At 45.7% G+C, this 71,112-nt stretch overlaps 3 protein-coding genes across 4 annotated transcripts; 2 read left to right on the forward strand and 1 right to left on the reverse strand.

Moving 5' to 3' along the window:
• Positions 1–25,404: 25,404 nt before the first annotated feature.
• LOC125550453 (calcium load-activated calcium channel-like) lies at positions 25,405–28,937 on the forward strand. The gene is made up of 2 exons (XM_048713450.1): positions 25,405–26,159; positions 28,625–28,937. Exon 1 carries the CDS (start codon positions 25,562–25,564, stop codon positions 26,156–26,158), a length of 597 nt encoding a protein of 198 aa, XP_048569407.1. The 5' UTR covers positions 25,405–25,561; the 3' UTR covers position 26,159; positions 28,625–28,937.
• Positions 28,938–29,081: 144 nt separating this feature from the next.
• On the forward strand, positions 29,082–31,731 carry LOC125550452. Of its 2 annotated transcripts, XM_048713448.1 has the most exons (3): positions 29,082–29,591; positions 29,660–29,795; positions 29,940–31,731. In XM_048713448.1, the coding sequence occupies exons 1-3, from the start codon at positions 29,259–29,261 to the stop codon at positions 31,595–31,597; spliced, it is 2,127 nt and encodes a 708-aa protein (XP_048569405.1). In that variant the 5' UTR covers positions 29,082–29,258; the 3' UTR covers positions 31,598–31,731. The 2 variants fall into 2 exon arrangements, with proteins under 2 accessions (XP_048569405.1, XP_048569406.1); XM_048713449.1 differs by having other exon boundaries at positions 29,082–29,795.
• A 551-nt stretch (positions 31,732–32,282) lies between these two features.
• LOC125550451 (protein ILITYHIA) lies at positions 32,283–55,268 on the reverse strand. Its single transcript, XM_048713447.1, has 60 exons — positions 54,970–55,268; positions 53,266–53,639; positions 53,046–53,177; positions 52,498–52,879; positions 52,132–52,275; positions 51,868–52,052; positions 51,586–51,712; positions 51,423–51,496; positions 50,715–50,791; positions 50,590–50,626; positions 50,257–50,423; positions 49,957–50,140; positions 49,811–49,888; positions 49,052–49,171; positions 48,907–48,966; positions 47,924–48,046; positions 47,525–47,600; positions 47,272–47,450; positions 46,444–46,749; positions 46,221–46,337; positions 46,030–46,131; positions 45,819–45,959; positions 45,531–45,695; positions 45,236–45,412; positions 45,018–45,140; positions 44,706–44,786; positions 44,507–44,623; positions 44,247–44,419; positions 41,408–41,485; positions 41,188–41,335; positions 40,539–40,661; positions 40,397–40,453; positions 40,204–40,314; positions 39,891–40,082; positions 39,588–39,761; positions 39,066–39,176; positions 38,907–38,976; positions 38,755–38,833; positions 38,569–38,671; positions 38,315–38,485; positions 38,064–38,186; positions 37,870–37,983; positions 37,420–37,526; positions 37,298–37,349; positions 37,109–37,215; positions 36,958–37,017; positions 36,752–36,866; positions 36,457–36,567; positions 36,226–36,363; positions 36,028–36,150; positions 35,800–35,871; positions 35,493–35,605; positions 34,572–34,730; positions 34,402–34,498; positions 34,143–34,325; positions 33,475–33,669; positions 33,223–33,390; positions 33,004–33,136; positions 32,714–32,801; positions 32,283–32,570 (listed from the first exon to the last, which is right to left on the reverse strand). Exons 1-60 carry the CDS (start codon positions 55,097–55,099, stop codon positions 32,531–32,533), a joined length of 7,866 nt encoding a protein of 2,621 aa, XP_048569404.1. The 5' UTR covers positions 55,100–55,268; the 3' UTR covers positions 32,283–32,530.
• Between the last annotated feature and the right edge of the window lie 15,844 nt (positions 55,269–71,112).

Raw genomic sequence — 71,112 nt, forward strand, 5'->3', positions numbered from 1 at the left:
TTAGTCTTTTGCCGGGTTGCTCTTTCCGGTTTGTCTGGTTTTTCTGGTTTCTCCTGCGGCAATTTCTTGCTCCAAAATGGATCATTCCCCTGATTACACAGACGCTGATATTAAACAATGACCAGATATATCAATAACAGATTCAGCAAAAGGAAAAATCAAGGTCTTACAGCTGGCGGTTTGTTGGTGGCACAGAAGGGAAGCAGGCCGTTTTTAGCACAGATATGTTCCGGTTCATTCAGCATCTTATTCACAGCCTCTGTGATTTCTTCATCGGTGAGCTGGATTTTGGAATGTCATAGTGGGTCATCAACACTGCCGGTATACTCGCACATCAAACCGGAGCGCTGACTAAGGGGCAGTATGCTCCATGATATCCAACAGCAAGCGAGATCAACCCCTGTTAAACCGTTGGCCATAAAGGCTCTGAGCTTCGACAGTTGAGGAGCATATTTGCTTCTCTCCTGGGCAGTCAATCTTTGCGGAAAAGGGTGTGTATTGCTGAGCCGCTCCGGACGAAAGCCAGGCAAGGGATTCTCACCAGCAGGGGAGGTGTCTTTGAAAGTGCGTTATATCGACTAGATGGGGGGTGAATAGGTGATTTTTATGAAAGTCTTCAAAACATGGAAGTTATGAAGACAAACAGTAGAGATATGCCTATCACTATGCAGCGAAAGTTAGATTACACTAGGCAAGCCATGGTCAAGTATTCAATAGAGTGAATGCACAATGACAATTAGTTGCAGTGTAATAAGGATCAGGTAGGAAGAAGTTATGAAGCCAAACAGATCATACAGTCACGTTGTGAAGACCGAAGATATAGGAAGCATGCAATGACTTCACAACGAGTAACAGTAAGTAAAAGGAAGTGAAGATGAAACCAGTGACTCGTCGAAGACAATGATTTGTTGGACCAGTTCCAGTTGCTGTGACAACTGTACGTCTGGTTGGAGCGGCTAGGTATTTAAACCAAAGGACACACAGTCCCGGACACCCAGTCCTGAACACGCAGCTCAGGACACCCAGTCCTCACCGTATTATCCTTGAGCTAAAGTCACACAGACCTCGCCCAATCACTCTAGTAAGTCTTCAAGGTAGACTCCCAAACCTTCACAGACTTCATTCACTGGCAATCCACAATGACTCTTGGATGCTCAGAACGCGATGCCTAACCGTCTGGAGGATGCACAGTCCTCAAGTGTAATAAGTCTTCAGATCACTCAGACAAGAAGACTTAAGTGATGCCCAATTTACTCTGGCTCTGGGTGGTTAGGGCTTTTCTCCTCGCTAGGAATTTTCTCTCAAAGGCTTCGAGGTGGGTTGCTCTCAAACGACAAAAGCCGTGCACTGAAATCTGAGCAGCCAACCGTTTATGGTTGTAGGGGGTGGACTATTTATAGCCACTGGGCAACCCGACCTGATTTGTCTGAAATGACCCTGGGTCACTAAGGAACTGACACGTGTTCCAACGGTCAGATTTCGAACTCACACGGCAACTTTACTTGGGCTACAAGTAAAGCTGACTTGTTGTCCGACTCTGGACAAGATTTGCTCTCATAGTCTTCACTCGAAGACATAGTTTTTGAATTAGGCATCACTTCAGTCATTCTGACTGGTTCTCTTGGACCCCACTTAACAGTACGGTGGTTCCTATGACTCAACACAAATGAAAAGAACTACGAAAATCTAAGTCTTCGAGTTCCATAGGCTTCACGTGGTGTCTTCTCTTGTCATAGTCTTCAATGTGAATATCTTCATATACCACCATTGTCTTCAATGTCTTCGTACATTTTTAGGGGTCATCTCTGGTAGTAAAACCGAATCAATGAGGGACTTCTACCTGTGTTATCCTGCAATTCTCACAAACACATTAGTCCCTCAACTAGGTTTGTCGTCAATACTCCAAAACCAACTAGGGGTGGCACTAGATGCACTTACAAAATCTCCCCCTTTTTGGTGATTGATGACAAACTAGTTGAAGTTTTCAACGGGGAATATAATTTGTGAAATTGTAAAGGAATTGTCTTCATAAGCTGCAAGGGCTCCCCCTGAAGATGTGCATATAAGTAATTTGCTTCTTGAATGCAAATGCACATGGCAGGTTGTACTTGTGGAGATCCACTTCAACTTATGATGACAATCCACTATGCATGTAAGAGTATATGAAGATAATGACATGCATAATGAAAAATGGACGTCTGCAGAATGATCTAAGTGCGGAATTTATCGTCGCACATGCGGAATTTATCTTCGCAAAACAAAGTGGCAAACAAGTAGCAGACGACCATCGAGTTTAAGTGTTACAACTCAAAGAGGCAAATGTAGCAAAAACGGGAGTTGTAAGCACGAAGCAAAATGTAGAAAAATATAAGGCACCCGCCCATATTGACCCGCTTGAAGACTAATCACATCATATGCTTCTCCCCCTTTTGTCAGTGATGACCAAAAAGGTTCGAAGACATAGAGTGTTTTATGCGTTCCCAGGCGCAGCAGGGTCGTTGGAGTTGTTTGGCGGGGCTGAAGAGCTTGGTGCCGAGTCGACGCGCGCTGAAGGAGGTGGTGGTGATGTAGCGTCGTCTTCTTCCTCGATGATTCTTGCAGTCACCGTGGCAGCAGATGAATAGAACTCAGAATCTTCAAGTGATGGAGTTCCGCGCAGCACAGCTCTTCTGGGAGGTGTGGAGTCAAACTTGAATCTCTCTCTGAAGCCATCCTCATGAAGATCAGCTTCAGAACACAGCATTGTGAGTCCTTTCCAGGTGCAGCGACAGGTTTCATGCACAACGAATGCATTCTTGGTGGCAAGATTTCTGATGCGATTGACATCCACCAAGAGGCTTTTCATCTGTCTCTTCAACCAGTCGTGATGCCTATCCTGCTTTTGATGAAGAGCCACAAGAAGCTCTCGGTCATTGAGGGCACGAGCGCGCTTCTTGGGTCGTTGAGCAGTTGTGCTATCAGTGGATTCAGTGGATGCAGGTGCACGTGTAGTGCCAGCCAACGGATACACTCTGGAGATGGCTTCAACACCTTCAACATTCCGAGTGAAGCTCTGGTGTTCTGCATTCTGAAGACTTAAAGGTTGCTTGGCAGGCTCAGGATATATAGCTTCAGCAGAGGTATCCACATCTGGCAAGAAGATCCGATGGTTGCGGGCTGAGGGCTGATATGAAATCGCAGAGTGAAGCTTGATCAGCCTCATTACCCAAAGGAGCATAAAACTTCAAACCAAATAAATCTGAGCCTGACGCTGCAAGTTGGCGTATGAAGAAATCCTGTGCGTTGAAGCATTTGCCATGAAGGATATAGAATATCAGAGTCTTCATTGCACCCTCAATCTTGGCATGTGGAGAGTGTCCCTTAATGGGCCAGAGAGTCCGCCGGATGATGTGATATATGGTCCTGGGCAGGTACTCTAGGTCTTCAACGAAGAACTCTGTTGGATAAGGTGCATCGTGGGGCAATGGCTTCATCATTGAGAGCATCTGACTCATATTCGGTTCAGGCCTCTGGAATATGCTCTCAATAGCTTCAGCATGTAGTTGACAGCCTTCCTCGAAGAATTCACCAGGAGTGGGCAGGCCGGTAAGCTCAATGATATCAAATGCATTGGCTTCGTGATGGACATTGCCGGTCATCCACTCCAGGACCCAAGTCTTCGGATCTCTGTTGTATCCTTTAATATGGAGGGTGGCATAGAATTAAAGCAGAAGATCTTCGTTCCAGTGCTCTTCATCAGTCACAAACTGCAGCAGACCCACTTGCTTAAAGCAATCCAAAGCTTCCTCTAAACAGGGCAGACCAGCAATGGCTTCAACATCAAGGCGCTTGTGCGGGAAGATGCGACCTTGGTTGTATAGGATGCATGAATAGTAACTGCACTGAGGATAGCTCCAGAACCTATCTGATACAATCCTTTCCCTTGAATAGGGGTTCTTGGAGCTGTTGAAGAATGTGTTATCTGCCTTGAAGCTAGTGATGTTGAAGGAGCCAGGAGCTGATGCAGGACCTGGGAACCTTGGTAGTCGTGGGATTGGCGTCTGGACTTGAGGCCTATGCTCAGCATGGTAGTCAAATTGAGGGCCTGCAGCAGACTCAGGAACAGACGTGTCTGGATCAGTAGCTTCACTGTCTTCTGAAGCTTTGGGTGGGGAGGGCTCCACATTGGCTTCGGCATTGGTTGTGGCAGCCGCAACATTTTCAGCCTCTACTTGATGAGTTGGAGGGTCAGACTCAGGCACGTTCTCCTAGAGAACTACTTTTTGTTGGAGCGGGGGAGTTGGAGTTTGTGGTACTTCTTCATTGTCTTCGGCTGATGCAGCCGGAATGTCGTCAGCCGAATCTTGAGGCCGTGGTCCTTTGCGAAGCCTGCGGAATGCAGACGACACCTGTGGAGTTGGAGTGGGCTGGACCTCAGATTCGCCTTCCACTTGTGGGTGATCCGCCCATGATGCATCTTGTGCAATTGGCGTCAGAGGACGACCAATGCTGATGAGTTCGCTTGTCTCAAGCTGAGGAAGGGCTGCATCATCTTGTACATTGTCCTGGTGACCATTGTCTTCAGCAGCGATGGGGTCGGCTGCTGGAATGTCTTCAGCTTCAGGAGCCTCTGTGGGAGCAGGCTCATGAACTGTCAGCTAACGTTCTGCGTCAGGATAGATGACAGAGAGGGGTTCAACCATCAAGGGCTCTGTGGGAGCAGCCTGAGCTTTCTTGATCTTGCGCTTCTTCTTGGTGGGATCAGAAGGAGAGGCTTCAGAGTGTTTCCTCTTCCTAGCTTCAGCCTCTGCAGTCCGTGTCTTCTTGAGCTCTGAAGCGGTTGACCGGCTCTTTGGCTTCGAGCCAGTCATAGCAGTGGGGAAGACAATCGGAACAGCTTCTTGTCTTGGTGCCTCTGGTTCAGCCACAGCAGGCTTCTTCTTCTTCTTTGCGGCCATCATGGGGTCGATGCCAGGACGCCCAAGTACCTTGCGCTTCTCGGCCTCATTGTAGGCCTGCACACATCTGTCTGCCAAAGTCTTCATCCGCTCACGCGAACCCTGAGCTTCTGCACGCTTCTTCAGAAAGTTCTCCTTTAGCTCGTGCAACATGATCTTGAAGTTTTTCACTTCTTGCACACTGAGCTTGGCCATGTGCTTCTTGAACTGAGCCTTTTCAAAATCAATTTTCTGCTTCAGTTCAACAATGCGTTGAGCAATTGCAAGTTCTGAAGCAATAGCGCCTTGGAAGGCGACGCTGAGGCCTATGGGCAGCTGCAGATCTTCGAAGCTTATGTTTGGTGAGGCAAACCATTCATCGATGAAGTTGTGGATGATGGCGACATCAAACAGAGGCAGATTGTTGAAGATTTCAGCTTCTTCCTTGCTCTTGATGAGCTGCTCAAGAGCATCATCTCCAAGATCTTCATCGCTTGACAGATCAATGGTTTCACTGCGCAGAATGGCAGCAGCTGTGAGCTCTTTGCCGGTGTGGGGCTGAGGCACCTTGGCCTTCTGGGGCTTGGAGACGCGGGATACGTCTTCAAACTGCACACTGTCTTTAGGAGGTGCAGTTGCCAATGGCTTCGCCCTTGAGATCTTTGGTGAAGGGGCCTGCTTTGAAGCTTTTGGCTTCTTTGACTGCTTTGACTTCGGTACAGCAGGCGCTTCATCAGACTCGGAGTCAGCAGGAGGGTCATTCACGGCAGTCCCTTGGACTAAGATGCGGGTGATGAGGCCCTCAAGATTTGCATACGGACCGATGATATTGGGTTCTGCGTCGCGTGTGCCATCTGCCCTTGGTGCGGAGGGACCAGGGTTGAAGTCTAACCCCAACTTCTTCTTGTTTTGCTTCCCGGAGTTCTGGGCAAATTGGAAGTTGCGCTTGAACAGATTGTCGTCACGACACCAGAGTAGTGACAACGGATGTGCTTCAGCTGGCTGTGGTCCACGAACCATGCATGGGTAGAAGCCTTGAGCAATGGCTTCATCTCTGGACCTGGGTACGATATTTTTGTATAGTACGTCTCCCCAGGGTCTCTTGATGGCGTTTTTCTCAGCATACTCCTAGGTGACGAAGCGGTATTGGAACCATTGCTCTGCCCAGTAGCGTCGAATCCATTGGATTCGGGTCTTGCGCAGACCATAATTCTCTTCAGGATCTGTTTTGTACATCTCTGCCAGTTCATCAGGCAGATCTTTGGACGTTTCTCCATGTCTCTGTCTGCCCCCCTTCCTTGCTGCTGTTTCTGAAGCCATAAACCTTAACTTGGAAGGCTTCAAGATGTTCAAAGGCTTCCTTTTGCTTGACCAACAGGAACTGGCTTCAGGAGAGTTGATGTGATGCTGTAAGAATTCTGCAAATGAATGCAGACTATGAGAACCAAAGGATTCTCCCACGGACATGTACCTGTGACAGCATTAAGGTGCGAGGGAAGGGGAAGAGGTCATATGCATTCTCAGAAGATTTTGAAGATAAATCGGTTTAGAAGACATTGACCTCATCGTGCGAAGACATTCACTCATAGAAAAGAAGTTGGTTCCAGATTTGTACGAACCCACAGATCAGTACAAGTGAGGAATCTAACTACTTCATGAAGCACAAGTGAATATACTAGGCAAGTTATGAGATGCAGATTGAGAGAGATCTAACTTGTGTGAATAGAAACTTCTTATGGCAGAAAGTGACAGAACCATAGAATCAAAAGGGGCTGTAAAAAGGAAGTTTATTTACCACACCTGGAACTGCTAGACGGAGTGGGAGATGAGGCCGAGCAGTTCAATCCTCCGTGCCCTAACTTGGTGACGGAAGACACCTACGGCGACGGCGGAGAGGACGATGTCCGCGATCGGTGTGAAAACGGCGTCGGAGAGGTTGCGGCAGTGAAGCGCTTCGTCGCCGGCGTCGTCGAGAGCTAGCGGTGGCGCTAGGGTTCGTGCGAGGGAGGAAGAAGGAGATAATGACCGCGGTGAGTGTGTATTTATAGTTGCAGGGGCGGCACTGCGCTATTACACAGGTGCCCCTGGCGATTCGCATCTGAACAGCACGTGGCCATCATGCGGAATCTCGGGGGCAGTTCCACATCCCACTCACGCCTGGATTGTCGGGTGGTCATTCCTACTTCTCTGGATTTCTTGTGGATGAATGAGCATTGAAAACGGTTTTAAAGTTTGTCTCTGTGTCTTCTGCTGACAAGGACGCAGAGAAGACATTCGACAGTTTCAATAGAATGCATATGACTTGGAGAGATAGAGTTTGAGGTAGAAAGCATAGAGAGGTTAGGGTCCGATCACATTCACTTAGTTCAAAAAGATTCAAACAAGAAGACATAGCTATAAGTGAATGCTGTAGAGGACAGAACACTAGTATATATATATATCCATATAATCCATGTAGTGAAGATAATCATGAAGAAATGTTGAGATTGAAGCCAAACCAAATGTGAAGACATTGCAAGGTAACGCCATGAGTGAAACACTTCAAAATAGAACGTTTGGTGGTGGCGTTACCCACCGTATAGGAAGTATTAGACTCAGACACGGCGCACAATTATCGTGGCGCTCTGAAGTCAATTTCCACATTAATGTATTCACACTTAGAATGTATGTCTTCATTGATTGAAGATATACGTTACTTCGTGTGTTGCACATCTAAGTCATCAATATGCATAAGTGTTAGGATGTGTGCCTGATCACAGGACATTTGAGGATTCCAAGATATTTAGCTCACACCGTAACTTGCAAAATCTCTTCTCATCCAAGGGCTTGGTGAAGATATCTGCCAATTTCTCTTCAGTGTTGACGTGTATGATATCAATATCTTCCTTCACAACATGATCTCTGAGAAAGTGATGACGAATTTCAATGTGCTTTGTCTTCGAGTGCTGAAATGGGTTGTTGGCAATCTTGATGGCGCTTTCGTTGTCGCAGTAAAGTGGCACTTGCTTCAGATGAACGCCATAGTCCTTGAGAGTTTGCTTCATCCACAGAAGCTGAGCGCAGCAAGATCCAGCAGCAATGTATTCAGATTCAGAAGTGGAGAGGGATACACAGTTCTGCTTCTTTGAAGACCAACATACAAGTGATCGTCCCAGAAAGTGGCATGTGCCTGATGTAGACTTCCGATCAACCTTGTCACCAGCATAACCAGCATCCGAGAATCCAACCAGATCAAACTCTGAGCCCTTTGGATACCACAATCCTAGAGTTGGGGTGTGAGCCAAATATCGAAGAATTCGCTTCACTTCTAAGTGATGCGACTCCTTTGGTGCCGCTTGAAATCGAGCACACATGCAAACACTAAGCATAATATATGGCCTAGATGCACATAAATAAAGCAAAGAACCAATCATGGAGCGGTATACCTTTTGATCGAACTCTTTACCATTGTCGTCGGGACCCAGATGATGTTTGGCTGGCATTGGTGTTGTGAAGCCTTTGCAGTCTTGCATACCAAACTTCTTCAGGCACTCTTTGAGATATTTCTCTTGAGATATGAAGGTGCCATTGCGTTGTTGCCGTATTTGAAGACCGAGGAAGAATTTCAGCTCCCCCATCATAGACATCTGATATTGCTCTTGCATCATATAGCCAAACTCTTCACTGTACTTCTGATTGGTGTAGCCGAAGATAATATCATCCACATATATTTGGCACACAAACAGTTCACCATCATATGTCTTCGTGAAGAGAGTGGGATCTAGGGAACCAGGTATGAAGCCTTTGATCTTCAGGAAGTATTTGAGTGTGTCATACCAGGCCCGAGGGGCTTGTTTGAGGCCATACAGTGCCTTGTTGAGCTTGTATACCATGTCAGGATGTTTTGGATCTTCAAATCCAGGTGGTTGTGCAACATACACTTCTTCTTCAATCTTGCCATTGAGAAAGGCACTCTTCACATCCATTTGATACAGAAGTATGTTGTGATGATTTGCATAGACCAACAGTATATGTATGGCTTCAAGTCTAGCCACAGGAGCAAATGTTTCATCGAAGTCAATGCCTTCCACTTGAGTATATCCTTGAGCAATGACGCGAGCTTTGTTTCTGACGATTTGACCATGCTCATCTTGCTTGTTGCGGTATATCCATTTGGTGCCTATTATGTTATGCTTCCGTGGATCAGGACGCTTAACCAATTCCCATACATTGTTCAGCTCAAACTGTTGAAGCTCTTCTTGCATTGCTTGAATCCATTCAGGTTCCATAAAGGCTTCTTCAACTTTCTTGGGTTCTGAAATTGAGACGAATGCGAAGTGCCCACAGAAATTTGCTAGTTGAGTTGCCCTTGAATGAGTGAGTGGACCAGGTGCATTGATGCTGTCAATTATTCTGTCAATCTGCACTTCATTGGCAACACGAGGATGTACAGGGCGAAGACTTTGCTCTTGCTGATCTGTGTTGTCGTTGGGAGGAATGTCTTCAGGCTGAGCATTGTCTTCATGTGGATCAGGTGCTGAGATGATAAGTTCTTCTTCAGGATGAGCTTCAGAAGGTACAATCTCTCCAGTTCCCATAAGCTTGATTGATTCACTAGCTGAAACTTCATCTAGCACATTTGGCAGTTGCTCTCTTTGTGAACCATTGGTTTCATCGAACCGCACATCCACTGTTTCAACCACTTTGTAGTGAAAGAGATTGAAGACTCTGTAGGAGTGCGAATCCTTTCCATATCCAAGCATAAAACCCTCATGTGCTTTTGGTGCAAACTTTGAGGTGTGGTGTGGGTCCTTGATCCAGCATCTTGCGCCAAATACTCTGAAGTAACTGACATTTGGCTTCTTGCCAGTTAGGAGTTCATACGATGTCTTGTTCAAAAGCTTGTGAAGATAAACACGGTTGATTGTATGGCATGCAGTGTCAATGGCTTCAGGCCAGAATTTTCTTGGAGTCTTGTATTCATCTAGCATTGTTCTGGCCATCTCAATGAGTGTTCTATTCTTGCGTTCGACGACGCCATTCTACTGCGGCGTGTACGGAGCTGAGAATTCATGTGTGATGCCCAAAGTATCAAGATATGTATCAAGGCCAGTGTTCTTGAATTCAGTGCCATTGTCACTTCTGATGTGCTTTATCTTGGCGCCATAATTGTTCATAGCTCGATTGGCGAAGCGTCTGAAGACATCCTGCACTTCAGTCTTGTAAAGGATTATGTGCACCCAAGTATATCTAGAGTAATCATCAACAATGACGAAGCCATAGAGGCAAGCAGTAGTGGAAAAAGTTGAGTAGTGAGTGGGACCAAAAAGATCCATGTGAAGCAGTTCGAAGGGTCGAGTAGTGGTCATGATTGTCTTCGAGGGGTGTTTTGCCCTCGTCATCTTCCCTGCTTCACAGGTACCGCATAAGTGATCTTTCTTGAACTTGACGCCTTCGATGCCTATGACATGCTTCTTATTTTCAAGGGTGTGGAGGTTCCTCATGCCAGCATGTCCAAGCCTCCGATGCCAAAGCCAGCATTCTGAAGCCTTTGCCAGAAGGCATACTGCAAGCTGTGGCCCTGCTGAGAAATCTACCACATACAAATCATCTTTCCGATACCCTTCAAACACTAGAGACTTGTAAGATTCCATTAGTACCAGGCAACGATATTTTCCAAATATTACGACCATGTTTAAATCGCAAAGCATTGAGACAGACATTAAGTTGAAGCCAAGGGATTCAACAAGCATGACTTTATCCATGTGTTGATCCTTTGAGATTGCAACTCTACCTAGACCCAATACCTTACTTTTACCAGTGTCAGCAAATGTGATGTGGCTCTTGTTGGATGGACGTAAGGTTGAGTCCATAAGAAGGCTTCTTTTGCCGGTCATATGATTCGTACACCCACTGTCAATAATCCATTCTGAAGACGCTGGTGTCATACCCTACAGTGCAGTTAGGGGGATAGGCTTCACGAAGAGTATTGTGAAGCAAAAACATTTGACGAACCAGTGGGTTATGAAAACTTAGATCCAGATTAGGACTAATGGGGAGAGTGGCATGCGATTCAGGAACGAAATACATAGTGATGCCATTCGGGCATTTGATCTTACGCCCCACAAGTTTTTTAAGGTCCCCAGCAATAGCGTCAGAAGATTTTGGTTTTCTGCTGGATACCTTTCCCTGCAAAAGAGAGTTAAGCTTTCTTAACCACCCACATCTTCAAGGGTGGCTTAGAAGCAATAAGTCTAAGTGCAGCATCTGAGAATTTTGGCTTTGGAGCCCTAGCAAACAGTCTAGCAGGGGGACAATAGTACTCATAAGAATAGGCAGAATAGTTCTTGTTCATATGAACATGGCGGTTTGATGAACCGTTCTCATATTCATATGCCTGAGTATGGTTTCCCTACAAAACATTTGCGTTAGTGCGACTCTGGTGAGTCCTCTGTCTGTATGAAGCCTTTGGACCGTATGAAGCCTTTGGTATGAGGTTTGTCTTCTTCATGTGAGGTGTCATGAAGACATTCACAGGAAGATTTTCCAGACATGTTTTCGGAACCCAGATCTTCTTCACAGGCGGTCCATTCCTGCAGTTAGTACCAATGTACCTGGCAAACACTTCACCATTCTGATTCTTAAACAGTTTATAGTTTGCATCAAAGGATTCATCAATGATAATGGGGTTAGCACAAGTGAAGCCAGATAGATTGGATGGATCTGCTGAGGATTCCTTTGCAGAAAACCATGTGGTTTTGGGGTACTGCTCAGGTTTCCAGTACGAGCCATCTGCATTTATTTTCCTTATGAACCCAACACCCTCTTTCCTAGGGTTTCGGTTCAGAATCTGCTTCTTGAGGACATCACATAATGTCTGATGTCCTTTGAGACTTTTGTACATCCCTGTTTCAAGCAATGTCTTCAACCTAGCATTCTCATCAGCAATAGCAGTGGTATCCTCAGCAGAGGGGTTAGTTACCACTTCAACAGTTGAAGATATTGCAACAGCAGTAGTAGTGGAACATTCGGCAACATAAGTATTATCACGCTCAATGCATTTAAGGCATGGTGGTTCAAATCCTTCTTGAGCGGAACTGATCTGTTCGGCGCGAAGTGACTCGTTTTCCTTTTGAAGATCTTCATGAGCCGCTCTCAATTTCTCAAGATCTTGCTTCCTTTGAAGATAATCATAAGAAAGCTTTTCATGAGTTGTTGAGAGAGTATCATGACGATCTTCAAGTTCCTGATACTTAACGTGAAGATTTTTTATGTCTTCAATTAAGGATTCAGATCGAGTCATTTCAGCTCCCAACAGATCATCGCTTCTGTCTAACAGTTTTTGAATATGTTCCATGGCCTTTTGTTGTTCAGTTGCAATTTTAGCAAGTGTTTTGTAGCTGGGTTTTGAATCACAATCAGAGTCATCGTCACTAGATGTTTGATAGTGAGTAGTGCGTGAGTTTACCTTGCACCGCGTGCCATGAAGCAGTAGGTAGGAGTGGAGTCGTCCTTGTCATTTGCATCGGTGTCGGTGATGAAGTCATTGTCTTCAGTGTTGAAGATGGACTTGGCGACGTATGCTGTAGCCAGACTCGCAATGCCAGAATCAGACTCCTCCTCAGATTCCACCTCTGCCTCCTCAGAAGCGGACTCCTCCTCTGAATCCATTTCCTTGCCAACAAACGCACGTGCCTTGCCAGATGAGCTCTTCTTGTGTGATGAAGACTTTGAGGAAGACTTGGAAGAAGACTTTGAGTATTTCTTCTTCTTCTTGTCGTCAGAATCATATTCCTTGCTCTTCTTCTTATTTTTATTCTCATTGTCCCACTGTGGACACTCAGAGATGAAGTGTCCAGTTTTCTTGCACTTGTGACAAGTTTTCTTCTTGTAGTCATGAGCAGAAGCTTCATCATTCCTTGAGCTTGATCGTGAAGACTTTCTGAAGCCTTTCTTCTTGGTGAATTTTTGGAACTTCTTCACTAGCATTGCAAGTTCCCTTCCAATGTCTTCAGGATCATCCGAACTGCTGTCAGATTCTTCTTCAGATGAGGACACAGCTTTTTCCTTCAAGGCACGAGTTCGCCCATAGTTTGGACCGTAGATATCTCTTCTCTCAGAAAGCTGAAACTCATGTGTGTTGAGCCTCTCAAGTATGTCAGACGGATCGAGTGTCTTGAAATCAGGACGTTCTTGAATCATTAGGGCTAGGATGTCAAACGAACTGTCAAGTGATCTCAGCAGCGTATTGACGATTTCATGTTTGGTGATCTCAGTAGCGCCGAGGGCTTGAAGATCATTTGTGATGTCAGTGAGCCGGTCAAATGTGTGCTGGACATTCTCATTGTCATTTCGCTTGAATCGGTTGAAGAGGTTGCGAAGAACACTGATTCTCTGATCTCTCTGGGTTGAGATGCCTTCATTGACCTTGGAGAGCCAGTCCCAGACCAGCTTGGATGTCTTCAAGGCACTCACACGGCCATACTGTCCCTTGGTCAGATGACCACAGATGATATTCTTGGCAGTAGAATCCAGTTGAGTGAACTTCTTGACATCGGCAGCAGTGACACCTTCTCCAGCCTTGGGAACGCCGTTCTCAACGACATACCATAGGTCGACGTCAATGGCTTCAAGATGCATGCGCATCTTATTCTTCCAGTAGGGATATTTAGTTCCATCGAAGACGGGGCACGTAGTGGAGACTTTGATTATCCCTGCAGTCGACATAGCTAAAACTCCAGGTGGTTAAACCGAATCACACAGAACAAGGGAGCACCTTGCTCTGATACCAATTGAAAGTGCGTTATATCGACTAGAGGGGGGGTGAATAGGCGATTTTTATGAAAGTCTTCAAAACGTGGAAGTTATGAAGACAAACAGTAGAGATATGCCTATCACTATGCAGCGGAAGTTAGATTACACTAGGCAAGCCATGGTCAAGTATTCAATAGAGTGAATGCACAATGACAATTAGTTGAAGTGTAATAAGGATCAGGTAGGAAGAAGTTATGAAGCCAAACAGATCATACAGTCACGTTGTGAAGACCGAAGATATAGCAAGCATGCAATGACTTCACAACGAGTAACAGTAAGTAAAAAGGAAGTGAAGATGAAACCAGTGACTCGTTGAAGACAATGATTTGTTGGACCAGTTCCAGTTGCTGTGACAAATGTACGTCTGGTTGGAGCGGCTAGGTATTTAAACCAAAGGACACCCAGTCCTGAACACGCAGCTCAGGACACCCAGTCCTCACCGTATTCTCCTTGAGCTAAGGTCACACAGACCTCGCCCAATCACTCTGGTAAGTCTTCAAGGTAGACTCCCAAACCTTCACAGACTTCGTTCACCGGCAATCCACAATGACTCTTGGATGCTCAGAACGCGACGCCTAACCGTCTGGAGGATGCACAGTCCTCAAGTGTAATAAGTCTTCAGATCACTCAGACAAGAAGACTTAAGTGATGCCCAATTTACTCTGGCTCTGGGTGGTTAGGGCTTTTCTCCTCGCTAGGAATTTTCTCTCAAAGGCTTCGAGGTGGGTTGCTCTCAAACGACAAAAGCCGTGCACTGAAATCTGAGCAGCCAACCGTTTATGGTTGTAGGGGGTGGACTATTTATAGCCACTGGGCAACCCGACCTGATTTGTCTGAAATGACCCTGGGTCACTAAGGAACTGACACGTGTTCCAACGGTCAGATTTCGAACTCACACGGCAACTTTACTTGGGCTACAAGTAAAGCTGACTTGTCCGACTCTGGACAAGATTTGCTCTCATAGTCTTCGCTCGAAGACATAGGATTTGAATTAGGCATCACTTCAGTCATTCTGACTGGTTCTCTTGGACCCCACTTAACAGTACGGTGGTTCCTATGACACAACATAAATGAAATAAAACTACGAAGGATCTAAGTCTTCGAGTTCCATAGGCTTCACGTGGTGTCTTCTCTTGTCATAGTCTTCAATGTGAATATCTTCATGTACCACCATTGTCTTCAATGTCTTCATACATTTTTAGGGGTCATCTCTGGTAGTAAAACCGAATCAATGAGGGACTTCTACCTGTGTTATCCTGCAATTCTCACAAACACATTAGTCCCTCAACTAGGTTTGTCGTCAATACTTCCAAAACCAACTAGGGGTGGCACTAATGCACTTACAGGACGAGTACGACTCCATCAACCCCGTTCACTTGAACGCTTCCGCATAGCGATCTACAAGGGTATGTAGATGCACTCTCCTTCCCCTCGTTGTTGGTTTCTCCATAGATAGATCTTGGTGACACGTAGGAATTTTTTTGAATTTCTGCTACGTTCCCCAACAGTGGCATCATGAGCTAGGTCTATGCGTAGTTACTATGCACGAGTAGAACACAAAGTAGTTGTGGGCGTTGATTTTGTTCAATATGCTTACCTTTACTAGTCCAATCTTGATTCGGCGGCATTGTGGGATGAAGCGGCCCGGACCAACCTTACACGTACGCTTACGTGAGACCGGTTCCACCGACTGACATGCACTAGTTGCATAAGGTGGCTGGCGGGTGTCTGTCTCTCCCACTTTAGTCGGATCGGATTCGATGAAAAGGGTCCTTATGAAAGGTAAATAGCAATTGGCATATCACGTTGTGGTTTTTTGCGTAGGTAAGAAACGTTCTTGCTAGAAACCCATAGCAGCCACGTAAAACGTGCAAACAACAATTAGAGGACGTCTAACTTATTTTTGCAGGGTATGCTATGTGATGTGATATGGCCAAGAAGAATGTGATGAATGATATGTGATGTATGAGATTGATCATGTTCTTGTAATAGGAATCACGACTTGCATGTCGATGAATATGACAACCGGCAGGAGCCATAGGAGTTGTCTTTATTTATTTATGACCTGTGTGTCAACATAAACGTCATGTAATTACTTTACTTTATTGCTAACCGTTAGCTGTAGTAGTAGAAGTAATAGTTGGCGAGACAACTTCATGAAGACACGATGATGGAGATCATGATGATGGAGATCATGGTGTCATGCCGATGACGATGATGATCATGGAGCCCCGAAGATGGAGATCAAAAGGAGCAAAGTGATATTGGCCATATCATGTCACTATTTGATTGCATGTGATGTTTATCATGTTTATACATCTTATTTGCTTAGAACGACGGTAGTAAATAAGATGATCCCTCACTAAAATTTCAAGAAAGTGTTCCCCCTAACTGTGCACCGTTGCGAAAGTTCGTCGTTTCGAAGCACCACGTGATGATCGGGTGTGATAGATTCTTACGTTCGAATACAACGGGTGTTGACGAGCCTAGCATGTACAGACATGGCCTCGGAACACATGCAAACGCTTAGGTTGACTTGACGAGCCTAGCATGTACAGACATGGCCTCGGAACACAGAAGACCGAAAGGTCGAGCATGAGTCGTATGGTAGATACGATCAACATGAAGATGTTCACCGATGTTGACTAGTCCGTCTCACGTGATGATCGGACACGGCCTAGTTGACTCGGATCATGTAATCACTTAGATGACTAGAGGGATGTCTATCTGAGTGGGAGTTCATAAGATGAACTTAATTATCCTGAACATAGTCAAAAGGTCTTCGCAAATTATGTCGTAGCACACGCTTCAGTTCTACTGTTTAGATATGTTCCTAGAGAAAATTTAGTTGAAAGTTGATAGTAGCAATTATGCGGACTAGGATTGTCCTCATTGCTTCATAAGAAGGCTTATGTCCTTAATGCACCGCTCGGTGTGCTGAACCTCGAACGTTGTCTGTGGATGTTGCGAACATCTGACATACACATTTTGATAACTACGTGATAGTTCAGTTAAACGGTTTAGAGTTGAGGCACCGAAGACGTTTTGAAACATCGCGAAACATATGAGATGTTTCGAGGGCTGAAATTGGGATTTCAGGCTCGTGCCCACGTCAAGAGGTATAAGACCTCCGACGATTTTCTTAGCCTACAAACTAAGGGAGAAAAGCTCAATTGTTGAGCTTGTGCTCAGATTGTCTGAGTACAACAATCATTTGAATCGAGTGGGAGTTGATCTTCCAGATGAGATAGTGATGTTTCTCCAAAGTCATTACCACCAAGCTGCTAGAGCTTCGTGATGAACTATAACATATCGAGGACATATATGATGATCTTTGAGATATTCGCGATGTTTGACACCACAAAAGTAGAAATCAAGAAGGAGCATCAATTGTTGATGGTTGGTGAAACCACTAGTTTCAAGAAGGGCAAGGGCAAGAAGGGATACTTCATGAAACGGCAAATCAGCTGCTGCTCTAGTGAAGAAACCCAAGGTTGAACCCAAACCCGAGACTAAGTGCTTCTGTAATAAGGGGAACAGCCACTGGAGCAGAATTACCCTAGATACTTGGTAGATGAGAAGGCTGGCAAGGTCGATAGAAGTATATTGGATATACATTGTGTTAATGTGTACTTTACTAGTACTCCTAGTAGCACCATGGTATTAGATACCGGTTCGGTTGCTAAATGTTAGTAAACTCGAAATAAAAGGCTGCGGAGTAAACGGAGACTAGCTAAAGGTGAGCTGGCAATATATGTGTTGGAAGTTTTTCCAAGCTTGATGTGATCAAGCATTGCACGCTCCCTCTACCATCGAGATTGGTGTTTGCGTTGAGCATAGACATGATTGGATTATGTCTATCGCAATACGGTTATTCATTTAAGGAGAATAATGGTTACTTGTTTATTTGAATAATACCTTCAATGGTCTTGCACCTAAAATGAATGGTTTATTGAATCTCGATCATAGTGATACACATGTCCATGCCAAAAGACATAAGATAGTAATGATAGTACCACCTACTTGTGGCACTGCCACGTAATTCATACGGTATAAAACGCATGAAGAAGCTCCATGTTGATGGATCTTTGGGCTCACTCATTTTGAAAAGTTTGAGACATGCGAACCATGTCTATTGGTGTATATGCATGAAGAAACTCCATGCAAATGGACCGTTTGAACTCACTTGATTTTGAATCACTTGAGACATGCAAATCATACCACATGGGCAAGATGACTGAAAGCCTCGTTTTCAGCAAAATGGAACTGGAAAGCAACTTGTTGGAAGTAATACATTTTGATGTGTGCAGTCCAATGAGTGCTGAGGCGTGTAGTGGATATCGTTATGTTCTTACTTCACAGATGATTTGAGTAGATGTTGAGTATATTTACTTGATGAATCACGAGTCTGAATTATTGAAAGGTTCAAGTAATTTCAGGGTGAAGTTGAAAGATCGTCGTGACAAGAGGATAAAGTATCTATGATATGATCATAGAGATGAATATCTGAATTACGAGTTTGGCACAGAATTAAGACATTGTGGAAATTGTTTCACAACTGATACAGCCTGGAACACCATAGTGTGATGGTGTGTCCGAACATCATAACTGCACCCTATTGGATATGATGCATACCATGATGTCTCTTATCGAATTACCACGATAGTTTATGGGTTAGGCATTAGAGACAACCACATTCACTTTAAATAGGGCACCACGTAATTCCGATGAGATGACACCGTATGAACTATGGTTTAGAGAAACCTAAGCTGTCATTTCTTAAAAGTTTGGGGCTGCGACGCTTATGTGAAAAAGTTTCAGGCTGATAAGCTCGAACCCAAAGCGGATAAATGCATCTTCGTAGGACATCCAAAACAGTTGGGTATACCTCATGTCTCAGATCCGAAAGCAATAAGGGATTGTTTCTTGAATCAGGTCCTTTCTCGAGAAAAAGTTTCTCTCGAAAGAATTGAGTGGGAGGATGGTGGAGACTTGATGAGGTTATTGAACCATCTCTTCAACTAGTGTGTGGCAGGGCACAGGGAGTTGTTCCTGTGGCACCTACACCAATTGAAGTGGAAGCTTATGATAGTGATCATGAAACTTCAGATCAAGTCACTACCAAACCCCGTGGGATGACAAGGATGCGTACTACTTCAGAGTGGTACGTAATCCTGTCTTGGAAGTCATGTTGCTGGACAACAATGAACCTACGAGCTATGGAGAAGCGATGGTGGGCCTGGATTCCAAAATGGCTCGAGGCCATATAATCCGAGAGAGGATCCATATATGAAAACAAAGTGTAGACTTTGGAAGAACTACTTGATGGTCGTAAGGCTGTTAGGTACATATGGATCTTAAAAGGAAGACGGACAATGATGGTAAATGTCACCATTAAGAAAGCTCGACTTGTCATTAAGAAGTTTCCCGACAAGTTCAAGGAGTTGACTACGGTGAGACTTTCTCACTCGTAGCGATGCTAAGAGTCTGTTGGAATTATATTAGCGATTACTGCATTATTTATGAAATCTTGCAGATAGGATCTCGAAACATTGTTTCCTCGAAGATTTTCTTGAGGAAAGGTTGTATGTGATACAACCGGAAAGTTTTTTCAATCCTGAAAGATGCTAATAAGTATGCAAAGCTCCAGCAATCCTTCTAAGGACTGGAGTAAGCATCTCGGAGTTGGAATATACGCTTTGATGATGATCAAAGATTTTGGGTGTATACAAAGTTTATGAGAAACTTGTATTTCCAAAGAAGTGAGTGGGAGCACTATAGAATTTCTGATGAGTATATGTTGTTGACATATTGTTGATCAGAAAATGACGTAGAATTTCTGGAAAGCATATAGGGTTATTTGGAAAGTGTTTTTCAATGGAAAGCCTGGATTAAGCTACTTGAGCATTGAGCATCAAGATCTATAAGGATAGATCAAAACGCTTAATGGTACTTTCAAATGAGCACATACCTTGACATGATCTTGAAGGCGTTCAAGATAGATCAGTCAAAGAAGGAGTTCTTGCCTGAGTTGTAAGGTATGAAGTTAAGACTTAAAGCTCGACCACGGCAGAATAGAGAGAAAGGACGAAGGTCATCCCCTATGCTTAAGACGTAGGCTCTACAGTATGCTATGCTGTGTACCGCACCTGAAGTGTGCCTTGCCATGAGTCAGTCAAGGGGTACAAGAGAGATCCAAGAATGGATCACAGGACAGCGGTCAAAGTTATCCTTAGTAACTAGTGGACTAAGGAATTTTCTCGATTATGGAGGTGGTAAAAGAGTTCGTCGTAAAGGGTTACGTCGATGCAAGCTTAACACCTATCCGGATAGCTCTGAGTAGAGATACCGGATGCGTATAATGGAGCAACAATTTAGAATAGCTCCAAGTAGAACGGTTATTTGGAATAGCTCCAAATGTAGCGTAGTAGTTGCATCTACAAGATGACATAGAAATTTGCGAAGTACATACGGATCTGAAAGATTCAGACCCGTTGACTATAACATCTCTCACAAGCATAACATGATCAAACCCAGAACTCATCGAGTGTTAATCACATGGTAATGTGAACTAGATTATTGACTCTAGTAAACTCTTTGGGTGTTAGTCACATGGGGATGTGACCTTGAGTGTTAATCACATATCGATGTGAACTGGATTATTGACTCTAGTGCAAGTGGGAGACTGTTGGAAATATGCCCTAGAGGCAATAATAAATTAGTTATTATTATATTTCCTTGTTCATGATAATCGTTTATTATCCATGCTAGAATTGTATTGATAGGAAACTCAGATACATGTGTGGATACATAGACAACACCATGTCCCTAGTAAGCCTCTAGTTGACTAGCTCATTGATCAATAGATGGTTACGGTTTCCTGACCATGGACATTGGATGTCGTTGATAACGGGATCACATCATTAGGAGAATGATGTGATGGACAAGACCCAATCATAAGCCTAGCACAAAGATCATGTAGTTCGTATGCTAAAGCTTTTCTAATGTCAAGTATCGTTTCCTTAGACCATGAGATTGTGCAACTCCCGGAATACCGTAGGAATACTTTGGGTGTGCCAAACGTCACAACGTAACTGGGTGGCTATAAAGGTACACTACAGGTATCTCCGAAAGTGTCTGTTGGGTTGGCACGAATCGAGACTGGGATTTGTCACTCCGTGTAAACGGAGAGGTATCTCTGGGCCCACTCGGTAGGACATCATCATAATGTGCACAATGTGATCAAGGAGTTGATCACGGGATGATGTGTTACGGAACGAGTAAAGAGACTTGCCAGTAACGAGATTGAACAAGGTATCGGGATACCGACGATCGAATCTCGGGCAAGTACAATACCGCTAGACAAAGGGAATTGAATACGGGATTGATCGAATCCTCGACATCGTGGTTCATCCGATGAGATCATCGTGAAACATGTGGGAGCCAACATGGGTATCCAGATCCCGCTGTTGGTTATTGACCGGAGAACGTCTCGGGCATGTCTGCATGGTTCCCGAACCCGTAGGGTCTACACACTTAAGGTTCGATGACGCTAGGGTTATAAAGGAAGTTGTATGTGGTTACCGAATGTTGTTCGGAGTCCCGGATGAGATCCCGGACGTCACGAGGAGTTCCGGAATGGTCCGGAGGTAAAGATTTATATATGGGAAGTCCTGTTTTGGTCACCGGAAAAGTTTCGGGTTTTATCGGTAACGTACCGGGACCACTGGGAGGGTCCCGGGGGTCCACCAAGTGGGGCCACGAGCCCCGGAGGGCTGCATGGGCTAAGTGTGGGAGGGGACCATCCCCAGATGGGCTGGTGCGCCCCCCACCAAGGCCCAAGGCGCAGGGAAGAGGGAAAGGGGGCAAACCCTAGGGCAGATGGGCCCTAAGGCCCACCCTGGTGCGCCTCCCCCTCTCCCCTCCCCTTGGCCGCCCCTAGATGGGATCTAGGGGGCTGCCGCCACCCCTAGGGAGGGAACCCTAGGTGGGGGCGCAGCCCCTCCCCTTCCTCTATATATAGTTGAGGTATGGGCTGCCCAATACACACGAGTTTCTCTCCTTCTTGGCGCAACTCTACCCCTCTCCCTCCTCGTCTCTTGCGGTGCTTGGCGAAGCCCTGCTGGAGTACCACGCTCCTCCACCACCACCACGCCGTTGTGCTGCTGCTGGATGGAGTCTTCCTCAACCTCTCCCTCTCTCTTTGCTGGATCAAGGCATGGGAGACGTCACCGGGCTGTACGTGTGTTGAACGTGGAGGTGCCGTCCGTTCGGCACTAGGATCTCCGGTGATTTGGATCACGACGAGTACGACTCCATCAACCCCGTTCACTTGAACGCTTCCGCATAGCGATCTACAAGGGTATGTAGATGCACTCTCCTTTCCCTCGTTGCTGGTTTCTCCATAGATAGATCTTGGTGACACGTAGGAAAATTTTTGAATTTCTGCTACGTTCCCCAACAGATCGGTTGTGCCTTGCTTTGCTTCTACAGCCAAGATTTCTTCGGTGTCATTGCATGGAGTGCTACATCTTTAGCAAGTTGTGCTCTTTATTTTTCAATTCTTTGTATCTTATTATAGATGTAGTGAGTTTGATTTCTAGCAACGGGAGCTCCTATATGACGCTAGTTACGACCGATTGCCTAGGGGATAACCTTCGACTAGGCCGGCCCATTGGCAGACGCGTAGTTGTATTGTGTGGGTCGTAACAGTCGTCAAAAGTAGCAATCGCCTGGGATCAAACTCATGACCTCTCGTTGCTGAATGAATGTTGTTAGCCACTACAACCGATGGGCGTTACTGGTTGCTTAAGACCACGAAACTGTAATGAACTATCTCCAAAGATAGATGGAAGTTTGAAATTTGGATTTTTTTTAATTGGGAATGTTTTATGAAAAAGTGCAGATTTTGGGAAAAACACATTTTTCAAAAATTACCCCAAATATTTCTAAATTTACAAACATAATTTGATAACATTTTTTTAAAATATTGTGAACACATTTGAACAATTGAACATGTTTTAATTTGTGAACAAACTTTCAAAATAATACTCCCTCCATCCGGAAATATTTGTCAGATAAATACATCCATTCCTCTGACAAATTTCGAACATTTTCTAAAAAGAAGCGAACAATTTTCAAAATTCTATTTTTTCAATTTATAAACAGAATTGAAAAAAAATTTAAAATTTTGAAAAAAATAAAAACCACAAACTTTTTAAAATTTCTTAAGAAAATAATAAAAAATAAATAGGAAAGAAAAATAGAAACAGAAAAAAAGGAAAACAGGCCAACCCAATCGTGGGCGCTGAAGCCCCGACTACTTGACGCGGGTTTTCCTCCAGTAACCCCAATGCATCTATTCAACTGTTTTATTTCCTAACTGATTTATGGCTTCATAAATTCAAAGCCGGGATCATTTAAAGCTTTCTCTAAAGAAAAAAGTTTATTAACCAGCTACACCAAGGGGCGAAGGAAACCAGGAGGTCCTATTTGACGTGTTTTGCACCAAAAAAGTGGCCCATTCGCATAGGCAGTGGCCGACTGGGCTAGCCTAGCAGGGTGAGTAATACTATGGCCTGAAAAACAGTGAAGGCCTAGTTTGGCAGCAAAGTTTTTAGAAAACTGTGGTAATTGAAAACCGTAGTATTCTGATGGATGGGCAAGGAATACTGCAGTTTCTTAAAACCAATGTTTTTCTCAGTTTTACATGTGTTTGGCTGCTGCTGTTTTACCAAAGTTTTGACCAAGTATTTAAACAGGACGTACATGATTGACCAAGAGCACGTGGCAACTTAAGTTCAGTAATCATATTATTTCTATACGTGCATGTACTTCCAGTCGGGTCAAAGTTCTATGTGCACGTATGTGCGCCCTTTGTACTCCCGGCTGGAAGAAGAATCACCCAAGAGACCGACTATACGTACACGATCAAACGAATTCGGCTAATAAGCAGGAGATATAATAGATATTGGTTTACGAGATAACAGACAGAGAAAAAGTAGGAGGCGATCTCATCAGGTATAATTATCTCGACGTAGACGGCGACGTCGATTGCGCTTCGTTCGGTTTAGAAAAAAGAGGTCCAGACCTTTTTTTCCGATACAACAAAAATACCATGGTTTCTGGGATACTGTGGTTTATAAAACTTCAGTTTTTTCTAAAGCCAAACACATCAAAGTATTCAAAACCATTGTTTTTTTCAAAAACCGCAGTATTATCACAAAACTTTGAAAATACCTTGCTGCCAAACGCAGCCGAAAACTCCGCAAAAATTTATGCATGCGAGGTGTGCCAAGCATAGGAGATCATGCTCGCGAGCGCGCGCTGCTTGCCACTCGAGCTGATGAGATTCAGGATGCTACAGATCCCAAACAATATTTAAAAAAACATGATTTTTTTCAAAGTGGATAATCTTTTGAATGCAAACACTTTTAAAATTTGTGAACATCCTTTTAAATCAGTGAATAATTTGCAAAAAATAAGAAGATGTTTTAGAATTCCAAAATTGTTTGAAACCATGACCACCTTTTGAATTTGTGAACATATTTTTAAAAACAAGTACATTTTTTGAATCTTCAAACAAAAAAATTGAAACACATTTTTTTGAAATTATGAACATAGAAAAATTAAACAATTTTTAGAAACATTAACAAAATTCAAAATTTCAATTTTTTTTAAAAAGCCAAACATTTTTTTTATTATATTAAACATTTTGTAAAATACAACTGAAAACCGTAATAAAAAACTGGTTTAGTTTCAGGAACCATCTAGGGTCCTAAAACCAGACTACTCACACATACAAAACTGACACGTGGGCCGGCCCATATACGAGCAATATATTTTTTTCTTTGAGGGAATATACGAGCAATAGGTGTGCCTTGATGGTTTGCCACAACGGCGGCAAATAGGTTTTCAATGAAATCACTAGTTATATTAAGGGGATCCCTTACAAATGTCACCCTACCTTCTCAGGCTATGCATGACTTGTCGCAATCTGGGTGTTTTCGTTTTTTGGTAGATTTTTCTATTCAAAACATTTTTATCTCATGAACCATGTGTCTAAAGCCCAAACATTTTTTGGTAGGTTTCGATGAATTTTTTTCATAAAAATAAAATGAATACAAAAAACCATAAAAAGAAACAATTTGCGCAAAACAACAACAACTAAAACCCGAAAGTATAAATGGAGCCCCAAAGCAAGGGTTTTCACCTTTTTTTTTGGAGCACATGTTGTGCTCCTCGTCTAAGCATTTGCACCTTCTCGCGAAAGCAAATTTATGCTTCTCTGGAAGCACTTTTTTTTAGAAGCACAACTATACTTCTTGCGGAAGTAAATATGTGCTTCTGTATAGTATTTTGTTTGCGGAAGAAACATGTGCTTCTATGAATGCTCCTTGTAGAAGCATAATTTCTTTTCGCGTAATTTTTCTCCAACACTTAGGAAAATCAGATAAAAAAAGCTGAAATTCAAAGGAATCATCTAGCACATGGCGACTGGACTGGACGCACCACTTGACATGCTTCCAAGCCATCAAACTGACAGCCTAGTGTTTTTTTTTCTTCCAAACAAGGTTGCTCTTGGTTTTTCAAGGAGACCATCTCAAGTTTCCTTCCAACTCCCCACACGGCCCGCATGTCAGCCGCCACGCCGCAACCTCGCCGCCCTCATCGAGTGTCCGTAGCCCACACGGCCGAACCGCACGCGCACAACAACCAACTGCCCAAACTACATCCCGAACGCGGTGCTTCCTCCCTCCCCGCAGCCAAATCGAGATCTCTCTGCCCCGTCCCTCTCCCACCCCCACCCCACCCCGCCGGCCGGCCGCGGCGACGAGCCCACCAGAAGAACCATGGCCTCGGCGCTCTCCTCCCTCCGCTACGGCGACAGCCTCTCGGTGGTGGCCATCTCGGGCGCCACGGCGGTGCTCTGCGAGGCCATCTCCTGGCTCCTCATCTACCGCACCGCCACCTACAACTCCCTCCGCGCCTCCATCGAGCGCCACTCCCGCAAGCTCGACTCCATGAAGTCCACCTCGTCCGGCACCGGCGCGGCCCCCTCCTCCCAGCCGGCCTCCTCGCGGGCCAAGAAGATGGACCGCGTCGAGTCCAGCCTCAAGGACGCCTCGCGGGAGCTCTCCCTCGCCAAGCTCAAGTCCGGCGCCGTCGTCGCCGCCGTGCTCTTCGTCGTCTTCGGCCTCCTCAACTCGCTCTTCGAGGGCCGCGCCGTCGCCAAGCTGCCCTTCGCGCCCGTCCCGCTCGTGCAGCGCATGAGCCACCGCGGCCTCCCCGGGAACGACCCCACCGACTGCGCCATGGTCTTCCTCTACTTCCTCTGCTCCATGAGCATACGGACCAACCTCCAGAAGCTGCTCGGCTTCACGCCGCCCCGCGCCGCCGCCGGGCCCGGCGGCGGCCTCTTCGCCATGCCCGATCCCAAAACCAATTGAGGTACTAAATCGATCCTTTTGCTCTATTTTTATTTTTATTCCGCTGCTGCTACGCGCGCTAGATTTCGCACCTCTGGAATCTTATACAAGTGAATAGATCAGCATGGTGGATTCTGTTAAAATTGCATCCTGGATCCACTGATGCAGTTATGAGCTTGACTTTTTGCAAGATCAGACTATTGATGCATGAGATTTACGTCTATTATTAGTGGCTTAAAGCTGCATTAAGTTGTTAGATGCCGTATTCTTGGGTTTGATGCTTTTGTTCACGTGTGCTAATCTAAAATGTCGAGATTTATGACTCTGATTATTGGCTAGAATAACTATCTGCAGATTTGGGTGCGGTTCACTAAGGCGTGTGGGACACTCAATCATACTGTCGCCTAATCTAACTGTCATGAACTTTGGAATACAGAAGTGTGCTTCAATGCCATTAGATATGTGCCTGTATATCGAAACAGTTTTGTGTAGATTATAGAATCTAGACTGTAGTCCAAGAATACAACAGTTTAGCTAGTGTTCCTCCTTGTTTTGTCTATGAATTTGAAGTTGTAGAAGCAGGCCCCATTAGCTTTTGCTTGTGTTTCTGAGAACGTGTTGGATCTTGGTATCAGGGGAACAGAGAATATATCCCCTTTTGGCTTTGAGAATTCTCAAACTATTTTGTGTTTGTATTTTGGTTATGGATCAACTGAGCTCCATCTGGACTAGTTAATGTTACTCTGTTGATGTGGATAAGGGTTTCTTAGCTTTGATGTCCAAGAAGTGTGCACTACAGTTAAACACCCTTGTAACCTAACAGTCGTCATGATTTCTACAATTTAGCTAGTTTCCTCCTTGTTCTGTCTACGAATTTGAAGTTGCGGTAGCAGGCCCCATTAGCTTTTCCTTGTGTTTCTGAGAACGTGTTGAATCTCTGTATCAGGGGAACAGAGAATATATCGCCTTTTGGCTTTCAGAATTCTCACAACTATTTTGTGTTGATACTTTTGTTAAGGATCAGCTGAGCTCCATCTGAACTAATTCGTGTTAGTCTGTTGATGTGGACAAGGGTTTATTAGCTTCGATGTCCAAGAAGTGTGCACTATAGTTGAACACCCTTGAAACCTAACAGTTGTCATGATTTCTATCATTCTGTGCATTGATCATCAGGATTATTTGTTTTAGGCTAGGCTCTAGACAGTAGACACCAAGCCAAAGGATTCATTAATGAGGGTTCTTAATAGACGGTGGACATGCATCCTAACATTTTTTTTCCAGGAAAAACTGCCTCTCCAATGTACGCTAACATTTTTTATATTCAGTTTTGAGATAGCTGACCACATAAGCCATGTGGGTTTAATGTATCTCAACTTAGTGATTCATCAGAATATAGCACTGTATGAGTAATGGTTGCTTCTTCAGACCTGAGAAGAACGTGATTCATGGGGTATATTACCAATACATATTACTAAATACAGTAGATATATTGTAGATTGTACTAATACCAATCACTGATCGACTTATTGCAACACTGCTAAATCAATGCAGTAGATTCTACTCCCTCCGTTATAAGTCCTTTTAGAGATTATAATATGGACTACATACAGATGTATATAGACGCATTTTAGAGTGTGGATTCACTCATTTTGCTCCGTATGTGATCCATATTAAAATATCTAAAAAGACTTATATTTAGGAACGGAGTAAGTATATTGTACTACTACACCGATCGCTGCTCAATCAATATATTTAGTTTAATAAAGGATATACTATCATATTCTCTGAAACACCCCCACCCCAAATCGACTTGCTTGATTTTACTCTGCCTGGGCGTTTGAGCCCTTGAGTTCTAGAGGCACATTCTTTGCATTGTCAGAATGTGGTGAAGAGTGATTTATGGATCACAATTTTCTTAGAGAGAAGTCGTCTTCAGATGCCGTTGGTTACGTACTCTTGGGGAATGGCATTTCTGATCAACTTCTTTGTAAGATATTCATTCCTATTGCCGTGTTATCAAATTCTTCTTTTGGCATGTAGGTACGTGAACTTGGGTATGCATATGCTAGTCCATTGTTAAGAGGCAGAGCATCTTACAAACCGGGCTGGGCAAATTTGGGCCCTTATACGTCCGCAGACGCATCCCCATGTGATCTTTTTGCCTTGAACCATGCATCAATAGATACTGTAATTTTGCATCGCCAGCAGCAATTAGAGGTGTTGCAGTTGCGGTGCCAGACTTGGTACTTAGGGCCAGTTCTTTTGGGCAATTCTCCCATAATTGACCCCCTCCCCAACTTCTCCCAGAATTGCCACTTGATATTTTTTTACAATTCCTAGCTAATTAGTGAAGCTGGAGTGGCAATTCTGGGAGAAGCTGGGGAGGGGGTCAATTCTGGGAGAATTGCCCAAAAGAACTGGCCCTTAGGACAGGCACATAACTTTATTTGCAATTCTCTAACCGGTACATTCCCTCTCCTTTTGCAGCTTGATGATCCCCTCTATACATACATGTGATGCCCCTGATCTGAAGCAAAGCATATGAGTTGGTCTCCCAGAAAGAGTTGTTGCCCTGAAAGGAAGATAAATAACCTACCTAGTCGCTCAGAGGAGAAACACTAGAAGATACTGTAATGATACAATTCATTTCTTCCACCCATGGTAAGCAGGCATGAACCGTACGTAGGCTGGCTGTATCATGAACATTCTTGAGTTCACCCCAAGCAATCTGTTGTCGGGTTTGTCGTAGAGTTGTATTTTATCATCGGTCGTTCTAGTATCACCAAAATTGGTTCTACTATGTCCTTGCCACGGACAAGGTTGCCGTTGCTAGTTTCCCCGTGCAACGCTTGCTTTGTTGTGTGTCACCTGTGTCGTTGCCACGGACAATGTTCGATCCTCAAGCCAAGGGTGCCAGTTCAAGCGCCGCCTTGTCTATCTACCTTGCACGGTCGGTGTCGATATCGACGTGCCAGCCGCTCCGCCGTGCACAAAAGTTGCGAGTAGGTACTAATAATATCTGGGCGCTGACCGTCGTGTACCGCACTCGCCGACGGGCAAAAGCATGCACGGACGGGCCACCTCGAAATAGAGGGTGCGCGCGGCCCCCACGACCTCCCCGATGCAAAAGCTTGGGATGCGTCGTCCAATGGGACGGAAAAGAGCACGGCATCGTTTATTCAGTACCAGTGTATCCACCAATCCAGGGTTGGTGCGGACAGGGCATCTGCATTTGCCTTTTGGCGCGGGTCAGTCACACAGACACAGAGGCCGGGCCCCGGCATCATACCCATCTTGGCATCGCAGCAAAACCAAATCCAAAACCCAGCGTGCGAGCGAGGCATCATCCCGTTCACTTCTCAAGTTCTCATCTCATCCGGATGGCTTTGGCATAGTTGTCCCTCCAAGCCAGCCGGGTCTAGATCTTGTCGTCTCCACCAGATCCCAGGCAGAGGTAGGACTAGCTACTCTAGTTAGCAGCTGATCCGGGTTGAGTGACACGTTCTGCTCTCCTGTCACCAGCCCAAACACCACCGCACGGACCCAATCGAGACAGACATGCTGGGCCGCTACTTTGGCCGCGCCGGCGCCGGCGCCGCCGAGGACCCGGCGCCGGAGCCCTTCTCCTTCCCCGAGCCCCTCCCGACGTGGCCGCAAGGTACGCGTGCCGACCGTCCGTCCCCGTCCTCGATTTCGCTTTCGCCTCCCTGCATTATTGGTTTCTACTCTAGTAGGCTCTGGTTTCCATTGATTCGTTGATTGATGTGTGGGTTCGACCGACGTGCCTCTCCCATTGTTGCAGGTGGCGGGTTCGCGCGGGGGAGGATCCGCGTGGCCGGAGGGGAGCTGGAGCTCGCGGCGGCCACGGCCTTCGACAGAATCTGCACCCTGTCGCCGTCGGCGCGGCTGCAGCGCTGCAACGGCGCCACCTTCTACCGGCCGGTCGGCGTCCCCGAGGGCTTCACCCTGCTCGGCCACTACTGCCAGCCCAACAGCCGCAAACTCCACGGCCACCTCATCGTCGCCAGGGCCGCCGACCCGCCGCGCTCCGCGGAGCCGCCCCTCCGCGCGCCGCGGGACTATGAGCTCGTCTGGGCCTTCCACGCAACTGCCGGTGCCGCCGGCGCGAGTGCGGGCGCGGGCTCTTGCGTCGGCTACGGCCGCAGCGACGCCTACTTCTGGCTCCCCGTGCCGCCGGAGGGGTACCGGGCGCTCGGGATCCTCGTCACGACGGAGCCCGGCAAACCGCCGCTCGACGCGGTGGGCTGCGTGCGCGCCGACCTCACCGACGAGTGCGAGCCGCACGGCTCGCTGCTCCACCTGCAGCTCACGCGCCCGACGTCCGCGTCGCCCGGCAAGGCCTTCGCCGTGCGTGGCGTGAGGCCGCTGAAAAGAGGGATGCGGGAGAAGGGCATCGGCGCCGGCACTTTCTGGTGCGCCGCCGCGGACGGGTGCTCCTCCCCGGCCCCGGGCGAGCAGGGCCTCGCGTGCCTCAAGAACGTCGACCTCGACCTGTCGGCGATGCCTACCCTGGAGCAGGTGCACGCCGTGATCCAGCATTACGGCCCCACGCTCTACTTCCACCCGAAGGAGGTCTACCTGCCGTCGTCCGTCGCCTGGTACTTCAAGAACGGCGCCAAGATTTTCAAGAAAGGGGGAGGCGCCGTCGGCGAGGAGATCGACGCCGAGGGGTCCAACCTCCCGGGCGGCGGGTGGAACGACGGGGAGTACTGGATGGACATACCGGGCGGCAAGAGGAGGCAGGCGGTCATCCGCGGCGACATCGAGAGCGCGGAGCTGTACGCGCACGTGAAGCCGGCGATGGGCGGGGCGTGCACCGACGTGGCCATGTGGGTATTCTGCCCGTTCAACGGCCCGGCCAGGCTGAAGCTCGGCCCGATCAACCTCCCGCTGGGCACGACCGGGCAGCACGTCGGCGACTGGGAGCACTTCACGCTCCGGGTCAGCAACTTCACCGGCGAGCTCATGGCCGTCTACTACTCGCAGCACAGCGGGGGCAGGTGGGTGGACGCGGCCAAGCTGGAGTACGCCGCGGGGAACAGGCCTGCGGTGTACTCGTCCCGGAACGGGCACGCGAGCTACCCGCGCGCCGGCGTGTACCTGCAGGGCTCGGCGGCGCTCGGGGTCGGGATCCTGAACGAGGCCGCCCGGAGCAAGCTGTCCGTCGACTCCAGCGTCAAGTACCGCGTGGTGGCGGCGGAGTACCTGGGAGAGGGCGTCGTGGCCGAGCCCCAGTGGCTGCAGTTCATGCGGGAGTGGGGGCCGACGGTGATCTACAGGTCGAGGACGGGGACGGAGCGGATGGTGAAGAGTATGCCCCAGCGGCTCAGTTGTCCGGCGGAGAACATGCTGAACAAGATGCCGAACGAGCTCTCCAAAGAGGAAGGGCCGACCGGGCCCAAGGAGAAGAATATGTGGGAGGGAGATGAAAGATGGTAGGCGTAGAGTGAAGTGTGTTGGCTTGATATCCTGATTGTTGGGACGATTGTATTCGAATTGTGAGCGTTTGTATCGTCCAATGTCCAATGGAAGTGAAAAAGTTCCAACTAAAGAGGACAACCTTTTTCAAAACCGCGGATAGCACCTACGGAAGATTGGAGTAGCTTCGAAATCTAAGTCACCCTTTTTAGCAAACAACTCCCGCGCTTGATTAGAAATTCTACTGGTACAGATGAGGTACCGGAAGTCCCAATGGAAGTTCCAACTAAAGAGGGCAACCTCTTCAAAACAACAAATACTCCCTTTGTTTCAAAATAAGTGTCTCAACTTTGTACTAGCTTCAGTACAAAGTTGTCAAGACACTTATTTTACAAAGTTGTACTAAGTTAAGACACTTATTTTGAGACAGAGGGGTACAAAAGAACAAACTCTAATACACATTCCGCAAAATTTAGGAGGTTGTCAAGGGGCAAGAGGCATCGGATGAGAAGCGTAGGGGAGGAGAGCACTGGGACGAGATCCATATTTTTGAGCACTGGGAAGAGATCCATATTTTTAGATTGCAACATTCATTGGTTTTATCGTATCACGTCAGAGTCGATTGTTCTATGCGCCAGCAGCAGATTCTTGCTTGCACAGTAAGTGAACAAGGGGATTAGATTTCATGCAAGTGCTCAACCTCAAGTAAATGTAAAATTATTGCTGATTAGCCTCATTCAATAATATTATACGGATATGAACATTGTTCATTTGTAGTAAGAAATAGAAACAACACCGACCCCTTCCTCTAGTACTGTAACTTGTCAAAAACGGTGTTTACATCAAGGGTCAGGCAAAAATTGACCACGCTGTTCCATTACCGGTTTACCTATAAGATGTATGAATGGACAGGCACAAAAAACGTCCTTCGAGGCCGCTGTGGCTGGGCAGTGTCTATGCTCTCCTGTCATCGTCACTGCTTTCACTGTCGTCACTGCAGTGGAAAGCCATGGAATAAGTTCCAAGTTCCCTATTAAGTTCTATCCAGATTCACTAGCTAAGATGAAAAGAAAAAACATGCAAGCCATTACGGGCATCCACGTGGTGAAGGTACTAGACTAGTCAGATTTCTCTTACCTCTCCACAGGAAGCTTTGCAAGTCTTCTTACTTCTAAGCCTGTCATGTTGGTGAGATGCTTTTGCGCAGTAGTAACGTAATCTGCCCCTGGAAAGAGGTAGTAAATTGGTTTTGAACATTAGTAGTATTAAACAAGTAACAGGCTGAAAGTTCAGACAAATACAAGCTTTACAATAAGCCCAACTGAAGTTTGCCATAAAGTTTATTCGCAGTAGTCTCCGGCATTAAATACATACAGTATGAACGAAGACACAATAGAAAAACAGGGACCTAGAAGACATGCATGTACCTTTGGTCAACTGGAAAACATGAACGGCACAGCGCTCTGCAGCTATGCGTACTGGCGAACTACTATCCTTCAAAGTATCACCAATTGCCGGGCCCAATATCGAGATATGTGTGGCAAGAGCTGAATGATTTATCTGCAGCAAAGAACCATAAGATTACCATCATAATACTTTTGAATAGAGGTACGAATGCACATATCGAAATAGGTCTAATTATAAACCTTCGCAGCAGCTTTGATACAGGACAACGATCTTCTCCTAACTTCGGTTGAACTATCACGCAAGGCCAAGATGAGCAATTGAACAAGTTGCAACGTGCTGCCCCCAAATTGTAACTGGTAACAAAGTAGCCTCCCCAGAGTTTTCGTAGAGGCTTCACGAACAGGGAACTTCTCCACAAACAGACAAGAGTTACTACACATGGAAGCACAGTGATACTTGAAGTAACAAAGGAGTGCAAATTGAGCCAATACCTTGTCATCTTTTAGCGAATCTTTCAGAAGATCAACAATAGATGGAAATGATGTTGAATGGCACAGTTTTGTTGGACAATGCCTTGATATGGAAGAGAATGTTAACAAAGCACCATGTCTGGTACACCAGTCTGGTAATGTGCCCATGCTCAACAGGGTCTGCACCAGATCGGTGGTCTCGGTCTCATCCATGTACTAAAGAAAGCACAAGCATATTCAGTACACAGAAGACTTCAGAAAAAAAATCCAACAACTGTGACAGGAGTATGGTTCCTTCACAGATAAACAATGGCAAGACGATGACTGAATAGTTGTATGCAATTGCAACAGAGAACATTAAATTCCCTAGGGGAGTTGCTTTCCAAACAATACCATGATCAACTTGTTGCACCTTATCGTGTAATTTGCTGATGCATTGATGCCTTGCTCAAAGTATATTGAAGTAAAATGCTCCACGTTAGAACATCCATTTTCTTTGCCGGATTACTCGACATACATATATTTCAATTTTCTTTCAGGGTTGTTTTACAACATGACCTATAGTTATGGTTCACTTTCAATGAGCACAATGATAATTAATTTCAGCTGAACGCCACAACCACAAGGCATACACCAAGGTTTTCTGATAATATCTGTAAAGATTGAAAAGGTGCCACAATTTACCATACCTGAGATAATGTACCAATTGCTTTTGCAGCAGAACTGCGGACATCATCAGCATCAGCCTGCAGCAAATCTTTGAGAAGAGTACACCCACGTGATCTGATTGCAGAGCTAACACTTTTGCCAGCATGCCTAACAACACCTTTAAGTGCAGACAGCACACTTTCCTTAACAGCGTCATCTCCTGACTGAAAAAAGCATTAAATTACTTTTGCACAGATAGTTGCATCTCTTCCCAAAATAAAGGGTTAATATCGAAAATACCTGCAACATGGACAAAAGATCGCTAACTAAAGGATCAATTCTTGTGCTTAATGCGCTAAGCTTTCCAAGAGCTGATGCGGCCCTCGTGCGGACAGATCTGAAAATCATACATTCATGTGAAAAGAGATGAAACCATCGAAAGAAATACAGAAAGAGAAGACCATACCAACCTGTTGCTATCTTGTAGACATTTAACAAATGTTGTCTGAAGTTGTGGAAGGAAGGGCTTAAGTGCAAGACCACCTTTTGCGATGATAATAGTCAGGGTTGATAGGATAGCTGACTTAACTTGCCATGGAAATCGGTCTCCCAGGATGCGTATAAGAGGTCTACACTCAAAACAAAACATATATTAGAGCAACAAGCCTGTATAACTATATATACCAAAAAGATAGTCCAGCATGCAGGAGTAAACAAGAAACCATGCAATTTCACAATGTTTAGAGGCCGGATTTGTATCAGTGTCACAGAGCCTGTCTCTGCCTGCTGTTCTTGGTTTGTTCCATGTAGTGGTAAATCAAACAAAGCGTAAGTTACAAGGTGCAACTACAACGTAAAGTAATATGACTTGTTTTGTGCCGAATATGCTTAAAGTGTAGGATTTTAATTTGGCTACGCAGGTTGTGTGAACTGAAGTGCAAAAGGCTTATAGATTTTTTTTCCCATATAGTCATTTATGCAAAGTATAAAATTCAATAATGCATTCCAGGATCAGGCTCTGCATTCAAGTTCAAGCTTATGGCCACACAGCAGATTTGTGCAGAAATTTGGAGTTGACATTTTCATACAAAAGAAAAAACAAAATAACAGAAGTACCTATCAACAAGGAGCAGCTTGGGGTAAATATTTCATCTACTACTACCATTGAACTTGTGGAGCGTTAACAATATACTTACGAGGTGCTCGTTCATTTCGCAAGAATAATATGCTATAGAAGATAAGGTTCAGCGTGGCAACTAGTAACACGGCTGATGGCTGCAAATATTTCTGTTATACCTGTTTTTTGAACTGTAAAGCAAGCATGTGGCTCCTTAAAGAAAGGATGAAACCATGGCACAATAATTATTTCGACAAATATAAGAAAGTCATACCCTGTAATTGGCACGACGACTTCCCTAAGTGTTTTCTCGCTTGTAACATCAATTAACTCTCCCAGACCTTCTGCTGCCTGCTCCTTTGTCTCGGCCGACCCACTAATTAAACCCTGGAGTTCAACAGAAGATGTGGTATAAAATGTGCTGAACATCTAAATTTGTGGAAGGAAGAAAACAAGACTAGTCTTGACTTTGTAATGCACTTTATATTTCTCACTCGAGAAGTTCACCATGCCTGCAACTCGATGCTCGGCATAAAAGGATATGATTATAATACAACTAATAGTTCTCCACGAGTAGATACCTGCTGAAATATAGGAAGAAATGGCTGCAGTGCTTTAGGAAGACATAATCCAGGTAGGAGAACAGGCACACCCTGAAATTGAATCCGTAGTGTTAAAATATCATGCAGAACATATTTAACCGTGGAGAACCTCTGAAAAGAAAATTGTAGCAACATATTTTCCGAGCAAGCAAGTGAGAAGTATTGCCACATATGCAACATCATAAATGTAGAAGTTCAAAGTAGCACCTTTCTCCTCCTACGTTCTTTATCTCTGGCTGTAGAGATAGCGTCACGCACTAATTTTATATGTGTAGGGAGCTGTTCCTTTGGAACAGAGCCAACAACTCTTGAAAATGCTTCCCAAGCGGCCTGTTGACCATTTGTAAGTAAGTCTCGGAAGTAGAAAAAACTGAAACAGGAGAGTGCTGGATGATGAGTGCTCACCAATACAGTAGCGTTATCAGTATCACTCAACAAAGTAATTAGGGTAGACATCATATCTGGAGCTTCATCAGCCAAATACAATTTACTATTTTTGAAGAGGAAACCAATAAGGTAGGCTGCGCCCCGTCTCATAGATGCCTGGTAAGACAAAAAATAAACTGTGAAATCATTCAAATGAACAGCAGGCGTAATATTGTTTCATGCTCACACAGAATTCTCAGGTGAACCAACCTGATTGTCATTGACTCCTCTCAGAAGTTCAGGTATTAATGTCTCAACTCCTTCATCATCAATAACCAACACAATGGTTTCAGCAGCCTTTTTGGCTGTGCTTTGTACATCCTATAATTTCCAAGAGAAATATTTACTGTCAGCAGTAATAAAATACACTGCATATAGCACTTTTACTGGTAAAATGGACAAACTGAATAATGGGTTGATGCATTGAACCTAAGAGTACAAATAACAATCAAATGACTAATAGATAAGCTAGATCTGAAGTGTGTTTTTAGTATATGCCACTCACCACATCTTCATCATCCATAGCAAGTATCAATGTCGGGAGGATAGTTCCAATGTGTGAACTCAAACCTGGCCCAGCAACCTCAGCTAGAGCTCCCAATGCATGCGCATTGAATGAACTACACCCCCAACAAAGGTAATGTGTAAGGAACGTAAGTTGATAAAGAAAAACTACAAACGTATAAAATGTAGCATGAGCGGTTCACTCACGAGAGAGGGGGCTGGACTAATTTGGGCAATATATGAGGCAAAATAGCTGCAGTTCGGACGCTGTAAAACCATGTCAAAAGATCAGCATATCTCAGCAGCTCAAGTGAAAACATTATATTTCACTAAATGAATGGTGACAAAAAAAAAAGACCTTAGAATCTGCTTTAGGCCATCAAGGGCTGTTGCAGATGTCTCGTCATCTTCCATGGCCCGTAGCAGTGTGGGGACAATCTCATCAATTGCTTGCAATCCAGCGCTCTAAACAGAAGGTAAGAAAGTTAAAAATAAAACATGTAGTCTAACAAATTATCCATGATAAGAATGCAGTCCGTTGTGTTACCTTATATAGGGTACTAAATGCTAATCCAGCAGATTCCCGAACCTCCTGCGTGCTGTTACATACGCATGCTGTTAGTGAGACTTCACTATAAAATAACACAATTATACAGCCAAAAAGCAAACCTGTCACACAAAGCAGTTCTGATGGTAGGAATAAGTTCACCCATAAAACTTAATAGTTGATGTTTCCCAGCACTTCCCATAACCTCACTCAAGCCGATGCAAACGCCCTGAAGAGCAAAAGTTTAATAGTGCACTGATCATTCCCAGACGATAAAAGGCGTATCCAAAATATATTAAGAAAGCACATCAATGCACAGTTCCAAATGGAACCGCTGGCTGGAGAGAAGTTTCAATGAGATAACAGAAATCAACAAAACCATATGAAGACCTCCTATTCAATCTCAGAAACTTTAATAGGAAAACAGAATTCAACAAAACCATATGAAGACTTCTATTCAGTATCTACTAGGAAATAGAGCGATCAACATAAACCTCGGTAATAGTTCCACGGAAGTCCTAAATTGCAAATTTTAAGCCACTCTGTAAGAATATCAAGCTAAGAATACTTACTTGTCTTCTGCTAGCATTTGGATCCTTGAGTCCTTGTGACAAAATGGGAATAATAGAGGGCAAAACTCTCTCGCCAAGCTTCCTAACAAGCTCTCCAAGTGCTCTCCCGGCAACCTGAGCATATAGTATTATAGTTAAATCAAAATCAGGACAGTTCTCCAGAAAGATCAAACCGTATATGAAATAGAACGAACCTGCCGCCGTTCCGAGGAAGATGACGCAAGAGATGAAATAAGGGTGTCCATAAGTACTGGCATGATCTCCTTCAGAGTTCTTGGAGTATTTGCTACAATTGTCTTCCAGACATGTACCGCGGCCTAGCATGAAAAATAGAAGCTCTAGAAAAAGGGTGCTCTGGAATGCGGAACAGTTGCATATTCAAACAGCATAAAACAAAACAACCGAATTCACCAGTTTCCACAAAAGGGTAAAATATAACATATACCTGCCGGACGGTCAAGCTGACATCAGAACGGACCATATAAACGGCAGCAAGAACCTCATTGCGTTTCACCCTTCCAAGAACTTCAACAATTGCACGTCCCTGGGCCTCTGTGCTAGCACCTTCATCATCGCTTCCACCCTCAAGGATTGCCTTCCCAGAAGTTCCAGCCACCTATAAATGGCAACATTACTAGATTGTAGACCATATAGAAAACATAATATGTGAATACAGTGCTACTTAAAGGAGGTAGTGACCTTGAACAAAAGATCTCCCAAAAGTTCAACAGAACTTTGTCGGATACGCCAATTATCACTGAATATCCCATCCTCAATGGCAGGAAGCAATAGAGGTAAAGACCTATTTAACAAAAAGAAAAATGGCATCATATATCAAGAGCATTACTGACAAAATGGCCATCCAACATAAATGTGAGGGCATACGTCGTTGCATAGTACTCCACAAAGATATGACCCGCAGAAAGTGCAGCATCACGAACAGATTCATTCTCATCAGCAAGGCCTGCCAAGAGTAGTAATTAGAGAATCAATGTCGTAGGAGCAGATCATCAGACATCGAAGTTCAACTATCTTACCATCTAATATAGCAGGAAGAACGGCCTGCAGATGATTCTGAAAAATTGCACCCATGGATCTCGGCAGATACTATAGAAGAAATACACGTAAGGAACAAGCTAGAACATTACAAGCAATATAGTCGTACGAGAAATGGATAGGGAACTGGGTAAATTTACGCGGAAAAGTGTCAGATGTCCATCGCGAACAGAAGCCTTCTGATGGGAACAGTTCCGGATGATGTCAGGAAGAATCTGATCAAAGTAATCTTTGCCAAGAGCAGCTAAAACCTGGAAGTTAACAACATGTGTCACAATTATAAACTAAGAGAAAGAATCAAACCACACCAGCTATTAACTGTAGAAGGAAACTTGGAAACATTGGCCTTCCTTCAAACTCCCACGGTACTACATTTGGGCAGTCATTAACAAACTTCAGGAATAAAAAATAGTTTTATGAAGCGATAAATTCCCCTAATCAAATGAAGTGTCAGACAAGGGAGAACTGACAAGCAATGTGTAAAAATTACATGTGTGGATTATCTTGGCTACAAATGTTAGATTGAATGTCTATTGCAGTTGATGCTCCCAGAAGAGTTACGAAACAAACCATCCCATGATAACACACTGCTAAATCTAAAAAAGGTCATACTGATACTACAAACAAAAGTGTTTGAAGCAAGCCATGGAAAAGTAAACAACCTCACTTAGTCCCTGGGCAGCTCCAGATCGTTCAACATTACTATTATCAGATTTTAGTGTCTCTAACAACCATGGCACAAGATCTGGGAATATTTGTTCACCCATTCCTACTATAAGAGACCCAAGAGCTCGAGCAGCAACTCCCCTGACTTCAGGAATGGGATCCACTAGAACCTACAAAATATCATCAATCAGAGTATTAGAATCAAATATGGTTGACTTAACAAAATCAAAATCTTAGTACAAGTGATAGTAAGAAATCACTTCAAAATGCTAGTTATGCAGGATTGGCGTTGAAATCACCTTCTTGACTTCAGGCAAGAGCAATCCTATGTACGGGATCATATCCATTGGTTCTGTAACTAAAGAAGACATGTTTCCAACAATCTGAGCAGCTTTCTTCTTAGTATCAACACCTCTCTCCCTCAATCCTCTGTGCACAATAGGCACCAGCAACGCAAGTGATGGTGCATCTATGGAGTTAATGAAAGTCGTCTGCCAAGAACAGAAGTCATATGAGGTAAAGATAGTTATGATAATCCCTCCTTATCAACAAGGTGATGCACGCAATTGAAATGAAAAACCAGGATGAACATTATCTCAAATCTAAGTTCACCTGAAGAAGGATGTCAAGAGAATGTTTTGTGTGGTCATTCGGATCTGTCAGAGCAGACAGAAGAATCGGGACAAGTGCGTTTATTTCAGGATTTTTTATGACACTTCCAACCTGGAAAAATAAAACAGTACCCATCAGAGATCAGGCACAAGAGCATCCCAGTATCTATGAGAAATAAGCAAGCAAGCATTACCTGTTGGAGGGCTGTCTGTCCCGCTGCTTGCACTTTAGGATGTGTGTCTGTTAGTACCTGGAGAATAGATGATACATGACATGAAAAGGCATACTAAGGTATATGCAGATTATAAGTTCCAAATGCAAATCCGATCATATACCTCTGTTAGCTTTGGGACAATCTTCGGAAGACACTGAGATAGCTGTTGAGGAGCACAATATGCCATAGCGCCAAGAAGTTGAACACTGCTTTGCTTAGTTCGCCATGCTTTATCCTCTAGGCCCTGGAAGAAGTACATGAAACTCATCCAGATATGTGCATTTTAAGAAAACACATATTACAAGGACTTCTTCAGTTTTTTGTACCGGCATAGGTCCCTTGTATTTCAACAAGGATATGATAATATGCTCTACTCATCTTGTACTTGAAATAGTAACAAACACGGTAATAGAAGAACAAAACAAGAAGTGTAAATGCTAGATACAAACAAGGAAGTAGCATCATCAGAATGTGCACAAAACAGGAATAACAGGTAGTCATTGGGATGCTGGGTTCTCTCTGGTTGATTAACTGAAAAGACACATGTAGATAATATGCAAATGCATCTAACTAGTTGTTTCTGAGCCAGGTTGTCTACATATACAAGCTAAAATCTAAGAATAGTGCAGTGTGTTAATGGAGAAACAAACAAACATTCCGCAAATGCATCGAACTTCAATTGTACGAAGAGCACGTGACCGTGGGTAGTTGTTCAGTATAATGCAGAAATTATGCAGTTTGGTAGCATTAAAAGAAAGAGACATGTGCACCTTCAGAAGTGAAGGAAGGACAAGCTTCACACCATGACCGGTGAGCTGAGACATCATTGCGCGAGCAGCACATTCAGCAGCCTCACGCACTGCCAGAACTTGATCAGAGAAAGACACTAGTAGCAAGGGTAGCATCTTGATGACATAACTGCAAGACAAGAATCATAATGAACCATTTTCATCCAGAAAATCTTTACAAAGTAAATAGCTCTACACTTACGGCTCAAATAGTCTGCCAAGCTTTTCACACAGGCACTCAAATCCAAGTAATGCTCCTTCACGGGATTTTGCAGACGCTCTGGAAATAGCAGATTCAGTATGGTGAACATTCATAAAACAATGGATATATCTAATACTATCTTTTCAAAGGAAGGCAGCCCTTGTGATGAGAATAAAAGTGATAAGAAAAATTGAAGCAATGACTAATCCTATTGGTTGTAATACATGAGCGAGGCACTATGCCTTCAAAATACCAAATTGAAGATGAAAATAAGTCAAGTAGGGTTGCAACATTCCTTGGACTGTACAAGTCCGAAATGAATACTGGCATATTCGGACTTGGTGGATGGTCTGACCCTTCAACAAGAAATTCCTGACCAGCATTGATGACGGCTCACAGTCGGGCTCATAATCCAGCAAGTCTGCTCACAATGCTTTCTTCCTATGGTCTGATTTGCGCCTTGGAAAAGCTGGGCCCGTTGCCTTGTAAGTTTTTTTATTTGGCTTGCTATTAATAACCGTCGTTGGACCGCTGATTGCCTCGCCAAGAGAGGAGACTACTGCACCCTGTGGCCTGTCCACTTTGTGATCAGGTGGAATTGTCAATCCAACACTGTTGGGCCTGCTCTTCGGCGACACACGCCGAACCAGCCTCCCGGCGAACGAACGCCAGACGGAGGTAGAAGAAGATGAACAAAAGACACTTGGTTTCCCGGCGACGAACGGCCTGTATGTTGGCCTCTATTCAACTCAACTCCTTCAAACACATACATGTACACACACACACACGCAGCACAACCCGGAAGAACTCTCACGTCGACCGGGCGCACACCACGGTCCCGACGGAGACTACATCTTCCTTAGGCCCCTCTCACTGTGGCTCGGCAACCAACCAGCACCTCGATCAGTACATCAGGGGGCTTTTTATACCCAGCTGCACAGGCGCACGCACACCACTAGCATCGGCCCACTAACCAACTGGATGCTAACTACATGCAACTAATTCCTACATGCACGTCCAGCCCTTATCCACTCAATGGATCACATCTAACTAACTAGATGAACCACGTCCGCCGGTCGTGCGGTTCTTCACAACGGCACAGCCACACGTCCGCTAACGAATGCGCTAAGTCAAGATTATGGCTAACAATCCTTGTGTCATACGTTTTCGCTCGGCAGGTTTGGGTGTCGAATCTTCAAAGGCTTGGTTTGGCTGCCATTGCGCCCCAGCTTACTGCAGTTCGCTTCTCAAGCTGGTGGTTCAGCGGATGCAAAGGAGTACCCAAGGAATTCCAGAAAGGGCTTAATTCTCTCATCATCTTAGGCGCTTGGGAGATTTGGAAACATAGGAACAATTTTGTGTCCAATGGCGCTAGACCATGTGTCTCCTTGATTTTACAGACTGGCAAATGAGAGCGCGCTATGGTGTTCGACTGTTGCCCAGGGACTCCGCGAGCTATTCTTAAGGTCACTCACAGCAGACTCTTAGTCCCCCTCCCCCTGGGCATGCCGATCATGTGCTTCTGTTTGTGTGGCGTTTCTTTGCTAGTTTTGTCAGGGCGTGTGTGTGTGCCATCTGTCTTTGGTGCAGGAGTCTCCCGCCTGTTTTAATGGAATGACACACAGCTCTCCTGCGTGTACTAGGAAAAAAACATCCACTCAACTATTGACTGAAAGTAATAATTACATTCGCTTTTCAACTGCCTCAAAAGGAGAGGCCCACATGTTACTATGTGACTATGTCCCCCCCTGGACTTTAAAACCATCTAAATGCTGCCTTTGAACTTGTCAACTCCGTCCACTTAACCCTCACAGTATTGCATAAGTGGTGAGTGACTCTGTATACTTTCCCCTTTTTTCATTTCCATTTTTCCCTTCTCCATGGCAGCACACCATGTGTACTGTTGTCTCAGCCCACCATGTTTCCCTCACGCTCACTTGCAATTAAGCATCATGACCATTGGCGTCACTGTTGGGCACTAGCAGCAGCAAGCCACCTGCAGGAGACTGGGTGGCTCAACAGCAGCATGGGACAGGAAGTACTCCCAAGGGACAAGCTTTTCCGGACGGAGGGAGTACTCAACAGTGGTACACTGTCGGTTTGAGCGAGAACCCTCCCTGGTGGATGTTAGTGGTTTTATCCAGGCTGGATGTCCACATGTGGAAGAAAAAAGGCCAAGTGGGTTCCTATGCAATTAATTTTGCGTGCACGCTCTAATAAGTTTACACAACTTTTCGCCTCAATTGATTACAGGCTTGTGTGACCATGGCTCCACCTCTTTGTGTGCCCCTCGCCAATGATGCTCCACCATGGCATCAACCAACTACAGTGGCGCCTCACCACTGCCTACCCCCTAGCAGGTTCAGTATGGCCTCATCGACTTATTTGGCATTATGGGCTCCCCTTGGGAACTGTTTCATGAGCAAGCTTGGGAACTGTTGGATGCCCAGCAAATTATGGCTGGAAGGGACAGAGAGAAGCGAGGGAGGTAAAAGGGGTGGCTGTAGCACACGTGGTGGCTGGCGCCAAGTCACGAGCTGAGAATGCGTAGATGCGGGACAAAAGCAGGGCAGAAACAGAGAAGGGCACATTTAAACTCCATTGGAAATTAAAGTGTAATTCAACCAGTTTTGAACCTGAGGGTTAAGAATTAAACCATGCAGTAGTTCAGGGGGGAAATATGTACTCCCTCCGTTCCAAATTACTCGTCGCAGAAATGGATGTATCTAGAACTAAAATACATCTAGATACAACCATACCTGCGACAAGTAATTTGGAACGGAGGGAGTACTTATCACTATATTATGCTACGCATGGAAGAGGTAAGAAGGGCACATACCTGTCTTCCAAAGCCTGTTGTAATGTTGCAGCAATACCATACTTCTTCAATGAAGTAATTCTAAATCCTTTAACCACCCCTGCAAGACCAAAGGCTGCACCACGCCGCTCACCATACTTTTCACATTTCATCATCCGATCTAGTAGTCTAGATACAAGAGATTGGGCTTCTTCCTAATTTTTAGACAAGTACACATTGCAACATAAAGCAGACAAACAAGAAATCACAAGTGATTGCTCAATGTGAACAACACAACTCACCTGCTTTGAGACCATAAGTGGGGACAGACAGTCTGACACCGCTCTCTGAACTGCCTCTGATGGGGTGTTAAGTACATCTAGCAACTTCTCAACAACACTGTGAACTTTAGGATCATCCTGTTGGAAGATCAATATTAGTACCATATATTTATTTCTTTTGAATTAAACAAACAAACCACACGATCTCATAGTATTTAACCTTCGATAGATGTTTTGCTAGAGCACCAGTAAATATAACAACACCTTCCCTGACAAGATCATATGTTTCCTCATTTGATGCCTGTAACATATGAGAAAAATTAGAGAATGGTAGATTATGGATATTGCAGACTAAAAATAATTATATATAGTATCACCACCGTCCCAAATTAGTTACCTAAGATTTTTCTAATACGGATGTATCTAAAAATGAAACATGTCTAGATACATCCGCATCTGACAAATCTATGACAACTAGTTCAGGACGGAGGGAGTATCAACTAAATTGCAATGCTGTACCACAGAAACTTACCCTTTTATTCAAGTAGCTCTCAAAAATAGGAAACAGCAAAGGAACATTTTCCTTTCCATGTTTATCAATAATAAGGATGCCAGCATTAATCATTCTACCGCGAACATCCAGATTAGGATCAGCCTGTAAATTAAAGGTAAGAGGCACCAAACATCCAATGTACTTATAGGCATACAAATCATAAGATGTACATGTACAGGGGGGGGGGGGGAACTTACCAAGGCACGAGATATGAGAAATGTCATGACAACAGGAAGATCTTTAGAGCCTAAAACATCTGCAACCGAGTGGAGAGCTAATGCAATACCCTGTCTTCCAAGCCAGTTTGTATCTCCAAATTCAACTCCAGGACCAAGATCTTGAATGTACAACGAAAAAAGTGTAGAGAGTGTATCCTGCCATGACCATATTAACAAAAATTATTTAGCCAGTGCCACAATAGATATTCTGGTGCCTCTGCAATGACACTAGTACACAGATAATGCAGCAAAATTCGCAATACTTGAGACTTACTTGTATTTTGTCTGGATTTTCATCCAATGCAGCCGTCAGAGCCTCAGCTGCAGCAGCTCTGACATTGTGATTTTTATGGGAAAGTGCATCAAAAATGCCAGAATAATCAGCACAAACATCAAAACCAAAGCGATCCCATAACTCCTCTGCTAATTCAGCTACCGCCTAGATAAAGTATGTGTGTCATAGAGTGCAAAAAAATTAGGATTCTTGCAAAAAAAAGTTGAAAAAAAAATCAATGATGTAAGAAGGGCTAATGGTAGCATTTAGTAGGAAGGTGTTACCAACCTTCTCCGGATCATGAACAGCAATCCAGAGGCTGGTTGAAACCTGCAAATCCCGTTGTACAGAGTGGCTAGGAACACACTTTATAGCAGTTAAGCAGGCAAGCCTAACATGCACTTCTTTTGCATATACCCCAATAAGAGCCTGAATAAAGAAGAACAGTGTAAGAATTAAGAAACAAACTACTAAGCTTTTAAATGAATTAAGAAATAACCTGTGCTAAATCATCACGTTTAAGACCCAGGCACAACTCATTCAGCATAGGTCCAACTGAAGGATGATAAGCAGGAATAGTACTTAACACATGATAAAGAACCTAGCACCACCCAAAAAAAGTTAGTGAAAATAACAGGAGAAAAAAGCAATGCAAACAGATATTTCAAAGAAGAGTTAAGAATGTTTAACTGATAACATTCTAGGTCGAGGTAGAGGTAAAATTGGATCCATATGCATAGATAGTATCTGAAGCACATCATCATGTAGAGATGTCTTTTTCGAAGAAAGAAGGATCCTCTCCATTATCTGACCAGAAATGAGTACATTAATGACAAGAAATTGGGGCAAGGGAAAAGCCAAGAGGAACAGAAGTTAACTTATCATAGGACTACTGATGAAATTGAAGAAATACCGGAAAGACAAAAGTAAATGAATCTGCTGGAAGAGGTCCCATTCTGCATGCAGCTGTCAGCCCAGTTACAATTTTTTCAAAGAGGCCAGATGGCGGCCTCTTTTTGCTATCTTCTTCCATAATAATCACAGGCATAAGGTCCAAAACTGCTTCAAAATCTTCGACAGACATTACATGGATAGCAGCAGCAATCTCAGTCGCCCAATTGCAAAGCGGAGGGGCTGTGCAGCGAGCTAGCCTCAACATGGCACAAAATGCAGCATCACTTACTATTGGAGAACTTAGCAACGGTTCAATATAATTTACCTGCAAGGAAAACCATCACAACAAGGTCATATCTGGAAAAATATTAAATAAAAACCAAACAATACTAATAAATATATGCTTTATTAGACAATGACTGACCAAATAGATATTAACATAATTTTTAGTTGCATATCTAACATTCAGTTCATTAGCCAGTTATCCCTTGTTCACCTCTGTTTGGCTGTCCAAAATGTGTACCACTGTTACAACAAGACATAACACTAGGCCTAGGGCAGACGTCCATCTAGGCTAAACCCTTTCAAATTGAACATTTTTAATATACCTCGTGTCGTTAGAAATAAAGGGAAGAATTTTTGTCCAATTCACCTACATTGATAACTTATATACAAGCTACTTGACATTTTTTGGCAGCTTTTGGGCTTAAATACAAAGGCACTACAGAAGGTACTGTTTGGGAGGTTTTATCAGCCACGTTTGATACTGTGATGAAGCACAATAAAAACATGGTGTATGTATGGTAACAGAAATAAAAAGCTGGACAATGCAGATAGGATTGCTAACCAGATGAGGAAGTTGACCGTGAGTGAATACAGGATTAGCAATAGCCAATTCACCAAGAGCATCCAACATTAGCGCAAGATTCTCCTGCACATGTCCAACCTTCTCACGTATAGATGCTTCCTCCTTCAATTGCAACTCCCTGGCCTCCTCTTTTGCAGTCTTAGATTTGTCAACAGGAGCTGCAAGATTGTAAACATGAGTTTTATCGAACAGAGAACTAAACAACCTGTTCAAGAAACAACAGCCGAAATACCTGTCTTTTTTGTAAATTTCCCAGTTTCTCTCTTGCCAATGCTAGAGGATTCTCTCTTATCACTTTTTGCAGGCTCCTATAAAGTATTGCGAAGCCAAAATCAAGATTAGTATACAATGTCACTATATTATGATGAGCCAGATGATTCTAGCTCCACAGCATTTGTAATGACGTAATAAGGTGCCAACGTGATATGGTTAAGCTATATTTTATCCGTTACGTATGTTTTTTCCACAACCTCACCGTGGTTAAATATTCAAAATAAAATGATACAAAATATCATGTCACAGAAACTAACAGAGAAAAGCAACATGATGTACTGAAATACAAACTTAATAAATCTTGCCCTACAGGATATTTTTTACTTTTTTATCCTCGGAAGTAAAGAACAAGAATTACCGCATCTTGACCATCATATGCACGAAAACGTCCCTTTGCAAGCTTTGTATTTTTGGAAGCAACAGCCTCAGCAACATAAACTCCTTGCTCAGTTGACAGCTGCCCCTCCGAAGTAAAGAATATCTACAATGGGTTAAGAATAACCTTTCAGCACATTCCTACAGTAGGGTTATCCACCCTAAGAGAGGAACCCGTTTGAAATAATAAGAGTTGATGAAGGCACGAAAATAACAAGTACAATGACGTCGCATTGCATAAATAAGGCTCAACAGAACCTTTCAAGCATGAAATATATCAGAAGGGTAGAGCTGTGTGTCATGACATGTAATTATACAGAAACCAGCGCTTAAGTCACCAAGACAGGTCAAGGTCAGGGTTAGCATGACAAAATTACATTAACCCATTTTCAACCTAAGATGGGTCAGGGTTCGCATGACATAATTAGTACATCCATTTTTTGGTGTGGTAATACCTAATTAAGCTGACTATGGCTTGCAGAACCACTAATCAAGACAGGTCATTATATGAGAAGATGAGAACAGAAAAAAGATGACAGTTTCATCCATATTCAAAATAGCATTAAACATTGGTCCAAAATAATTAGGTGTGACCTTAGAAATAAATATGGAACATCATGACCTAAGTACTCCCTCCGGTCCTTTTTAGTTCGCATATAAGATTTGTCTGAAGTCAAACCTCGTAAACTTTGACCAAGTTTATAGAAAAGAATACGAACATTCAGAATGTGAAATCAACAACATTAGATGCGTCATTACTTTAGTTTTCATATTGTATAAATTTAGCATTGTATATGTTAATATATTTTCATATAAATATGGTCAAACTTTGCGAAGTTTGACTTCGGACAATTCTTATATGCAGAGTAAAAAGGGCCGGAGGGAGTACATGGGCCAAGTCATCACCGTAAGACTTTGATATCTTCTCTATTCAAATATAATTATCATTAAGCTCACAAAGTTCACCTTGATATCATTTTCAGAGAAGCCATCGTGCAAAGTGCGGTCTGGAAGCTCTATGAAGTGCTGGAAAATTAACAGTGTAAAGACACTGTTAGAAGAAGATATTACAAGCTTCATTTCAAACCCTGACTAGTAGAAAAAAATAGACCTTCTCAAACTCTACAAATGTATCATTGGGTGATATTGACATCAGCGTTGCTAATGAACATAGTGCTGCTCGCTGTTTTTGCTTGTTCGAACTAAATAGACCATCCTTTGAAAGCAATTCCTGAAAAGAAACTGTACTGGTCATCGACCCAAAACAAGCCGATGGTGCAAAGGGAAAATGTGGATAATAAAAGATACTATAACTGGGCTTCAAATAATTAAATATGGCAACCTAAGTACCTTGCAATAAAGCTGCGTGTTGGATAGGCCACTAGGGACCACCCAAAAAATGGTCGATTTTTCCCCATGAACCAGCCAAGGACATTCCCATTTTTTAATGTTGTTCATTTTAATATGTTTCTCAATCAAATTTTAAACAAACTAAATAATTCACATTCAACCATATGAATACATATAACTTTGCCAAGGAAACCAGAGCAACTCAACCTATTTTGTTACTCGCAAATTAACAAATGCAACTAGGTTACTCACTGATGCTTAAAACCCCAAATCATAGAAAGTAGCGTGCTATAACAAACTGGCACTTGAAAATACGAAGGAAATCAACTGTTCTTACTAGCCCGTTGCACTTCTATACATATGATACTAATTTCAGAAGGCATCAAATCAAGGCTTAGTATCTGCCTTTGCAGTACCAGAACACTAGTGCACGTTAATAGAAAGTTTAAGATGGTAGCTGTCAGAAAATAAAGGTAAGCCTGTAGCATGTTCCAACTAAAATTTCAAATTTCAGAATTACCTTGCAGATAACTTTAATGTTGGGGAAAATTAAGTCAGTGAAGGAGATATTTTGTTGTTTCAGCCTTTTCTGCAACCTCTGAAATTAGACAAGCAGCCAGTTAGACAGATCAAAATGTGGGGAAAAGATAGCTAGCTGGATCCAACCTTCCATACACCAGCAGGAGAACCAGAGCTTGAAATACAAGGGTGGTGGGAACACAATATAAGTCGAGCATATGATCTCTGGCTATGGTCAATTGCATAAGGTGCAATCAAGAACAAGCACTTCACAAGGACCTCAGTAGATGGAATAAATGGTAGTTGTAAATCTCCAGAGCTATCCATATCACTGATTGAAAAAGATAGTGTCAGGGATGCAAATTTAGAGGGACAAGATGAAGAAGAAATATCGACAGTTCAACACAGCCAGAGCAAGATGTCTTGCAGAATGCAGTAGTGCACTACCTTTGTTTCAGTATCAACACTCTCTCTCCAACTAATGATAACCAACTGGTGAACAAGAACAGAAGATCTTCAGCCAAGGCACCGGAGCTTGAAAGGATGTTCTTAGTAGCATCATAAGCTATCTTTCTAACTGCCCAACTTGGATGGCAAACTAGATATATTAACACCTGCAGAAAGAAGAAGAAAAAAAGATTAGCACAGCCTACAGCCACATAACTGTATTCACAGGGTAAATACTTCCTACAAAAGCTGGTGCACATATCAGGAGTTTAAAAAAATACTTTACATAAGCAAAGTCAAAACAGTTTGGAGCATTTTGCCCGTTTAACATACCTGTAGCAATGACTGGGTTGAAAAATATTCCTGGATCCTGCAGTTCAAAAGAAATATAAGTCGAGGGAAGCAAGAGGGTGCTGCTCTAACACATAAAATCCAATTTAAGAGCACGAGAGCAAGACCGAAAAAGATGATCCACAAGCAGTGATTGAAGAAGATCCACGCATGTTAAGCAATCTTCGTCTGTCAGTTTGGAAAGCTGCAAACAAGAGATGGAGTGTTTAAAGAATCAATTGCAACAGCTTCATTTTCAAGGTAGCGTCGAAAGATCTGAAAACTTAAAACTGTTATAAGAATTTGCCGATTACCAAACCATACACATCCCTAAAATTTGCGAAGTTGATAAATAAATACTTAGGGCCTCTTTGGTTTGCAGGATTTCAAAAACGTAGGAATGAGAGAAACGTATAAATTGAATGTCATGGCATGTTGAATCCTACATGAAATGGAAACACCGGAATCTGTAATAGATGTTGTTTGGTTGCACCACAGGAAAAACAAAGGAACTTTCCTGAAGGATTTGGTGTATGCCCTAGTTGAGTTGTAACAAAGGAAAATTTCCATGAGGTTGGACTCAACGGAAAATTTCCTCTAGAATTGCATGCGAAGTGGATCATAGGGACTTCCAGTATAGTTTTCAATCTTACAAACCAAACTAGCACAATATGAAAAAAAATTGAAGGATCTAATTCCTTTGAACCAAAAAACGCCCTTAAATAGAGCAAACTACTTCAAGATTTACATCATGAACCAGTCATGCAAGGGCAATAAATATGGAGTCAAGATAATATTACTATTTTCGTTGGAAACTTAAAGGACGTCGGAGTTACCAACTGAACAGAGATCAGTGAGGGTTCACTTTGAGCAATCAATGTCCAGAGCTTCTCCTTCACAATAGAACCATCTGCATATCCATTTAAATGATATTTATGAGAAAAGATAATTCAAAGTATAAATAAATGATCATCGGTATAATAGGAATCATAGACATACCTGCTTTGGCATCAATAGCAGCAAGCCTCGATACTGCATAGAGTGCATAGATTCCATCCAACCGCTGTGTTGCCTTGCTGAAGCCAGTTTTTGACAACTGAATCAAATGATCCAGCAAATATGTAACCTGCGCACCCACAATTTTAACAATAATCAGTATGGATAAATAATAGTACGCACATTTCATCGGAGTCTCTTGTTTAAACCACTCTTTTGGAACAAAAATGGTAACTCAACAGGAAGATGGTTCTTTTTATAGACACCTCAAAGTAACTATGTTACCTTGGTCAGGGAATCAGACTTTCTGCATATGACTCGTATTAATTTTAGATGCCCCTTTCTTAAAGTGTCCTTCTCTTTCAATCCTGCAGTTATAAATGAAACAACATCTGGTTGTACAGCTTCAGATGATACTGAAGCCCATGAACCCAGAGTCGAGAGAGTTGCCAATTTCACTTCCTCGATACCTGTCACAAGATAGCAAAACCATGAATTTATGCAATAGGATGAGAGTATGAAGCACAAAATGGAACATTTGAACTTTACCATCACCCTTGTAACACGTTAGAAGAAAGCTGGATACTGAGGGGGCGAGTCTGCTTATTTGCTTGGAAGGAAATCTTGACAACTGCTCTAAAGCATTCAACATTCCAATCCTCTGGTATGGTAGTGATAGTTTCCCCTCTGAACCTGCCCAGATCAAGCTTGTTAAGATCTACTACCTCTGTACCAAAATATAAGACATTTTTGTAGGCTAAACTTTGATACGGAAGGAGTATATGAATTATATACTAGTACAAAATTTCAGTGTTAAGCACGAGTTAAGGTTGCAAATTTTAGAACATCAACTGGGGATAAGATAATATGAGAAGCTAACCAGTTTAAGAAAACAGAAATCTATATATGCCCTACCTCCTAAAATTGCTTTGATAGCATTGAACATGGAGGGTAGAGTGTCTGGATCGCTGGACTTATCACTTAATGTTCCTACAATATTCAAAGCATTATTCCTCCTCTCTTCATCTGAATGACGTGCCTGAGGCAGAATAACTGGCATGAACTCCATGGCATAATTGCTTAGATCCAAACGAACTGTCAATAGAAGATGTCCAATAGACTTTAGCACGATCTCAGGATTTCTTTTCAGCATCTTTATGCATGATGGGAGAATAACATTTTTAAAATCGTCATGCCCAATATCCACGAAAAGAGGCTTAAAAGCTTCACTGGCTGCTTCTGATGGACGGTCTTTTGAACTCAAGATGGTTTTGACATACAAATCAAGGAATACTTGCTGAAAAGAGATAGTAAATTGTCAAAAATGGAAGTAAACTTGGTGTTCAGAGGGGAGGAGGGAGAAAAGTAGGTTATAGGGTACCATAATTTTGGAGTGGTTAGATAAATTGACAACTTATAAATGATAAGTATAAATTGGTAGGCAAACAAGGATGGAAGTTTACCTTATATTCAGAGAACAATGACGATGAAGTAACGGTGAAATCCAGTATTAGATTTATGAATGCAGGAGAATCCTTTGTTGCAATCCTCAAATCTTTGACCTCCTCTATGTACATCTTATACATTCCAACAGACTGGAAAATGAAACCAAATAAGAAACTGCCAGAAGCTAATTCCACTAAGCCTATATGCTGCAGTTATTCAGTTATTTCTGGAAAATACCTCAGAGAAAAGACGGATGAATAGTTGCTTGCAGGTCCGACGCTGACGAAAAGAACCATTCATAAGGACCTGAGATAACACTGCCTGTGCATTGGCCAGTCTAGAGAAACCACCTTTAGAGAGTGTGGCAAACTGGGTCCATTTCAGAAGATAGCATGACCATCTGAGAAGCTTGAAACAAGCAAGAGGGCTCGTAACCTTCAGATTCTTTTCCATAGACTGAACAAGTGTAGCAGCAAACGTCTTCATAAAGGTGGATTCACTGAGAGCCCGAATAACCATATCGTCTACCGCTTTCCTTGAGGCACGGTCATCATATAAAGGCAATGTCTGGAAAATGAGATCAACTAACAATGCGGTATCTGACGGCGACTCTGCAGGGAAAACAGAAAAACCTATGAGAAATGCATTTGTGTTTTTGTGTGTAAAAGAAGTAACCAAACATTACGCAATGAATGGCAGAGATATCAGTTTAGATGCACGATAAGAATGACCCGGCAGAGCCAAACAAACAAGATTAAAAGGTAAGAAATACCAGTTCCAACAAATTAATGGGCTAGCCACCAGAAAAAAGTTGCAGCCACAATGCCTCGGGTATGTTACAAGTAAAAATATCTTAGCAATGCGAGAAACATATACTGAAATGAAAGATCTGGTGAGTGAGTCACAAAGGCATTATACATTATGACAAATAATCTCTTCTACTGTGATAACCTCCCATAATACATCCAGCAGGGTGCTTTATTCTTGTTGATAAGGAATGCATCTATGAACTGAATAATACTTCAATCACAAAAGAACCAGGTATATGTCAAGGGAGGAACACACTCTATTCTGGTAAAAGCTAGCTCAAATACAAGAAAAAGAATGGGTTCGTTGTTCAGCACTGCTGCCACTCGGTTACAGTTTGCAGATGAAGCAAAAACGAGATACAAAGCAAGGGGAATCTGAGGCCCAACTGGAGATTGTTGCTTTAGGGCAACCATTTGAAATCAAGCAGATGTAGTCACGGGTTCCTACAAGCTCTGTCCCCTTGGTTCAAAAATCTTACAGCGAGAAGACAACGATGCAATATCAAGCAAGCAACTCCAGAAGCTACCAATGACTCCCGCTTTACCCACCTACGGCCTACTTGTGATCTCAACAGCTAACGTCCCACTGCAGCTCCCGGACAGGAGCGGAGCCACCATACAAACTTCGGGTCCATGTGAACCCAACAAAATTCAGCAAACACAATACAAATCACTACCGATTTTGAGACCTAAGCCAGTAGTTTTGTGGAGCTGACGCCTATGCAGTGGGTCTGACCCTATGGTCTTGCCTGCTCGCGGATGATAACACGAGCAGCAAAGGCATCCACCCTAATCTCGGCCTCGAGTCCGCCTTGGCGCAACGAGCACATCAGCACACAGGAACGAAGCTACCAAGCTACGATCCGCCGCAAGTCGAGCGGAATTTAGCAAACACACGAACACGCAGCACATCGCGGGAGAAGGGGAGATCCGGTTCTCACGTATCCAGGGCGAACCCGCCCGTCAACACTACGAAACATTTCCGACCGCGGAGCCCGCCTCGCTGCCAAAAGCAGGGAGGGAGCACGGGAGCGAGCGGAGGCGCACGGGAGGCTAATCTGCGGGCGGGCGGGGCGGAGCGCGCGATCCCTAGGGAGAAGCGCGGGGAGAGGGAGACGGCGCGCGCCGGTACCTGTGGCCTTCGCGAGGAGAGGCGGGAGGGTGTCGCGGAAGAGGCGGAGGCGGCGCGTCGCGGACGGGGTGGAGACCTCGGCCGCGGCGGCGCGCAGCGCCTCCTCCGGGGCCGCGTCCTGGGCGACCATTTCGCGCGGGCCGGCGCGCTCGCGTGGCAGCGGCTGGGCGGGGAGGGAGGCCGAGATGGAGCGGAGTGGCGTGGTGTGGTGCGGCCTGCGGCGGCCGAGGGAGGGGAGGAGGATGGGGGAACGCTGCGCAGGGTTGGGACTTGGGAAGGACTACGGCGCAGTTGTTAGGGGTTTTGGACTGGCTGCTGTGTGGAGCCCACTCGTCAGGGCGTGATTGGCTTGGAGTTCTCTTGTTTATTCTGTGGGGGTACGGGGGTATTATTTTTATCAAACTAGAGGATCCTATTTTGCCCATTGACCCCCCAAAAAAACTAGAGGATTTAGGTAATACGCAAGTGCACTTTGTTTGGTTGGCTGCATTGGCCCTAGCGGTACATGAACATGGTGTTGGTTGCATACGGCGTACATGTTGTGCTTACCTTGTACCCTAGTTGGTGAGCTTACCCACAATGATCACACCTAGCACACCAACGCCACAACACAGCAATAGTGACGAACTCGGCGAAAATGATGAAGTTCTTCAGCTTCAGGCCGAACTGACGATCCACCTTAGCAGCTTCCACTTTGACAGCTCCAACCTTGGCACTGTCGACACTGTTGCCTCCGTGCTTTCGCACCCAGGCGGAGTAAGCTTGTTCTGCTGCCTGCTTAGTCTTAAACCCTCTATAGTTGTTGTTGTTATACGATGCCACTTGTGCATTGGCTTCTTTCCATGAACTATAAACCCCCGGAACCTCACCAATGAACAGAGCATACCACTTGCCCTAGCAATGCACAAGAGCAAGAGATGAAGCAGCAAATCAATGGAGCACAAGTAGCAAGCAAAGTAGCACACAAACAATAATGGAGCAGAAGAGAAGTAAAGCATGCATGCATGCATGATCATACGGCATAGCAAGTTCTTCCTAACACTACCTTGGTGTTAACCTACCACCACATCCAAAAGAGGGTGTCGTCCTACCACCGCAAGTTCACTGTCACCGTGAAGGATTAGTATATACCACATCACCAAAATATACAGACCATCAAATAGTTTTTGAGCCCTAGCTACACAAAATGTACGTCGTCATTGTCATCGTCGTCGTCGCCACCACCATCGCCGTCGGGGATCATGCACGCTCACAGGCAGCACTACTCTAGTAGTAGTGCTTGCCCAGCCAGCTCCTGAGCCACAGCACCCTGTGAGCGTCGGCCATTGCAACGAACCCAACACCCTGGGCCTTGTTGTCAAGCAGTGGGCTGAGAGCTGCCATGAGAGCCTCGTCGCTGAAGCCACCCTGGGTCATGACAGCGCCATACAGGTCAGGGTGGACGTCGAGGGGCTTGCACTCTGTAGGATTTAGAAGTAGATGTGTCTAGAGGGGGGTGATTAGACACTTCATGCTAAAGTTGCAATTTTTAAGCTTTTTCGGTTTAAGTGGAGTTTAGGCATAATTTCAACATTCACAATACATATCAAGCAAGTATGCAAAGAGTATATAGGCAGCGGAAAGTAAAGCATGCAACTTGCAAGAATGTAAAGGGAAGGGTTTGGAGAATTCAAACGCAATTGGAGACACGGATGTTTTCCCGTGGTTCGGATAGGTGGTGCTATCCTACATCCACGTTGATGGAGACTTCAACCCACGAAGGGTAACGGTTGTGCGAGTCCACGGAGGGCTCCACCCACGAAGGGTAATGGTTGCGCGAGTCCACGGAGGGCTCCACCCACGAAGGGTCCACGACGAAGCAACCACCCACGAAGGGTCCGCGAAGAAATAACCTTGTCTATCCCACCATGGCCATCGCCCACGAAGGACTTGCCTCACTAGCGGTAGATCTTCACGAAGTAGGCGATCTCCTTGCCCTTACAAACTCCTTGGTTCAACTCCACAATCTTATCGGAGGCTCCCAAGTAACACCTAGCCAATCTAGGAGACACCACTCTCCAAGAAGTAACAAATGGTGTGTAGGTAATGAACTCCTTGCTCTTGTGCTTCAAATGATAGTCTCCCCAACACTCAACTCTCTCTCATAGGATTTGGATTTTGTGGAAAGAAGATTTGAGTGGAAAGCAACTTGGGGAAGGCTAGAGATCAAGATTCATATGGTAGGAATGGAATATCTTGGCCTCAACACATGAGTAGGTAGTTCTCTCTCAGAAATAGGATGCTGGAAGTGTAGACTTAGTCTGATGGCTCTCTCCACGAATGAAGAGGAGGTGGAGGGGTATATATAGCCTCCACACAAAATCCAACCGTTACACATAGTTTTCCAATCTCGGTGGGACCGAATCAACAAACTCGGTCAGACCGAAATAGGAAACCTAGTGACCGTTAGAGATTTTCGGTGGGACCGACTGGATCAACTCGGTGGGACCGATGTGCTAGGGTTAGGGTAAATCCAAAACTCGGTTTGACCGATTACTCAAACTCGGTGGGACCGATTTGGGTAATAAGTGAAACAAAGAGTTGGCCAAGCAAACTCGGTGGGGCCGATTGCATATCTCGGTGGGACCGAAAATATTGCAATAGGTAATAGAGAGTTTGCAAGCCCATCTCGGTGAGACCGAGATCCCATCGGTGAGACCGAACTGATTAGGGTTTGGCAGTGGCTTATGACATGTGAAACTCGGTGGCGCCGGATAGAAAGAATCGGTAGGTCCGAGTTTGGCTTTGGGTTTAGGTCATATGTGGAAGTGGGAAAGTAGCTGAGGATTTTGGAGCATATCATTAAGCACATGAAGCAAGAGGCTCATTAAGCAACACCTCATCCCTCCTTGATAGTATTGGCTTTTCCTATGGACTCAATGTGATCTTGGATCACTAAAATGTAAAATGAAGAGTCTTGAGCTTGAAGCTTTAGCCAATCCTTTGTCCTTAGCATCTTGAAGGAGTTCCCACAACCTTTAGTCCATGCCACTCCATTGTTGAACTTATCTGAAACATGCTAGATAGAAATGTTAGTCCAACAAGAGATATGTTGTCATCAATTATCAAAACCACCTAGGGAGCACTTGTGCTTTCACACTCCCTGATGGTTGTTGCCACCTCCTTCACCGCCTCAGTCATGCTGCAGAAGACATTGATCTCCTCCTCCATCCGGCCTCCTCTCTTCCTCTTCCTATCAATGGGGTCAAATGGCTTGTCGAAGGGCTTCGTAGCGGGCTTGTCAGGGCCATCAAGGATCTCGATATCCGGGGTCCCAGGGAAGTCAGGCATGGGAGAACCAAGAGGCTCCCCCGAGCCCATGGCATGCTTCCCAGTTGCCAGCCCAAAGGAGAAGATGTGTTGCATCTGGTTGTAGTTCTGGATGGGTGTGTTGAGAAACTCAGCGTCCCTTGGGTGGTCCTAAGAATGAAGCACAAGTGTTGTTAGTTGCGATTAGGAGTAGGCAATGGTGGACAGTATGAAAAGGAAGAGGGCTGTGAGTTAACCGCGACATGGCCGGCGTAGTGCTCTGCCTCCAGAACTATGGAGCAAGTGTTCTCATCCCATGAGGCACCGCTAAGGTCTCTCAGCTTGGACACTTGGATCCGTCGACTTCTCCACTTCCTCAGGTGGTTGTACACCTGGGTGGCAGACACCTCTTGCCCACAGAATTCGAACACCTGCTTCGCAACGGTGTTCAAGTGCACCTTCTTGAAGCCCCTGCCAGTCCTAACTCCACTAGAGATGAGCTCACACATCTTGTTCAGCACGAACTTGGACATGAACGGCTGCCACTTCATGTTGTTCGACTTACTATCCTTCTTTGCCTTTGCTACTGCTAGCTTGAGTGCAGCGGCAGCAGCAGCAGTAGTTGGCTCAACGAGCACTACTGGCACATAGAGGGAATCAGACTCGAACACCTCTGAATCAGGTGCCATCTCGGACATAGGCTGTGAGTCCTCGACAAACGATGGAGCAAACTGGCTGTCGGACACGACAAGGGCCTGACTAAGATCTTGCGTCTGCATGGTCATGTCCTACAATCGTAGCACGCATTGACAGTGAGCATATCACACAACATACCGGACAATCCATGAAAGCAGGAGCATACATGTACATGGTTCATCACTATCATAGCAAGCACATGCTTCATCACTATCATACTAAGCATACCAGATAATCTATGAGCAGGAACATACATCTAGAACAAACAACATGCTACAAATGGACCATCAATAGCTACAAATCACAGATCTAAGCATGATTCAACACAAGCACAAGGTTCAACTTCAAACTCTACTACTAATCTAGCCTACCACATTCTTGAACATCTAGCCCTACCACAAATTGCAACCACAGCATAGCAACCAACCATATCAGCTCACAAATCAGACCACTAATCAACCCTAGCTGCAGCTCGGATCTAGCTAGAAGGAACAGAGAGAAAGGGGGATTGAACTCACAGAGGCCATGGCTGCAGCTTGAGGACGAGGGGGCGGTGGTGGAAGATGAACGCCGGCCGGTGAAGGAGCTCCGACGCCGTGGACAGCCAGCCGATGAAGATGCGCCGCTTACCTGCTCGTCGGTGCCGATGCGCGTCGGCGAGAAAGCGCAAACGGAGAAAGAATGGTGGCGGGAGTTGGGGCGGTGAGTGAGGGGCTAAATAGGGGGTGCAGCGGCGGGAGGTGAGCCGAAATCCTCCCGCCGATTTTTCAGCGACGCGGGCGAGCTCGCGCCATCTCCCCTACTCGCACGAGGGGAGAAGCGTGTCGCCCTCCCCTGCCTCGCCCTGGCCAGGCTCGCGAGCTACTGCCGATTCGTGCGCTGCCATTGGGCCTGGCCTGGACGTGCTTTAAGCTTCGTGCGATGCGGGCCGCACAGTGAATGCAGGAAACGAAACGGGCCAGATTCTTCCCGCCCGGGCCAGGCTGGGCCTCATGCGGGCAACCAAACACGTCCTTACCGTTTACCCACAATCCCAGGAACGCCTATTAGTACAGCGTGTTCATGTGAATTGCAGTCGCAGGTTTCGCTAAGGCGTGTAATGACAATAAGAGAGAAGCCTCATCGTAAGGCGTATTGGGAACTCATACCGTCGTCTCATTTGTCGCTACCTGCTGCTAGGTAAAATCAAAATATCCACTGTGTGTTTCTTTGGTCTTTGGGCTTGGCAGAGAAACTCACTGCTCCCTGACTCACACATCATCGATAGGGCAGCAAGGTTGATGTATAAACCCTCCATGATTGATTTCCCCTCCGGCAGGGCGCCGGTAAAGACCTTTAGATGGGACCACGAAAGAACAGAAGCTTACGACGACGAAAAAGTTATTTTGGGTGGCTCCCTATTGGTTTCCAATGTTTGCGAATTTATAGAAGTGGAATTAGGTGAGACAAAGCCACATGGGGCCCATAAGGCATCAGGGTGCCGCCCTGTTGCCTTGTCGTCTCCTCGTTTGCCGTCTGATCTCGTCCCGAAGCTTCTAAGGTCTCTTATGTCCAGAAAATAATCGTAAAAAGTTTCGTAGCGTTTGGACTTCGTTTGGTACTGATTTTCTGAAAAACCAAAAACAGGCAAAAAAAATAGCAACTAGCACTAGGCATTGGGTTAATAGGTTAGTTCCCAAAAATGATGTAGAATAGCATATAAATGCATACAAATCTTCCAAGATTGATACTATAATAGCATGGAACAATAAAAAATCATAGATATGATGGAGACGTATCAAGTACACCCACTAATATTGGAACTAATTGTTGGAAATATGCCCTAGAGGCAATAATAAAATGGTTATTATTATATTTCCTTGTTCATGATAATTGTCTATTGTTCATGCTATAATTGTGTTATCCGGAAATCGTAATACATGTGTGAATACATAGACCACAACATGTCCCTAGTGAGCCTCTAGTTGACTAGCTCGTTGATCAATAGATGGTTACGGTTTCCTGACCATGGACATTGATGTCATTGATAACGGGATTGAAGGAAATATGCCCTAGAGACAATAATAAAGTTATTATTTATTTCCTTATTTCATGATAAATGTTTATTATTCATGCTAGAATTGTATTAACCGGAAACATAATACATGTGTGAATACATAAACAAACAGAGTGTCACTAGTATGCCTCTACTTGACTAGCTCGTTGAATCAAAGATGGTTAAGTTTCCTAGCCATAGACATGAGTTGTCATTTGATTAATGGGGTCACATCATTAGAGAATGATGTGATTGACTTGACCCATTCTGTTAGCATAGCACTTGATCGTTTAGTTTATTGCTATTGCTTTCTTCATGACTTATACATGTTCCTATGACTATGAGATTATGCAACTCCCGTTTACCGGAGGAACACTTTGTGTGCTACCAAATGTCACAACGTAACTGGGTGATTATAATGGTGCTCTACAGGTGTCTCCGAAGGTACTTGTTGGGTTGGCGTATTTCGAGATTAGGATTTATCACTCCGATTGTCGGAGAGGTATCTCTGGGCCCACTCGGTAATGCACATCACTATAAGCCTTGCAAGCATTGCAACTAATGAGTTAGTTGCGGGATGATGTATTACAGAACGAGTAAAGAGACTTGCCGGTAACGAGATTGAACTAGGTATTGAGATACCGACGATCGAATCTCGGGCAAGTAACATACCGATGACAAAGGGAACAACGCATGTTGTTATGCGGTTTGACCGATAAAGATCTTCGTAGAATATGTGGGAGCCAATATGAGCATCCAGGTTCCGCTATTGGTTATTGACCGGAGACATGTCTCGGTCATGTCTACATAGTTCTCGAACCCGTAGGGTCCGCACGCTTAAAGTTTCAGTGACGATTGTATTATGAGTTTATGTGATTTGATGTACCGAAGGTAGTTCGGAGTTCCGGATGAGGTCGGGGACATGACAAGGAGTCTCGAAATGGTCGAGACGTAAAGATCGATATATTGGACGACTATATTTGGACATCAGAAAGGTTACGAGTGATTCAGGTATTTTCGGGGGTACCGGGGAGTTGCGGGAATACGAGGAAGAAGTAATGGGCCTTGTCGGTGTCAAAACCGGCGGATCTCGGGTAGGGGGTCCCGAACTGTGCGTCAAGGCCGAATGGTAACAAGAGACAAGGGACACGATGTTTTTTACCCAGGTTCGGGCCCTCTAGATGGAGGTAAAACCCTACTCCTGCTTGATTAATATTGCTGATATGGGTAGTACAAGAGTAGATCTACCACGAGATCAAGGAGGCTAAACCCTAGAAGCTAGCCTATGGTATGATTGTTGTGTATGGATTTGATTGCCTACGGACTACAACCCTCCGGTTTATATAGACACCGGATAGGGTTAGGGTTACATAAAGTCGGTTACAATGGTAGGAGATCTTGAATATCCGCATCGCCAAGTTTGCCTTCCACGCCAAGGAAAGTCCCATCCGGACATGGGACGAAGTCTTCAATCTTGTATCTTCATAGTCCAGGAGTCCGGCTGAAGGTATAGTCCGGCTACCCAAACACCCCTAATCTAGGACTCCCTCAGTAGCCCCTGAACCAGACTTCAATGACGAGAGTCTGGCGCGCAAATTATCTTCGGCATTGCAAGGCGGGTTCCTCCTCCAAGTCCTTCATAGAAGATTGTAAACACCAAGAGTAGTGTCCGGTTCTGCAAAATAAGCTTCCACATGTTGCCATAGAGAGAACGATATAAACACAAATCAAATCTGCTGACGTATTCCGCAGTGCGTCATCACACTACGGCCAAGTCCTTTACTCGGATCGTTTTTACTTTTCCACCTCAGCATGTTTTGCGAGGCGGTTTCCTTGGCACGTCTTGTTAAAGCAGAGATCGTGTACCCCCTTTACGGGATTCTCATCAATACAGACGTGGGTAATCCAATCGCGCCACTTATCACGGCGCTTGGGAGGCAAGCGAGTTTTACTAGGCAGGTGGGGACGCATAACCGCATCCGCCCATATAAGGGGATAAGGATCCACCTTTTTACCTACGCATTCTTCCTCCTTTGCCTATCCATCTCCTGCGCACTCGAGCTCCAGCGCCCAAGCCCGCACTTCCCACCTCAACCTTCTCCAGCAATGTCCGGAGCGGGAGGCAAGTGGATGGTCTCCTCCGTCACGGAAGGCCATGTTAAAAAGCTAAGGAAGGCCGGATACTTGTCCAAAGACATCGCGCATCGGCTTCCCGAGGAGGGGCAGCTTCTCCCCACCCCAAGGCCCCATGAGAGGGTAGTATTCCTTCCCCACTTCCTCCGCGGACTGGGTTTTCCACTCCACCCATTTGTCCGGGGGCTCATGTTTTACTATGGCCTGGATTTCCACGATCTGGCCCCGAACTTCGTCCTCAACATCTCGGCGTTTATCGTCGTGTCCGAGGCTTTCCTCCGCATCCGCCCCCATTTCGGCCTCTGGCTCAAGACCTTCAACGTCAAGCCCAAGGTGGTGCACGGCAGCCAGGCGGAGTGCGGAGGCGCCATGGCGGGCAAGATGGCCAACGTCCTATGGCTCGAGGGCTCCTTCGTGGAGACCTTGAAGGGGTGGCAATCATGGTGGTTTTACATCACCGAGCCGCGCAAACCGAAGTGGATCGCAACCCCCGAGTTCCGATCCAGACCCCCCACACGGCTTATGTCCTGGAAAGAGACGGGCCTGTCGTGGGGCGACGAAAAAGAGGTGACCGGACTGCAGACATGCATCCAGTCCCTGGTGAGCAAGTCGATCAAGCTCGTCAATGTAGTCCAGGTTATGCTCGTCCGCCGGATCCTCCCATGTCAACAACGGGATTTTAATCTGTGGGAGTTCGACCCGGCGCAGCACCAAACCCTTAACAGGCTCTTCTACACGACGTATGAAGACGTCTGGAGGGTGCTAACCAAAGGCGCCGAGGCTCCCACATCCGCTTCCGAGGACCGTGGATACAACTCGCGGTGTCACGCCAGCGAGGTAAGCTATTTTCACCTTTTACAGGATGCTAAGTTTCTTCATAGTTTGACTCTATGTGGGATCTAAACTCCCTCACCTTTGACAGGCTTGGCAGGCGCAGTCCGGATCGATTAACTGTCCGGCTCCATTGCCCGAAGACCCAGCCCCAGCTCTATTAGCGAAGCTGCTGGTGCCGGCGCCTTATGTGGTGCCGGAGAAGAAGGCCAAGAAGAAGAAGGCCACGGGGACTCGAAAGAGTGCCCGTAATGTGGTGGTGTCGTCATCTGACGAGTCCGAGACGCCCTCCTCCCGCGAAAATGAGGGAGGAGGAAGAAGAAAACTCTCCCCCTCCAGCGGGGGGGGGGGTGGGGGAAGAAAAGGAAGGCCGCCTCTACGAGGGAGGCCGAAGGGTCCAGGAAGAGGAAGACCCCTCCGCCGAACTACTCCCCCAACGCCGAAGAGGACGAAGAGGAGTGGCCAGATAGGGCCAAGTGTCCGGCGAAATCGTAAGTATTCGGATATCAGAGTAACTCATGACATTCCTTTGTTGCACAGCTTTCCCTAATGTCGAACATAATTATGCAGTCTGCCTCGGGCCGAACTCAACGAGTCGTCGAGCGACTCCCTGGATTCATTGGACGTGAACTCAATTCCGCCCGCTGTCTCCCCCTGCACTGCGGACGACACCGAAGTGGCGTCGCAACGAGTTCCGGGGCAGGAGGAGGTGGTCCTGGAGGAGCCGCAAGGCGACCTCCCGGACCCCAGGAGTAAAGGGGACAAGACCCCCCAGGGCTCCAAGTCCGGCTTTGTGCCGGACACCACGCCAGAATCTTCAACAGTTCCGGACCGCGGTAGGCGAACTCCTTCCAAGAGGAGCAAGCCTTCTGAGCCGGCGGCCTCCGTCCAACCGGAGGTGCCGGACAATCTGCTTGAGGTGCTTGACGGCGCCTCCATCGACGAGGAGCACCGTACTATTATGAGTACGGTGATCCAGAAGGTTCAGTCCGCCAAGAGCGGACTGACTGAAGCTTGCGCTAGCCTTCTAATAGGCTTCGAGGTAAGTAAAAATATATAAAAATAGTAGACAGTAGCCCCTGATGCTCTGTTTGGCGTTCGGAAAGAAAAGCCGAATAGAGGATCTAGTAAATTTCGCAGGAGTCTAACAATAAAGAGTCAATATGTGTGTGCAGGCTTCGCTGCTATCCAGCGCCGCACTGACTGCGGAGGTGGGTGTCCTGAAACAGGACCTCAAGCGGACCGAGCAAGAGCTCGGCCTTGCCAAGCGGCAGCTCGAGGAAAAAGAAGGTAGGAAATACCTTACAGAAAAAGTGCCTATAGAGAGGCGTGATTGCAAAAAAATAACAGGATTGCACTGCTTATTATAGGTGCCACGATTGAGGTGGCGACCCTCAAGCAGGCGCTGTCCGAGGCCGAAAAGAAAACGGCCGCGGAGCGCACCGAGCGAGGGAAACTTGGGGTACAGGTCGGCGAGGTGCAGCAAGAGCTTCAGGCTCTCATGAAAAGACATGAGAGTTTGGAGCTTGAGTCAAAGACCCAAGCGTCCGAGCTCGCGGCGGCCCTTGAGACTGCCAAGTCTGCCAAGGCCGAAGCCCAAAAGGCCCTCCAAGAGTTGGAGGAGATGAAGAAGATAGCAGCGGGTAAGGCATTCTTTATGCAAAGCAGAAATATAAAAGTAAACTACTTGTTACTTACCCGAATCCGGAGTTCTCCAGGGGCATTCGCAGATCTTCCCCGCAGCGTATCCGCCGCCGCCGCATTCTACCGAGCTGAAGAGGGCAGCTCGACGGAGAAGGTGTTCTGGTCTCAGTATGCTGAGGCCGGACACCCTGTGCCCTTGAGCGACCAGCTGAAACAGCTGGTCGAGCTCCACAAGGCAGCCGAACAGGCCATGAAGGGCTTCATAGTTCGGCTATGGCCCAGAGAGGCCCTGCCTGGGAGCTACTTCGGGCTGGTGCGGCGGCTGGTGGAGGCCTGTCCAAGGCTCGAGGTCATCAAGCGCTCCGTCTGCATTGAAGGTGCCCGTCGGGCCCTTGCCCATGCAAAGGTGCACTGGGGTAAGCTAGACGGTGAGAAGCTTGTGAAGGACGGGCCGCCGCCGAGGAAGGAGCATCGCAAGCCCGAGAACTATTACAAGGATGTTCTTGCGGGTGCCCGCCTTGTGGCGGATGAATGTACCAAGGATGTAATTTTTGAATAAACTCGCTCGTTTTTATCCTGTGCGCTGAAAACTTGTTCATAGGCGCTTAAGCAATGCTTGTTGAATTTAAAATATTATTTTCTATGAGGCCGTTTATCAAAAAATTGAGAGATGGCCAGTCGTCGGCTTCTGCCCCCATGCCACTAGTGCTGGGGTGTTCGGGATAAACCTGAGCGCTCTTTTTCCCATAGTTGGGTCCTTCGAGGGAGGTGCTCAGCACAACGAACCAGGCAATCGGACTATAATGCTTGAACACTCTCACTTAGCCATAGAACTTTATAATTTTAAATTTCGGCGAAGCCCCTAGTTCGGAAGACCGAGTTCGGGGCGCTATCCACGCCTTGGCCGGACAAATCTGGCTCCTCGCTTGAAGCGGCATAAGTCTTTAGGGACTCGACAAACCTCTCGAACAGCGACCGGTCTCTCGCCTCATCATGACAGTCAGTTTTAGCTTTCTCCACTGAGGTGCTTAACTGAAAGTAAGAAAAAATTAAAAAAAGAATCCGGCAGCCCCTAGTTCTCGCCCAAGTATGGAGTCCTGAAAGTAAGAAAAAATTAAAAAAAGAATCCGGCAGCCCCTAGTACATTTTAAGCCATATCTTGGGCGTGCCGTTATTGTGCCCCTTCCCCTGTGCCCATGGTATTTCAAGGGCGTAGTTATGTACGCGAGGTACTGGTTTCGCTATGTCGCGAAAGCTGGGGTTGGGGCCACATTGCTACGCTTGCTCAGAGTGTGCCAGGCGGTCCTGCTGTGGATTACTCCGGGCGCGCTTGGCAGTGTCTGGCTTTTTAATGGCCGGACTGGAGAATTGCCTGAGAAGGCTACTTTGTACCTCCGTTGCGAGAGCCGCCGTATGCTCCTCCGTACGGAGGGAGCGTTCAGTGTTTCCATTGACCGTAATTACTCCTCGAGGGCCTGGCATCTTGAGCTTGAGATATGCGTAGTGCGGCACCGCATTGAACTTTGCGAATGCGGTTCGTCCGAGCAGGGCGTGATAGCCACTGCGAAACGGGACTATATCGAAGATTAACTCTTCACTTCGGAAATTGTCCGGGGATCCGAAGACCACGTCAAGTGTTACTGAGCCTGTACAGTTGGCTTCTACACCTGGTATAACGCCTTTAAAGGTCATTCTTGTGGGCTTAATCCTTGAGGGATCTATGCCCATTTTCCGCACTGTATCCTGATAAAGCAGGTTCAGGCTACTGCCGCCGTCCATGAGGACTCTTGTGAGGTGAAATCCGTCGATGATTGGGTCAAGAACCAATGCGGCGAAGCCGCCATGACGGATGCTAGTGGGATGGTCCCTTCGATCAAAAGTGATCGGGCAGGAGGACCATGGGTTGAACTTTGGGGCGACTAGCTCTATCGCGTATACGTCCCGTAGCGCACGCTCCCGCTCCCGCTTGGGAATGTGGGTTGCGTATATCATGTTCACCATCCGCACTTGTGGGGGAAAGCCCTTCTGTCCATTGTTGTTCGGCGGCTTGGGCTCCTCGTCGTCGCTGTGCAGCCCCTTGTCTTTGTTTTCGGCCCTTAACTTTCCTGCCTGCTTGAACACCCAACAATCCCTGTTAGTGTGATTGGCTGGCCTTTCGGGGGTGCCATGTATCTGGCACAAGCGATTGAGTATTCGGTCCAAACTGGACGGGCCCTGAGTATTCTTTTTGAATGGCTTTTTCCGCTGACCGGATTTATAGCCTTTGAATCCGGCATTGACTGCCGTGTCTTCATTGCTGTCACTGTTAACGCGGCGTTTTTGCTTATTCCGACGTGTCCTGCCACTTTTGTCCTTGGTATCCGAATTACCAGGGTTCTTTGATAAGTTGCTACTGCGAGCTAGCCAGCTGTCTTCTCCCGCGCAAAAGCGGGTCATGAGTGTCGTGAGGGCTGCCATGGATTTCGGCTTTTCCTGTCCCAGGTGCTGGGCAAGCCACTCATCGCGGATGTTATGCTTGAAGGCTGCTAGGGCCTCTGCGTCCGGACAGTCGACTATCTGGTTTTTCTTTGTTAGGAACCGTGTCCAGAATTGTCTGGCCGATTCTTCTGGCTGCTGAATTATGTGGCTTAAGTCGTCGGCATCCGGCGGTCGCACGTAAGTGCCCTGGAAGTTGTCAAGGAATGCGGCTTCCAGGTCCTCCCAAGAACCGATTGAGTCTGCTGGCAAGCTGTTAAGCCAATGCCGGGCCGGTCCTTTAAGTTTGAGCGGGAGGTATTTGATGGCGTGTAGATCATCGCCGCGTGCCATGTGGATGTGAAGGAGATAATCCTCGATCCATACCGCCGGATCTGTTGTGCCATCGTATGATTCGATGTTTACGGGTTTGAAACCCTCTGGGATTTTATGATCCATTACTTCATTCGTGAAGCATAGCGGGTGTGCGGCGCCTCTGTACTGGGCTATATCACGACGCAGCTCGGAAGAGCTATGTCTGTTGTGTTCGGCCCGGCCGGATTTGTTGTATCCGGCGTGAAGATCATTGTCACATGCCGTAGGGCGCCTGCGCGATCCGTAGATCGGTCTTGTTTGTCTTGCCTTATCCTCCAGCATGTCTCACAGGTCGGGCGCATTTTCCCGTGCCTTAGTTGAGCGGCGTCGGGGCATGGCTTGGGTGGAGGGCCGAGAGGCCTCTCTGTCGCGGCCGCGAGGTGGCCGGTCTGCCATGTCATGCGCTGGTGATGTAGGTGCTTCCTCCTCTGATCGGGGTGGCGGCCTGCGCTTCGGGTAACTCTTGGAGGGGCGTTCGAGTTCATACTCTTCGGCCGCAAGGACTTCAGTCCATCTATTAGCTAGCAAATCTTGGGCAGTTCTAAGCTGTTGCTGCTTTTTCTTGAGGCTGCTTGCCGTGGCTAAAAGCCTGCGTTTAAAACGCTCTTGTTTGGCGGGGTCTGATGGTATGACGAATTCATCATCATCGAGGCTTGCCTCGTCTTCGGAGGGAGGCGTATAGTTATCATCCTCGACCTCTTGGTCTGCCGCTCTCTCATGAGGGCTGGCTTCTCTGTCTTCCTGTGTCGAATCTTGCTAAGGTGGGTGTTCTTCGGCGCTATCCGGGGTAGTATTATCTCCTGTGCCGGAATCACCGTTTTTGCTTTGGCGGGATTTAGAGCGGCGCCGCTGACGCCGGCGCTTTGGTTGTTTCTTGGGGGCGTCATCCCCCACTGTTCCATCGCCATCTCCATCTTTTGGAGTATCCACCATATATATGTCATATGACGAGGTGGCCTTCCAGCGCCCTACAGGTGCTGGTTCCTGTTCGTCTCCTACATCGTCGTCCATGCCGTCGATGTCTTCGGAGCTGAAGTCAAGAATGTCAGTTAGATCGTCGACAGTGGCTACAAAGTGGGTGGTGGGTGGGCTTTGAATTTCCTTATCGTCCGTATCCCACCCTTGCTGACCGTAGTCCGGCCAGGGCTCTCCCGATAAAGAGAGAGACTTAAGAGAATTCAGGATGTCGCCAAAAGGCGAATGCTGAAAGATTTCTACGGCGGTGAACTCCATTATCGGCGCCCAATCGGATTCGATTGGCAGGGGCGCGGGGGGTTCGGAGTCCGGGGAGGAGTCTGGATCCTCGGAGTCACGGGTAGTGCAGAGTGCGGGGCTAGCGTTCGGCTTGATCGCCTCTGAGATCGCAGCCACTGAGGCAGCGTCCAACCGCTGATCCTCGGATCGGCGCAGTAGGCTCCGAATCAATGGTCGGAAACGATGCGTGTGCGGCCTCCAAAGCGCTGTTCGGCGGCAGAGCTATATCATGCCCATCGAGACAGTGCGGCGCGCTTGGCTGTGGCTCGAATCCGTAAGATCAAGTCCCCGGATGTCAGCCGTGTAGTTTAGGCTTCCAAACCTGACCTGATGGCCAGGGGCGTAGCTTTCGATCTGCTCCAGTGGCCGAGCGAATTGGCCCGCAGAGCGAAGCCGCCGAAGACGAAGATCTGTCCGGGGAGAAAAGTCTCACCCTGGACCGTATCTCGTTGTTGATGATCAAAGGAGCCATCGGGCCTAAAGGCGACGACACAGAGGAACTCTCAATGAAAGCACCAATGTCGGTGTCAAAACCGGCGGATCTCGGGTAGGGGGTCCCGAACTGTGTCTGATGCGTCAAGGCGGATGGTAACAGGCAGACAAGGACACGATGTTTTTACCCAGGTTCGGGCCCTCTCGATGGAGGTAATACCCTACTCCTGCTTGATTAATATTGATGATATGGGTAGTACAAGAGTAGATCTACCACGAGATCAAGGAGGCTAAACCCTAGAAGCTAGCCTATGGTATGATTGTTGTATGAGTTGATTGCCTACGGACTACAACCCTCCGGTTTATATAGACACCGGATAGGGTTAGGGTTACATAGAGTCGGTTACAATGGTAGGAGATCTTGAATATCCGCATCGCCAAGCTTGCCTTCCACGCCAAGGAAAGTCCCATCCGGACACGGGACGAAGTCTTCAATCTTGTATCTTCATAGTCAGGAGTCCGGCTGAAGGTATAGTCCGGCTACCCGAATACCCCCTAATCCAGGACTCCTTCAGGCCTCATGGGCCAAGTGGTGGAAGAGAGGAGGCAGGGCGCGCGGCCCCCCTAGCCCCCCTCCCCCCTTGCTCCTTTATATACAGGGGTAGGGGGAACCTCTAGATACACAAGTTGATCAGTTGATCTCTCCTAGCCGTGTGTGGTGCCCCCCTCCACCATATTCCACCTCGGTCATATCGTAGCGGTGCTTAGGCGAAGCCCTGCGTCGGTAGCAACATCATCACCGTCACCACGCCGTCGTGCTGACGGAACTCTCCCGTGAAGCTCTGCTGGATCGGAGTTCGCGGGACGTCATCGAGCTGAACGTGTGCTGAACTCGGAGGTGCCGTGCGTTCGGTACTTGGATCGGTCGGATCGTGAAGACGTACGACTACATCAACCGCGTTGTGCTAACGCTTCCGCTTTCGGTCTACGAGGGTACGTGG

Source organism: Triticum urartu, chromosome 4 (assembly GCF_003073215.2).
Source record: "Triticum urartu cultivar G1812 chromosome 4, Tu2.1, whole genome shotgun sequence".
Classification (NCBI taxonomy): Eukaryota; Viridiplantae; Streptophyta; class Magnoliopsida; order Poales; family Poaceae; genus Triticum; species Triticum urartu.

Coding starts and splice junctions, on each gene's coding strand:
- LOC125550453 (XM_048713450.1), top strand. CDS start 25,562: ATGGCCTCGGCGCTCTCCTCCCTCCGCTACGGCGACAGCCTCTCGGTG.
- LOC125550452 (XM_048713448.1), top strand. CDS start 29,259: ATGCAAAAGCTTGGGATGCGTCGTCCAATGGGACGGAAAAGAGCACGG. Junction 29,592..29,659: donor CCACCAGATCCCAGGCAGAG/GTAGGACTAGCT, acceptor TCCTGTCACCAG/CCCAAACACCACCGCACGGA. Junction 29,796..29,939: donor CCTCCCGACGTGGCCGCAAG/GTACGCGTGCCG, acceptor CCATTGTTGCAG/GTGGCGGGTTCGCGCGGGGG.
- LOC125550451 (XM_048713447.1), bottom strand. CDS start 55,099: ATGGTCGCCCAGGACGCGGCCCCGGAGGAGGCGCTGCGCGCCGCCGCG. Junction 52,053..52,131: donor AACGTGTTACAAGGGTGATG/GTAAAGTTCAAA, acceptor ATCTTGTGACAG/GTATCGAGGAAGTGAAATTG. Junction 49,172..49,810: donor ACATTAAAGTTATCTGCAAG/GTAATTCTGAAA, acceptor GTTTCTTTTCAG/GAATTGCTTTCAAAGGATGG.